This window comes from Papio anubis, chromosome 1 (genome assembly GCF_008728515.1).
Source record: "Papio anubis isolate 15944 chromosome 1, Panubis1.0, whole genome shotgun sequence".
Lineage (NCBI taxonomy): Eukaryota > Metazoa > Chordata > Mammalia > Primates > Cercopithecidae > Papio > Papio anubis.
In genome coordinates this window covers 41,215,228-41,287,316 of record NC_044976.1, presented here as the reverse complement: position 1 = coordinate 41,287,316, position 72,089 = coordinate 41,215,228, and the positions used below count along the sequence as shown (strand labels likewise).

The 72,089-nt window shown below is 46.1% G+C and overlaps 1 protein-coding gene, 1 long non-coding RNA gene and 1 pseudogene across 4 annotated transcripts; 2 read left to right on the top strand and 1 right to left on the bottom strand.

The window, feature by feature from the left end:
* Positions 1–21,507: 21,507 nt before the first annotated feature.
* On the top strand, positions 21,508–25,704 carry SLC2A1 (solute carrier family 2 member 1; the record flags this gene model as incomplete). Its single annotated transcript, NM_001173980.1, is given in 8 exon segments — positions 21,508–21,670; positions 21,850–22,090; positions 22,689–22,851; positions 22,944–23,131; positions 23,412–23,516; positions 23,693–23,794; positions 24,926–25,129; positions 25,504–25,704. Coding segments are annotated over 8 exon segments (1,367 nt in total), but the record flags the coding sequence as incomplete, so codon positions are not given.
* Positions 25,705–28,183: 2,479 nt separating this feature from the next.
* On the top strand, positions 28,184–52,288 carry LOC116275455. Of its 3 annotated transcripts, XR_004184569.1 has the most exons (3): positions 28,184–28,362; positions 45,972–46,171; positions 51,807–52,288. It is a non-coding gene; the product is annotated as an uncharacterized LOC116275455 (long non-coding RNA). The 3 variants fall into 3 exon arrangements; XR_004184564.1 differs by lacking the exon at positions 51,807–52,288 and having other exon boundaries at positions 45,972–46,588; XR_004184565.1 differs by lacking the exon at positions 51,807–52,288 and having other exon boundaries at positions 28,184–28,391; positions 45,972–46,588.
* On the bottom strand, positions 48,150–49,664 carry LOC116275452 (annotated as a pseudogene).
* Positions 52,289–72,089: the final 19,801 nt, after the last annotated feature.

The window sequence follows — 72,089 nt, the reverse complement described above, 5'->3', positions numbered from 1 at the left end:
TCCAGTGTCATTTTCCTCTCCACTGTAGGTTTATTTATGGAAGATTGGACCTGTTCATACATCTGTGGGGCAGCCTTCCATCTCCCAGCTATATAAAGTCTCTAACCACAGTGTTGCATTGTGGAGTTACCATGTCGTCTGACACTTCCTTGGATGAACTACGCTTGCTCCCAGCCCTAGACAGTCCAGGGCCTAGCGGGCAGTGTGTGGTGTCTGCCAAGTCCTGGCATCCAAGCTGTGTCCAATAAAGTGCTTGGATGTGACTGGAAAAAAAATTGGATTAAAAAAAAATTTCAGAAGTTATAGAGCCAACTACAGAGAAGCATAATAAATGGAAGAATGTCTTCTAGTTTTGACAGTTTGGTGTTTACCCTAAAGACTTCTCTTTGTGCATGTGTAGATACATGCCTGTAAATATAACATTTGTGTAGTTGGATCCCACTTTCTACATAGTTCTTTGCAACCCATTCTGTTCACCAACCCAACCCTTAGAGGTAAATACTGGCAGTGTTTCTCTCTGTACATACAACCAAGTGCTACTATACAAGTTCACCAACTCCCTGTTCCTTACACAATATGTACAACCTATTGCTTTTTTTTTCCCCCTGAACAATCTACCCTGGTACTCTTCATAACACAGATGTGTTATGTGAAACACAGATGTGTTTCATTCTTTCCAATTGCATAATATTTCATTCTAGGCATGTCCCACCATGATTAAGAAATAGCACCCCCGTCACTTTCTTCATACCACTCACCACCTGATGTATTACATGTATTTATTTTCTGCCCCAGCCTTCAACTAAACTATCAAGTTCCATAGGCAGGGATTTAATATAGTTTTATCACTGAATTTCCATTGACTAGAAGAGTGTTGGGAGCATGTATTCGGGCATAATCTTTCCTTGGCACTATCATTTATTCATAGAAAATCCTCTCTTATGGAGAACTAACTGAAGCTTAGAGGAAAAGACTTTTTTTTTTTTTTTTTTTTGAGACGGCGTTTCACTCTTGTTGCCCAAGCTGGAGTGCAATGGCGCCATCTTGGTTCACTGCAGCCTCCGCCTCCTGGGTTCAAGTGATTCTCCTGCCTCAGCCTCCTGAGTAGCTGGGACTACAGGCGCGCACCCCCCATGCTCGGCTAATTTTTCGTGTTTTTAGTAGAGACAGGGTTTCACCATGTTGGTCAGGCTGGTCTTGAACTCCTGACCTCAGGTGATCCGCCCTCCTCGGCCTCCCAAAGTGCTGGGATTACAGGCGTGAGCCACTGTGCCCAGCCAGGAAAGGACGTTTTTAAGGTCACACAAGTGGAGGAGCTGGGAGTTAAACGTGTCTGCTGAGAGTGACAGTGAACTTTGCATGTGCCCAGTCTTACCAAATTAGTGTTCTCTTACTTGAATTATTGCCCATCTAACCACCAAATGTGTATCTTCTCAGGGATGTCAGTTTCCCCAGGGTCCAGATCCTGACCCCACGCCCGCACACGGCCAAGAAGCCAATCGTTTACATTTTTTTTTTTTTTTTTTTTTTGAGACGGAGTCTCGCTGTGTCGCCCAGGCTGGAGTGCAGTGGCCGGATCTCCGCTCACATTCCATTATAGGATGCATACCACATTCCATTATAGGATGCATACCTTTTCGGTTATTTAGGGAGGATGTGGTTTTGCCTGGAAGGCTTTGAGAATGCTGGGCAGCTCAGGGGACTTGGGGCTTAAATCAGAGGCCGATCAACTTTTTTCTAAAGGGCCACATATAGCGTAAATATTGTCAGCTTTGTGGGACATGCAGTTCTCAGCCTGCCGCTCAGCTTTGCTGTTGCAGTACAAAAGCAGCCGTAGACAAATGAGTGTGGCTGTGGTTCCGATAAAATTTTATTCATGGTCACTGAAATGTGAATTTAATATAATTCTTACATATCACAAAATATTAGTCGTTGTCTTTTTTTTCTCTCCAGCCACTTAAAAATGTAAAACTCATTCTTAGCTGCCAAAGTTTGCCAACTTTGGCTTACAGCAAATGCAGCAAAGTGGCCCAAAGTTTTCTGAGCTTGTGCCCGTGCTGTCTCGGCTCAGAGTGGGCAAGGCTCAGAGAGCTGCTGTTATGGAATTTGACCTACATAGAAAGCACCAGGTAGAAACCTTGTTTCCTTCAGAGACCAGTACCCAGAAACAAGGGGAGGACCTGAGCAGGCAAGGCGCAGAATTTGGCATCAGAGACCCCCAGTTGGAAGCTTCTCTGAAGCCTAGAGCGCCCTGGTTCTGCGCTTTTCCCTCCCTCTCATTTCTCATCCGTGAAAAGGGAGCAACCTCTCCCCAAAAGCTTGTTCACGGTGGTTAAATCAGAATGTATGAGCAGCCCCTGGCAGGGTGCCTCAGCTCGCTGGTGCTGCTGATAAATGCACCAGCTCTCTCCTCTCAGTTGTACTTTCAAGACTGGCGAGTGCCTTCTGCCTCGAGGGCCACCAGGGGTGTCGGGAGGTTCAGTCATGCAAGGGTCTTGACATCACTGGAAGGCTTAAAGGAAGTGGCTTCAGGAGCACTTAATGCTTGAGGTCACCCTAAGGTCAGGCTTCGGGCTGTTAGTCCATCACTCTTCTTTTTTAAAAGACTTGGCAGGATGGAACTGGTCAGAGGGTAAAATGCCAGGCTAGGTAACCAAACAACTCTAGTCCCAACCCTGGCTTTTGTTTGTATGCTAGGCTGGGCACCTGCCCTCTGACCTCAGGCGCCTCCTGTCATGTGCCAATGTTACAGCGGTCTGCAATTTCTTGAGCTTCGTTCTTTCTTACTGCAGCCTGGGCTGTCTTTTTTTCTTTTTTTTGAGAGTGTCTTGCTCTGTCGCCCAGACTGGAATGCAGTGGTGCGATATCTGCTCACTACAACCTCTGCCTTCCAGGTTAAAGTGATTATATTCTTGTGCCTCAGCCTCCCAAGTAGCTGGGATTATAGGCATGTGCCACCACGCCCCACTAATTTTTGTACTTTTTTTTTTTTTTGAGACGGAGTCTCGCGCTGTCGCCCAGGCTGGAGTGCAGTGGCCGGATCTCAGCTCACTCCAAGCTCCGCCTCCCGGGTTCATGCCATTCTCCGGCCTCAGCCTCCCGAGTAGCTGGGACTACAGGCGCTGCCACCTCGCCCGGCTATTTTTTCTATTTCTTAGTAGAGACGGGGTTTCACCGTGTTAGCCAGGATGGTCTCGATCTCCTGACCTCGTGATCCGCCCATCTTGGCCTCCCAAAGTGCTGGGATTACAGGCTTGAGCCACCGCGCCCGGCCACTTTTTTTTTTGAGACGGAGTCTTGCTCTGCCACCCAGACTGGAGTGCAGTGACACGATCTCAGCTCACTGCAAGCTCCGCCTCCTGGGTTCACACCATTCTCCTGCCTCAGCTTCCTGAATAGCTGGGACTACAGGTGTGTGCCACCACGCCGGGCTAATTTTTTTTTTTTTTTTTTGTATTTTTAGTAGAAACGGGGTTTCACCGTGTTAGCCAGGATGGTCTCCATCTCCTGACCTCGTGATCTGCATGCCTTGGCCTCCCAAAGTGCTGGAACTGCAGGCGTGAGCCACTGTGCCGGCCCGTTTTTGTATTTTTAGTAGAGATAGGGTTTTTGCTGTGTTGGCCAGACTGGTCTCGAACTCCTGGCCTTAACCAATCCGCCTGCCTCGGCCTACCAGAGTGCTGGGATTACAGGTGTGAGCCACCGCGTCCAGCCTTGAGGTTCTTTCTTTTAATGCCCCAAAATTTGTTTAAATGAGTAAGAAACACAACAAAACAAGTTAAAGGGAGCTGTCATGGATTACATAACCCCTCCCGCCCACCTTTGTGCTGTGTACTAAGCAGTTGGAAAGCCCTGCATCCCCTGCTTCCCTGCACCTCGGGAACCCACGTGGGATGCTGTAGGAAGAGGACAAGATGGAGCAACGTCTGGATTCTGTTGCCCCTGGGACCCTCCTCTTGCCAGGAATACCCTGCCTCTGAGCTGCAGTAGCCATGTGCCCTCCCTCTGCCAATATAGATTGAGAACCTGCCGCAGGCCAGCCTGGGGGCTGGAGCGCTATGCCGACACACTGACATGGGTCAAAAGACCACGGTTTGGCCGGGCGCGGTGGCTCACGCCTGTAATCCCAGCACTTTGGGAGGCCGAGGCGGGCAGATCACGAGGTCAGGAGATCGAGACCATCCTGGCTAACGTGGTGAAACCTCGTTTCTACTAAAAATACAAAAAATTAGCCGGGCATGGTGGCAGGCGCCTGTAGTCCCAGCTACTCAGGAGGCTAAGGCAGGAGAATGGCATGAACCTGGGAGGCGGAGCTTGCAGTGAGCTGAGATCACACCATTGCACCCCAGCCTGGGTGACAGAGTGAGACTCCATCTCAAAAAAAAAAAAAAAAAAAAAGGCCACAGTTTTTGCAAGTTATACAGTGTGGCCAGGGCCATCTGGCATCTGAGTGTTGGGGGAGAGGTCCTGAATCTTAACACCCCATCCACGGCTTCCTGGGAGAGGGAGGTCTCTTGTGGGTCGTGAGACCCCCAGCAGTGAGATAGGGAGGGTGAGGGGTGGGGACATGAGAAATCCTTCTCTGTGCTGGACCCTGAGCCCAGGCGCTGGCCAAGCTGAGAGGTCATGACTCTGTTAGGAAAGTCAGGATTTGAACTCGGTCTGCCTGACTTCAGAGGTCTTTCCTCAACAGCCCTGTGGGTTTGGAGTGGAGGGTTTTGGGGGATGCTGTTTTCACCTCTCAGAGCTCTGATAGTCCAGCACTCTCCAGGGGTTTGATAATGGCTAAGGATGAACACTGGTCTGGCACAACAGATACACACAGAGCCAGCTTTGCCTAAAAGCTAAATTGAAAAGTGGCAGGTTTTCTTTGTTTTGCAATTTGTATGTGCTGTTCCCTCCTCGGCCACTCTGGCTGCAGACACGGTATGACCCAGGTTCCATTCTTTTTTTTTCTCACTCTGTTGCTGAGGCTAGACTAAGGTGGCATGACTCATTGCAACTTCTGCCTCCCAGGCTCAGGTGATCCTCCTACCTCAGCCTCCTGAGTGGCGGGATACAGATGTGTGCCACCATATCCGGCTGTTTTGTTGTTGTTGTTGTAATTTTAGTGGAGACCTGGTTTCACCATGTTGCCCAGGCTCGTCGTCTTGAACTCCTGAGCTCAAGTGATCCGCCCATGTTGGCCTCCCAAAGTGCTGGGATTACAGGCGTGAGTCACTGCGTCCTGCCCCTGGTTCTATTCTTAAGGAGTTCCCAAACTGAGTGACAGATGAGTAATAAGCTAGAGACTGTAGAGGACATAGCAAGAGCAAAGGCCTGGAAGAGAATGGAATGTTCTAGAAAGTAGTCTTATCCCCAGGGAGTGATGATGGGCTGCTGGGGATCCCAGATTCTGGGCTGTAGATTGCTCCCCACCGGTAAAAAAGGCTCCCACAAGAAAATCACAAGCTCTCTGGGGCTAGTACCCTTCTCTAAGTCATCACCAACTGTTCATCAGCTTGACAGACACCAGAATAAATACACGTTGAGTGAATGGACTTCGTTACCATGTTCCAGTTCCAGCCACTGGCTGGTGGGGGCAGATGGTGCTGAGGTTGCCCGGTCAAGGGTAGCTTGCTCTTCTTCCTTGCTCCAGCAAATACTTGTGGAGGGAATTCTGCCCGGCTTCGTAATGGATACTGATAGAAAACTTAACAGCAACGCCTTAAGGAAGGAACTTTCATCTCCATTTTCTAGGTGAGGAAATCAAGGCCCAAAGCAGGGCTACCTTGTATCCCACTCCAAGGTGAAAGGAGGCAGCTTGCTGCATTTAAACGTGGGTCAGCTTCCAAGCCCAGCAGTGATCAAGCCGGCTATGGTGGGCGCAGCAGGAGGGGAGCATGAATCTGAGATTGGTTGCAGTGTCATCGTGTGCCTACTGAGGAGCAGGGGCCATGTCCCTCCCCCTACACCTAGCACTGAGCCACACTGAGCACCCTGTTTCTTAATCTGACCGATCGGTCCCCATTTCTTCCCCCTGCACATACTGTTCTGTCCACCTGGAATGTAGCCTTGCCACTGCTTTCCCACTTGGCAGACTCTCTGTGTGTCCTTCACGGCCCAGCTCCAGTGTCACCTCCTGGGAGCTCATCTTTTTTTTGTACCCGGGCAAAACTGGAAATCTTTCCCTCCAGGGTTCTCACAGTGCCTCATACCAGCCTCCTGTTGAAGCCAAGACCACACTAGCCACTCATCTTCATCTGCCTCCCCACTGCCCCCACCCCACTGGACTGGAAACCCCTTCCTTTGTGTCAGGACTGGGTCCAGTTTCATCCGGGGCCCCAGCCTCACTTAGCATGAGACCTGGAGCATAGGTCACTGGTATTTTAGTGAGTCCTAGTGCCGCAGCTGCCTGGGTGGATGTGGATGTGATCCAGGGTGTGGGTAGGCAGGTTTTCTAAAGTGGAGTTTGACCTCGACCTGCCAATGACAAGGTCCAGCAGAGGGGTATGTCCTTGGACCCCAGCAGCCCCCATTGCCAGAGGCTAAAATCGAGCAGCTGCTCAGTGGGGCCCCAGGGATGACTTCAGAGGCTCCAGACCCCTGGAACATCAGATGCAGACCCCAGTAAAACAGGGCCTGTGATAATAGCACTTGCCTCACACGGCCAGTGTCATTCACTCATGCTCTGCCAACATGTTTTTATTTAAATTTTTTTGTTTTTATTTAAACAAAAAATGTTTTTATTTAAATTATGTTTTTATTTAAATTGCTTTGTTCTAAGTAATATGAAATCATAGGGCTTGTAAAAATTATTTTGAATAGGTGATTCCATTCACACCATTCAGAATTCAAAAAAGTGCCAAAGGCTATAAAATGAAATCTCCCTTTCACCCTGTCCCCACTCACCCAGGCCCCCGGGGTTAGAATGTCACCTTTCTTGTACATTCTTTTTTTTTTTTTTTTTTAGACAGAGTCTGCTCTGTCGCCCAGGCTGGAGTGCAGTGCAGTGGTGCCATCTTAGCTCACTTCATCTCCCAGACAAAGTGATTCGTGTCCCTCAGCCTCCCAAGTAATTGGGACTACAGGCACGCACCACCATGCCCGGCTAATTTTTGTATTTTTAGTAGGGACAGGGTTTTGCCATGTTGGCCAGGCTGGTCTCGAACTCCTGGCCTCAAGCTGGGATTACAGGTGTGAACCACCGCGCCCAGCCTCTTGTGCATTCTTTTAAATAGATGTGTATATTCTCCTTCTACCCCCAGCCAATTTTTTTTTAAAACACAAAAGGGAGCATACAATATACACACTGCTCTGTTTTTGGTTTTGCTTTTGTTTTTTGGGACAGAGTCTCACTCTGTCACCCAAGCTGAAGTGCCATGGGGTGATCACAGCTCACTGTGGCCTCGAACCCCCAGGTTATGTATTCCATTATATAACTATGCCACGCCACGTTTTCTGAAATCATAGACTGATGTCGCTGCATTGCTTGTTTTTAATCTATTCTAATGTGTTCCAGAAAAATACAGTATATACTTTGCATCCCATAAGCCAAATGCAGGTAATTCCGCAGGCAGAAAGCCCAGCACGTGGTGGGCCTAGCAGTCGCTGTTTAGTGAACCCTCCTGGTGATGCTTAGTGCCTTGCCACAGCCTCTGATTTAATCCCAGTGTCCACCCTATGAGTTAGACTTGACCTGGTGTGTCACTGGGATCCCCCAGAAGTTTGTCAGCTGCTCACCACCCACTCAGAACAACAGCTCTGGGCCTGAAGGCTCCCCAGAGACTTGAGAGAGGGAGACTCGGGGCAGTGCCAGGACATACTGGGGGAGGGGCTGTCTTTCCAGTTGGGCAATGCAGAGAACTTAGAGAGAATGGAGTCCCTGTGGTATGAGGGAAGCCCCAGCATGTGGAATAAATGTCCAGAGGCAGGCTAAGGGGTCAGACTAATGGGAAGGAAGGACACAACGCACACACAGAGGGGGCTCTGAGCTGTACGCTCCTCCTGGGCCAAATCTTCTTCCTCTTTCGCAGCCTCTGATGTGAGAGCCTTGGCTTTTGCAATCGTTGCCCTGACTGACAGCTTCCAGAGAATGAAAAGACCATACTGGGAATATGCCTGGTAACAGCTACGCCCAGGGCTATCTGTGATGATCTTGAAGTAAAGGGTGCTTCTGGGTTCTGTGGAAACCGAGGCCCAGAAACCCACAGGCAGGCCGTGGCCAGCTCCACTCACTTCCAGTGCCCAGTCTGGTGTGGTGTGCGTAGTGAATGCCAGTCATTTCTTTGGTGTGCCTCCCGCAGCCCTGTTCTCCCACAATCAGTTAAAGGCCTGCCTAATGTCACATTTCCTGACTTCCTCATTTTTATAGCTGAAAAGAGTACTTTTCTCCAGCAAGGCGGACATCCCACTGGCCTCTCAGTCACCTGTGGCTAAGCAGGGCTCTTCACTTGCTGGCCTCTGCCCTTCCTGCTGCCTCATGTCCTTGGCTTCCAGTGGATAGAAGCAAACTGCCCTTTTTCTCTCCTAGCCCTTTGCCCACTGGAAACACCTTGGCCCAACACTCTTACTCACCTTGTGCACTTTTCCAAAGTGCATTCCTGCCTAGCATGTCATCTATGTCCAAATAACCTTGGAAGCCTTATGGTTTGGGGACTGTTGCCGTCAGGAGCACTGGGTAGGGAGTCCGGAGCCCTGAGCTCTCTGCCACAGACTCCTGAGTGATCTGGAACTTGCCTCACCCTCTCAGGGCTCAGTTTCCTGCCCTGTGAACAGCAGGAAGGTCAGGGCAAGGTGGGATCACATCTCCAATGTGACAAACGAAGCTGTGGCCATTTTGCTGACCATCCAATGGAAGACAGGGGAGAAGTGGAGGACAGGGGAGAAGTGGTGCCAGGGGGACTTAGCTGGAATTCACAGAGCAAACAGGCCGATGGGCTGGAATCAGAAGCCAGCGCCTTCAGCTCCAAATCCACGTTGTTTCTCCTATATCTGTGCTACTCCTACCAAGTAATTTGGGCCCCCTCATATAGGAGGGTTGGTTCCTGGGCCTCCCAGTTAGAGAGTCTAGAACCACCAGACCCCAGGCATGGCTTCACCAGGGAAATGAGACCCCCACGAATCCGAAGCCTCTGCCTCTCTGAGACCTGGCTACAGAGAGAGAAGACCATACTTTCCCTCTCTCCCCAGGAAATGGTCGGCCAGCCCAGTGTCTCGAAGTCAGCTAGGCTGGTTTGGGCACCTGAGGTCGGGAATAGGCCAAGTTTCCTGGGAGAAAGACTGGTGTGGTGCCAGGAGTCAGGCAAGATACCTGAACACAGGAACCTGCCAGTCCAGGCCCTGCCCTGTAGTAACCTGGGCCCAGACACGCCTATAACAGTGTGGTTTGTTTCTCTGCAGAAGTTGACGGGTCGCCTCATGCTGGCCGTGGGAGGAGCAGTGCTTGGCTCCCTGCAGTTTGGCTACAACACTGGAGTCATCAATGCCCCCCAGAAGGTGAGTACTATGCCATCGTTGGCTTATGGACACGAGCCTGCTCTGTTGCACATCACACATGCCCACGGTCTCATGCCACCACCTGAATTAGAGTCATTTACATCAACGCACTATCTGCCTCTCCAGCCAATTTTCTGGCCCTGACAATGTCAGAGACTCGTCTCTTGCTTTGGAATCTTAGGGCGGCAGAATTCTAGAATCTCAGGTCCCACAGAATCCTGGGGTCTTTTATAGGGCCTCTTGACCAACCCTCCACCCAACTCAGTCGTATAATAATATGTTTAATGATATAATAAACTCAGAACAAAGCTCAATACAATAATGCTGCATTTCCATGGCATTCTGGGGCTGCAGAGGGTTTTCATGGGCTTGTCTCACTTGATGCTCACTGCAGCACTGTAGGCAACAGGCACCACTCCCAGCCTGCAGGTGTGGGAAATGGCCAGGGAGAGGAAACCTGCCCAGTATCACCCAGCTAGTCAGAGACAGCTGGTATCCAACACCTGCCTGCCAGGTGGTCCTTGAGCCTGCACTCATACCCATCCACAGGCAGTGCACTTCCTTTTAAGGCATCCAATTGTAGGTTGAAACTGCGTCCTCTCCCTGAAGGCCCTGTGCCAGTCAAAGCAGAAATGGCGTCTTGCCCTAGGGAGCCGCAGGGGGTGAAGGTCTGTGCTGGCTTCCTCCTCCCTACCGTGCATCCTAGATCTGTCCTCACTTGTTTACTTGAATGTCAGGATGGGAAGGGACCTAGATCATCTCCTCCAGCCCAGCCTACTTGCATTAAGGAGGAGAGGAGAAGAAAAGGGGGTAGGGAGTAGGGACAGGAAAGGAAACTAACTGAGCCCTAACTCTGTACCAGGCATTTTGCTTGTGTTTATGAGATTGGGTGGTGATTTCCATTTTATAGACCCAGAAACTGAGGTCCAGGCAGATGAAATGACCGACAGGCCCAAGGTCACAAAGCTACTGAATGTTGGAGTCAGAAGCCAAGCTCTTTATTTCCATGGCTGCAGGCGGTCTTCCTAACCAGCCGCCTTGCCAGTTTAAAAATCTGTACCTTCTCAGAGAGGACCAAATGAGTGGGCAGTCCTCACGTCAGGACCACATTTCTTGTCTAGACGGATGCGGCTAGAAAGTGAGTGTGGTGACTCCCAGAGATCAGGGGCCTGTTTGGGGGAACCAGGTAGTGTCTGGAGTTAGCTGGGCTTTTTTCCAAATAGGCACTATGGGCTATGGGCCATGCCCGATGCCAAGGAGCAAGTCACCAGGAAGGCTTGGCCTGCTGAGTCATGCTCAGCTGCCACGGAGGTGACAGGACTTTTCCAAGTTTGCTGGGCATGGCGACCGTGGGCCCATGTTTGGACCAGCCCCAAGCCCTGCATTTGCTAAGTGCTCTTGACAGCTCTTGCCGAAGTGTGTGCTTCAGAACTGGCTCCCTTTGGGAATCCTTACAAATGGAAAGTCTGTAAGACAGGCTGGGAGGAAACAGAGGGAGGCTGAGCTCTCCACTTCGCTGCACACTAGGGTTTCCAGGACACCCCCAGATTCTGATTTAATTGGTCTGGGATGCTGTTTGGGCATTCAATTAAAAGCTTCCCCACCAATTCAACTGTGCAGCCAAGGTTGACAGTACTGGACTGAGTGATGTCTTGACTGTGATCTCATAGTGAGTTAATGACAGAACTAGGACTCTAAGGTCAGGACAGAGAAGGTGTTTTCCAGAAACAGAACAGGGTTGGGGTGAGCAGGGGGCCTGCAAAGTAAAATGCCCAGAAGAGAGAAAGCCTGGCATGAGTAAAGCATGAGTAGTTTAGTGTGTCACTAGAGTGAACAGGAGGAGAGGGAAGGTTGGGGAGGTCAACAAGGTAGGCAAGAGCCAGACCACAAAGGGCCCTGTAAGTATGGCATGGCATAGTCAGAAGGGGCGGTGGGGGTGGGGAGGGGCAGCTAGGGAGCATGGACTTCAGGATGAAGACAATAGGAACCCACTGCCCAAGGCAGACGTGATCAGACTTGCATTGTACGGAAATGACTCAGGCGTCTGGTATGGAGGGGTAGACCTAAGAATGTGAGACTAGAGACCGGAAACCATGGAAGTTGCCATTGCACTAGTGACATAAAAGCAAACCCTCAGAGGAAGAATGGACAGGATTTGGTCATCAATTCCGTGCGAGGGCAACAGAGAAGGGTTTAAAAGTGGTTTCTAGGTATCTGGTGATGTGTGGTTTGAAGAAGGAGCAGGTGTGCCAGGAGCTGAGAGGTGGCCATGGGATGTGCAGGAATGGAGACGTGGGTGACACAGCTGGAGATGTGCAGGAGGCACCTGCATGTGTGGGTCTGTTTCTTAGACCCAGGCTGGAGAAAAGTTGAGAGTTAGTCACTGGTATCCACACAGCGGAGGAAGATCTTCTAGGGAGACTGTGGAATAAAAAGAGAAATGAAGAGTAAGGCAGGCGTGGTAGCTCACACTGTAATCCCAGCACTTTGGGAGGCTGAGGTGGGTAGATCACTTGAGCCCAGGAGTTCAAGACCAGCCTGAGCAACACATCAAGACCTCATCTCAATTTTATAATTAAATCAATAAAAATTAAAAGTAAAAAGATCAAGTCCCCAGAGAACAACCCATTGCTAGAAAAGGACCCTAAGTAGAAGAACAAGAGCTGGTATCTCTAAAACCAGGAGAGGATACCCTCCCAACACAGAGGGAGAATGTAAGCTGTCGAAGGGCCAGGGTATTTGTCTGGTTTGTCCACGGCCGTGTCCTCAGTGCCTAGAACGGTGCCTGTCATAGTAATAGACACTGGTGGATAGTGAGTGGATGAACGGAGCGGAGGAATGCCATCAGGTGCCCCAGAGGTTGAACTGGGCAAGCCTCTCCACATTGCTGAATGCAGAAGAGGCGATGGTGGCCTTGTGGCCATTTGGGCTGACTGGGTGACACAGCACGGGTAGAAGCCTCACTACGATTGGGTGAAGAGTGAGAGGCAGATGAGAAAGGGTGGAGACAGCCCTTCCAAAAGAGTTGGTGGGAAATGGAGAAAAGAGTTGAGGAGGTTTGGAATTATGGTATGGCTAGGAATTTATGTATGTATGTATGTATGCATGTATGTATGTATTTTAATGAAGGTCATTTTAAAACATGTTGGAAGGAATCAGCAGAGGAGAGCGTGAAGATAAGGAAGTGAGGGCGGAGGTCTTGCAGGAGGGAGGTGGTGTCGGAGCAGAAGGGAGGGGCTGCCTTTGGCCAGGAGGGACTGAGATACCGGTTTTTTTTTGAGATGGAGTCTTGCTCTGTTACCCAGACTGGAGTGCAGTGGCATGATCTTGGCTCACTGTAACCTCCGCTTCCTGGATTCAAGTGATTCTCCTGCCTCAGCCTCCTGAGTAGCTGGGCTACTGGTACAGGTGCGTACCACCATGCTCAGCTAATTTTTGTGTTTTTAGTAGAGATGGGGTTTCACCAGGTTGGTGAGGCTGTCTCAAACTCCTGACCTCAGGTGATCCACCTGCCTTGGCCTCCCAAAGTGCTGAGATTACAGGTGTGAGCCACCATGCCCAGCCAGGGACTGAGAGACTTCCAAAGATGTAGACAAATCTGAGATGGACTTCTGTGATCCCTGAGGCCTCCCGTCTAATCAGAAATAAGCAAGAGGTTATAACTGTCATGGAATATGGGCAGAACCTCTGACCAGGGCATCACAGGGCTGGTCAGCAGCTCAGAGGGCCCAGGTGAGGCTGTAAACTGCATTCATAGGACCATGTATGGGCACCTGTCCAAAGGTCACTTCGGGAACCAGCCCCAGCAGACCAAAACTGGAGATGTGAGTGGCCAGAACCGAGAACGCTGAAATCTAGCGGTGTTTCCTGGGCAAGCACCCAGGCACTCGGTCTGTTGACTTTTGCGCTTTACAAACACTTCTCACAAGGCTGGCTGCAGTTTTTGCAACCCGGAGACAGATTAGAAGTGACACATGTAACATGTGAAGAGAGGATAGAAGGACCCAAGAGGAAGAAATGAAAGTGAGGCTCAGAGCCCACATGTAGTAACAGGGCAGAGCGACTCCTGTGCCCGGGTAGGGCTGAAGGCCTGCCCTAGGGCGGCACAGATTCCATCCGGTCAACCCTTTCATTCAGCCAGGACTTCCTGAGCATCCACGCTGTGCCAGATGCTGTCCTAGACAGTGAGGAGGGAGAAGTATAGCTGTGAACCCAGCAGGCATATGCTGGCCCTCAGGGAGCTGCCTGAGACACAGTCCGAGCCAGGCCCTGTCTCCACAGCAGTGGGAGAGACCCCTTGGAGAAAGCCAGAGTGTCACTAACAGAGGGCTTCAAGGTGCTGTGAGAGCAAACGGGGGGCAAGTAATGCTGGGGCTGGGGAGACAGGGGAGATTAAAAAAAGGGGCTTCACGGAGGACTTGGCAGGCATGCTTGACCTTGAAGTGTGAGTTGACCCCATAGGGCAGGAAGGGCAGGTGTCTGGGCAGTGGGAGTGGCTTCTGCAGAGGTGCAGGGATGTGAAATGTTCTGCTGATGAGGAATCGCTAACTGCCTGCACTGGGCACACCAACTTCCCTTGTCTGTTTAGAAGAACCTCTCTTAGGAAACAGCATTGGGTTGGCCATGGTTTGCCTACTCTTGAAAAGAGACTTTGCCCCACGAATGGTGAGGATGCCAGAAGCTTGTTCTCTTCCATAAAACAGGCCCCAAAGGGCTTCCTCCTGGAAGTGGTTAATTAATTCTACTTTCTTACATGTTTACAAAGCACCTCCCCATAAATTACCGCCTCACAGCAACTCTACAGGGCAGGTGGAGCTGACATTATCTTCCCCTCTTCTAAATGAGGGAACTGAAGCCAGATGAGGTATCTGGAGAGTGAGGGGCTAAGCTAGAGGTGGGCTCCAGGCCTCACGCTTCCCCAGCTCTGCGCACTGGCCCTGCCCTGCTGTGAGTGATGACAGGAAATTCCTGCCATGCATCCCCTCCTGGAGGAGGAGGACAGAGGTGGAAGAGGTGAGCCCAGCCACAGGGGGAGCAGCTAAATGAACAGGGAATCCTGACCATCATACTGGGCTCATCTGAGCACTGCCTTTCCCCTCCCCAAATGACTGAGCTGCCAGTAGAAATAACTGAGTGCCAGTAGACTAACAGCACTGAGAAACCATGAAGTCCTGGCCCAAGGGACCGTGTCAGGCATGTCTAAGAATAAGGCATCCTCAGAATCCAGAGAGTTTGGGCCAGAAAAGACCTCATTGTTTGACAAACAACACTCCTTGTTTGACAAAGGAGGAACCTGGTCTGCAGAGGAGGTGAGGTCTGCCCAAGATGACCCAGCTTGGTGAGTGAAAGAGCTGGAGGCAACACCCGCCTCCCAACCCAAGCCCTGTGTCCCGTCAGGCTGAGCTGGGCTTCGCGCTCCAGGCAGCCTCTCCTTCTCTCTCCTATGTCCAAAGAGCTCTGGTCCCCTCTCCCCTTCACCCATCACCACTACCATAAACCCTTACTGCTTACTTAAGGCTTGTTATACATTGTTACAGATTGTTATACAATCCAGGCATTGTTATACATACTCTAGAAATAGTAATTCAGTTGTTCCTCAAAATAACCCCATTAGGCAGACACCATAATTTTCCCTGCTTTATAAGAAACTGGGTCACAGAGATGTTAAGCAATGAAAGCAAGGACACACAGCTAATAAGTGGCAAGGCTATGATGTAACTCCAGGGAGTCTGGCCCTAGTCTGTGCCCTTGACCATTGTGGAAGATGGGCACAGTCCCAGATGGGCACCTAAACACCCTTTCACTCACCTACAACTGCCACCCAGCTGGCCGTGTGTGCTCTCACTTCGGAGCTGAGTCAAGCTCAGTCATGTACCAGCGTCTCAAGTTTCCCACACACAGTTGCACAATCTCTTACACCATCACATCCTGTCATATCACATCACCCCTCAAGCCCTTCAGTTAGATTCATGGCTTGCTGGTCATTTAGTGTCAACTCTCCACCTCCAGCGCCGTGCTGGGCACCAGCGACACGGATGCATCAGACCATCTCCATGCTGAGGTTTACTGCAGAGGGAGCACACGGTACCTTACAGTTAGCCGTCTAAAGGCAATGATGGAAATGTGAACAAGCACAGTGGAAGCAGGGAAGGGAGAGGAAGAGGGTGCTTCGCCCTTACAGCCGGGTTTCTCAGCCTGGCACTGTGATGTTTCTACTGGTGTTGTAGAGGCCTGTCCCGTGCGTTGGAGGATGTTTATCAGCATCCTTGGCTTCCACCCTCTGGATGCCAGTAGCCAGTGTGACAACCAAAAATGTCTCTGGGCATTGGCAGATGTCCTATGGGGTACCAAAGCCGCCTCTGTTTGAGAACCAGTTGCAGTGGAGAGGGAGGGGTGGTTCTCAGGAGGAAGGCTTTCCAGAGGAGTATCTGTGCATGCCCTGAAAAGTAATTAGGCCTGAGCAAAGATGTGAGGTGTCGTATGAGGGAGTCACCGCGTGTGCCTCGTGAGTCATAGTTGGGGTAGAGGAGTCACTTTATTGCAAGAGCTTAGAAGGGCTTCGGGTACGGCTGCCGCAGTGGGATGATTCCTCTGTCTGCCGGCAGGCCTGGCCTTGGTTTGGAGGCTGGCCATGTCCGCGCCCTTCCAGGCAAGCAGCCTGGGTGGTCCAGCCCTCTGCAGGCGGGTTGGGGCTCAGCTGTAGCCCCAACCTGGGCCTCTTCCCCCAGGCACCAAAATGAGGCCCCAGGGGACCCAGTGGGGAGGGTTATCTGTCCAGCCCCACCTGGAACATCTGGCTGCAATCTCCCAGCTGACCCTGGGGTGTGGCTGAGAGTTGCTGTGGAGATGAAGGCCCTGGGCTGAGAGCTTGGGGGAGGGGCGGTGCGGGGCCAGCCCCAGCTGGAAGACGGGCAGGCAGGGAACAGGGGTGAAGGCCAGGCTGAGAGGCTAAGCCGGAGAAGCTGGCCCTTTCCTCCTTGTAACTGGCGCTGAAAGCTTGGCGGGCAGTTAGCCCCTTTTTCCCCACAATAGCATCCAGTAGAGCACAGGGAGGGTTGAGATGGAGCTTCAACCTGGCCCAGGGATCCCTGCTGGGGATGACCTAGCCGACCTAGTCCTCCTGGGGTAGAGGAATGTCTAGCAGGAAGGATGGTGAGACCAGCCAGAGGTTCCAAAACACATACTCCTCCCGGCAGTGGTCTAGAATCCTAGATCAAGGGTTGGCAGGAGGGCCACATCCAGCCAGCAGCCTGTTTTTGTCTACCCCGTGAGCTAACAATGGTTTTTACATTTTTACAAGGTTGAGAAAAAAAGAACAATGAGTGACAGAGGCCATATGTGGCTCACAGACCCTGCCTAATGGATTCTAGCTAGCCTTTTACATAAAATGTTTGCCAGTTCGGCTCTGGAGCACTTTGACTTGCATGCTCCCTATTGACAGGGAACTCACCACCTGTAAGGTGGGCAGCCTCATAACCTGAAGTCGATAAAGCTCTTCCTTCCCCGAAGCTGGAGTCTGGCCCTGGCGCCTCTGCCCTCTGGGGCTACAGACCTGCTGGGTTCCTCTGCCAGGAGCAGCTGAGCAGGGCCTGGAGACTAGCTTTACTCCCCAAGGCAGGCCCCTAGTTCCTTCAGGTTCCTCCGTACTCTTACATTCTTAAGGTAATGATTTCTGGCAATTTCAAAATGGAAAACCTTGTCCCTAAGGCTCCTCTGAAGGTGGTGACTTCTCTTCTTGAGAGAGCAACAGTGACAACAGTAACAGCTTACCCATGTACCGGGCAGTGCTCGCCGCCTTATGCCGCTCTACAAAGGGGAAGTGAGAAGTTCCTTGGTAGACAGGCAGACATGTGGTCTCACCCACAGTTGCCTAGACTGGCAGGAGGTGGTATGGGGATTCCCAGGGTGTCCTTAGGCTTGTGCAGGCCTCCCCCTCACCCCAGGAAAGCCACTGGGTGAGGAACAGCTTCGTGTACCAGAAGCCATCTGGTCCAAAGGATCTCAGCTGCCCACAGTCAACCTGCTTCTCTAGGGTGGTCTCCATGGTGGGTGTCCTCTAGGCTCAGTGAGGCACCTGGACAGAGATCTTTAGTAGCCCCTCAGCTCTCAGCTGGCCGATGCCATGGCAGTCCCTCTGGGAACTGACCAGAACCGCTCCTCCCTCCTCAACACGCTTGCTGCCACCCAGACCCCACGGCTGGGTGAAAAGACCGGGCTGGGAAGGGAGCAGAGAAGCGGGTGAATGGCCGAGCCTGGCACATTTGGTGTGCGGGACACCGACTGCATTCTGAGGGGTGGTTTGCTGTGGGAAATGAGGTCTGACTTTGGTGGATAGGAAGAGTCAGGAGCAGAATCCAGATGAGACCCAGGGCAGGCTGCCTGGGTAGAGAAGTAGGACAGACTCGGAGGCAGAATCGAGAGGACCTGATGATTGGTGGATGTGGGGTGGTGGCAGCATCAAGTGTCTAACTCCTAAGCTTGGGATGGGCATGTGAGGTGGGAGCGTTCAGAACAGGCACGTGCCAGGTCTCACCTCACACATGACCCAGGGCTGCGGAGGCTGCTGGGAGCCCACGGGATTGGGCCTGTGGGATCCTGTCAGGGCATAAGTAGAGTCTTCTTTCCTGAGGTGCACCCAGACACTTCTAGGGAGGATGTGTCCAGAGCTTTTCCCTATGTAGGGTTCTTCTCATTCTCCAGCATTCCCGCCTTTCCTGGGCCAAGAGTCAGCATGGAACCCCATATGAATCCCCAGGGAGGAGAGGGCACAGAGCACCGGAACCAGCAGTAGGAGTGGAAAACCAGGCGTGGCTTCTTCCCAGAAATCTCAGGCACCAAGAGGCAGAAACCCACTCCCCAGCCTCAGCTTGGCCAGGAAGTGCTGCTGTGAGCTGGAGAGGATGAGTCTAGGCCAAGGTTAACATGCAGAGAGCTGGCTGCTCACCCTTCCTCCACCCCATAAAGTGGTCTGAGTAACAGAGCAGCTAGGCAGCGTCCAGGAGCCAGCCCTGGACGAGGTTGGGTCCCTCTGACTGTGTGACCACAGACAGGAGACGTAACTCAGGGTGGAGCTCTGGTCACACCTCACTTATACACCTCTCTTATTAGTTGCCCCAACATCTCAACAGATCTTCAAGCTTATTTAGGTAGTTTCAGGCCTTACTTAGCACCTATTTACTCTTTCTTTGTATACAATTCAAACAAATTCCATTTGCTGACTTCTTGGCAAATTTCAAAAGGGGTGTGTAGAGTTGTACAAGACAAGCCTCTGAACCACGGAGGAGTGGGGGAATACCTTAGAACTATGGACTGCAGAAATTTAGCCATCAGGAGCCAGTCTGCACAGGCGCAAACACCTCTCTTTGCCCCTGCAGAGAGCCCCAAGGGCAGACACCATTGCCCTGCAGCCCTGCTTGTAGGTCTGGTTGCTCAGGAGAGCAAAGTGAAATCTCTTCAAATTTTCACCCCATAATGGGTCAGGAAAGGTTGGACCCTCAAAAGGGCAAGCGCCATTTATCTGGACAGTTCCCATATCCACCCTCATCCAGAACAGCCTGTTCTTGGTGGAGCCTGATAAACAGGGCATTACCGTTCCCAACCAGTCCTCCTCTGGGGTTAGTTTCGTCCATAGAAGAACACTTTGTGTTTTGTTGCTCTGTTTTTTCCTCAAAATCTACCTTCCCTCTGCCCCCAGCGGAATCAAGGGGTTCTAAGAGGAGAGCCAAACATCTTTAGTTCATCAATTCCTCCATTTACTCACCAGGTATCCCTGGCATTGGCTCTGGGACAGACCAGGTGTGAATCAAGTGTCTTCCTCAGGGAAGACAAACTCCTGGAGTCAGGGAAACCTGCATCTCGAAAGGTTTCAGCAGTAAGGCCAGGGGTACCTTCCAGGCAGGAGTGGTAGCATCTCAAAGGTGTAGAGGAGTGGGAAATGGCATATAGCGCAAAGGTGTGGTAGGTAGGGAGATTGGATTGATACCAGGCAAGAGCCCCGAATTTGAGTTACGAGTTGAAGGCTTGGGGAGACTCTGTTAGTGGTCTGCACAGCCTTCAGGCCACCAGTGTGCAGTGGGGTGATTTTAGGGATGATGACATCAAGCACTGGAGAGCGCTGTGTCACTGATTCCCTGCAGCACTGTGAAGCAGCTACTGCTAATGTCTGCACTTTAGAAATGGGGCCATGGAAACTCAGAGATGAAATAACTTGCTCATGGTCACACTGGAAATAAGGAATGGAGCTAGTACCTGAATTTAGTTGTGTCCAGATTCAGAGTTCAGGTTTCTGTTCACTGCCCTGCCTGGCATCCTTGGAATGGACAAGCAGATCCTTAGGGCTTGCCTCTGCCCTACCAACTGTCCTCGCCCGTTAGAGCCTGGCCTCCATCAGATGCCTCCAGACTTGGGACAGGTTGTGACAGGGCAGGCAAAGAGATGACTAGAGGCTGAGGACCCACAGCAATGGGAAGGAAGGCACCAGGAGGCAGGCCCAGCATATTCAGTGGGCATTTCTGGGACTGCAGGCCCCCGTTTGGCAAGTGTGCCCGCCCACACCTTCCTCTTTTGCTAGACCTTGGTGGGTTGGAAGGGATAGGGAGGACCAACAGCAGTGATGGAGGCTGCATACCGCTGTGTGTGTATGAACTTGCGGCATGCACACACATGGAGGGGTGTTGGGATGGGTTGGGTTCAAATGGAATTGAGTTTGAGCTGTAAGTGGTAGGGGATGAGGGGCCTGTGAGTTTGTGACTGGCTGAAGCAGGAATATTCAGATTCTGTGAGCATGGTTATGTGTGTGTGATGGTATACGTGCACAATAAGCCGTTTCTGGGTAACTAGGCCTGCACTCTGCTATACGTGTGGCTGGATGGGTCTGGCCAGTCCCGTGGCACTGAGAGTGTAGTGAGTGTACTCAGGCAGAACCGGTGCTGCCTGCCTACCACATCCCTGGGAGCTGGCCAGGGTGGGGGCAGGGCTGGTGGGCAGGTCTGTCCTAGGACAGGCGTTTCCAGTTCCTGGAACTGCTTCCTTGTGTGGAGCCTTTCCCCGTACCTCCTAGCTGGGCCCTTGGGAGAGGGGAGGAGGCCATGCATGGGTCCTTCAAGGGGGTGCTTGTAGGCCAGACACAAGGGAGCTAGGCCTGGGGAACAGAAAGCCACAGTGTGAATCTTTCAAGCACATCTGAAGGGTGACATGTGTGAGTTTGTCACACCAGGCCCTCAGTGCGGTCAGGGAGTCTGTACTTCCTGGATGGCGGAACCCGTCTGTCAAGCCCTGCTTCCTCCCCAGCAAGGGGTTGGGGAGAGGGCCCGGTGGCAGGAGATGGGCCCTTGGGGCTTTGAGACATGGTGAGGATAAAAGGGGCAAGTAGGAAGGCCCTTTTCCTTCTGTACTTCTTTTTTTTTTTTTAAGACATAGAGTCTCACTCTGTCACCCAGGCTGGAGAGCAGTGGCGCAGTCTTGGCTCACTGTAACCTCCATGTCCTGGGTTCAAGCGATTCTCCTGCCTCAGCCTCCCGCATAGCTGGGATTACATGCTTGCGCCACCACGTCCAGCTAATTTTTTTTTACTTTTAGTAGAGACAGGGTTTCACCATGTTGGTCAGGCAGATCTCAAATTCCTGACCTCCCGTGATCTGCTTGCCTTGATCTCCCAAAGCACTGGGATTACAGGTGTGAGCCACCACACCTGGCCTTGTACCTCTCTGTTCTATGCCTGAACTTCCACCATTGGTCACTTGCTGTCATCCCAGCAAGTCACACTGAGCCTGTGAAACCACAGGGCACTGGAAACCACACGTTAGGGGAAGCGGGAGAGTTGGCGGGGCTCTCAGATGGGCTCCAACTCCTTGTTTCTTGCCTGGGGAAACTGAGGCCCACAAAAATAGAGGGACTTGGCTCAAGAACATGGAGTGAATCTGTGGCAGAGCCAGGCCCCGGCCCTCTCTTAGGGAGGGGTGCAAGGGGAAAGGAAAAGGAAGACTGGGTCCTGGCCCGGGGCTTGCCCACCCAGGCTGCATCTCCCCCTGCAGGTGATTGAGGAGTTCTACAACCAGACATGGATCCACCGCTACGGGGAGCGCATCCTGCCCACCACGCTCACCACACTCTGGTCCCTCTCTGTGGCCATATTCTCCGTTGGGGGCATGATTGGCTCCTTCTCTGTGGGCCTTTTTGTTAACCGCTTTGGCCGGTAAGTAGGAGAGGTCCTGGCACCGCCCTTGGAGGGCCCATGCCCTCCTGCCCAGGGAGTCCCAGATGGGGTGGGAGGTGGGGGAGACTTCCCTGTCTGTTCTAGGGTATTACCTATGACCCAGCCCCTGGGAGCCCAAGGAATGTGGGCACCGGCCTGACCTGTGACCCCACCCCCAGGCGGAATTCAATGCTGATGATGAACCTGCTGGCCTTCGTGTCTGCCGTGCTCATGGGCTTCTCGAAACTGGGCAAGTCCTTTGAAATGCTGATCCTGGGCCGCTTCATCATCGGTGTGTACTGCGGCCTGACCACAGGCTTTGTGCCCATGTATGTGGGTGAGGTGTCACCCACAGCCCTTCGTGGGGCCCTGGGCACCCTGCACCAGCTAGGCATCGTCGTTGGCATCCTCATCGCCCAGGTAAGCTAGGGCAGGATCTACCTGCCCGGCACAGCCCCTGCCCACAGCTTCAGTGGCTCTTAGATCTGTGCCCTGCAGGGCAGTTTCTCTTCCACCCAGCCCCCACAGCCCTGCAGAGGACAGCTATGGTACACAGGTCCAGAGAACACAGCACCATGGCCTCCTAGTTGAGAGCAAGATGACTTGACTCTTCTCAATCCCTTTCTTCTCACTCTAGGCCGCCAACCACAGGGCCCGCCTTCCCCCAGCATGCCTTAGGCCATTATGTGCAGTGTACCCTCTCTCCAGGAGGCTTCCCCTTCCCTGTCCCCAAAACCCTCCTGTGGCAGAGTAGCAGCCCCCGTTCTCTGTCCTGGACACATCTGTGGCCTTGGCATTTGTCCTCCCAGCAACACTGTGGGGTAGGTCCTGCTTTCCCCACGTGACCGATGAGGAAACTGAGGGTTCAGAGAGGTTGAGCCTCATGCTAGTGGCAGAGCCTCTAGAACTGGGGCTCTTCTGTGAAGCAGCAGCTGACACAAAGTAGGGAAGGCCACTCTGGCAGGACGGGGTGGGAAGGGGGGTCAGGGCAGAGGCTCACGGCCCCTGCTTCCCCCAGGTATTCGGCCTGGACTCCATCATGGGCAACGAGGACCTGTGGCCCCTGCTGCTGAGCATCATCTTCGTCCCGGCCCTGCTGCAGTGCATCGTGCTGCCCTTCTGCCCTGAGAGCCCCCGCTTCCTGCTCATCAACCGCAATGAGGAGAACCGGGCCAAGAGTGGTACGGGCCGGGCCCTGCCCTTCTCCCCACTCCCTGAGCCCTGGCCTTCTTCCCACTCTGAGCCACCCCCACCTTCCCTCCGGTCCCTCCAGTGCTGAAGAAGCTGCGCGGGACGGCTGACGTGACCCATGACCTGCAGGAGATGAAGGAAGAGAGTCGGCAGATGATGCGGGAGAAGAAGGTCACCATCCTGGAGCTGTTCCGCTCCCCCGCCTACCGCCAGCCCATCCTCATTGCTGTGGTGCTGCAGCTGTCCCAGCAGCTGTCGGGCATCAATGCTGTGAGTGCCCCCACCCACCCTTCCTGTGCCCCAGGCAAGCCCTCTGGTCAAGTGTGCACGGTGAACAAGCCCCAAACTTGAAATAACAGATACGCCTCTGCCAAAGGAGAACCTTCCCTTTAGAACCCAAGCCTGTGAGGACACTGCAGTGCAGTGTCCTTCTGCCTGAGTATTTGTCCCCTTCATTCTTTACTCATCCTGGGTTCCACATGCACTGCTACAGAGGCAGGGAAGGGCCACAATGTCCAGGTAGGCTCCAACAGTTTCTGTTGTCTGGCAGGTCTTCTATTACTCCACGAGCATCTTTGAGAAGGCAGGGGTGCAGCAGCCTGTGTACGCCACCATTGGCTCCGGCATCGTCAACACGGCCTTCACTGTTGTGTCGGTGAGTCTTCGCTTACTGGCTCCCCCAGCCAAGCCCCAGGGAGGAGGCGGTGCCATCTTCCCTGCTGGTCTTTGCAGTGCCCTGTGACTTTCCCGGCTGTTGAGGCGAGGCCTCTGGGTGGGTGGGTTCAGAGGGGCACCAGGCAGGGGTGGCACTGACACTATCTCTGCCCACAGCTGTTTGTGGTGGAGCGAGCAGGCCGGCGGACCCTGCATCTCATAGGCCTGGCTGGCATGGCAGGTTGTGCCATACTCATGACCATCGCGCTGGCACTGCTGGTGAGTTGCCAGGTTCTGGAGGGTGAGGGATGTGGGGGAGTTCGCCTGGGCTTCAGATCCCAAAATGCCTGTCTCAGCCCCAGGCTGGCAGGCCAGGTGGTGACTGCGCTCTCCCTGGCTGTGGGTTCGACCTTCTGGCTCCTAAAGTTGTCACCTTCCAAACCACACACATCCTCTCTTGAACTTGCTCCTCCCTGCTTGATGGATTCTCAGCACAGCACCTCTGGTCCCAGACCCCAAACTCTCACCTCCTTAAGGAATTACTTTGCCTAATATTAACCCTTTCCAATCTTCATCTGTAGCCTCAATTCATCTTCACAGCAACCCTGGGAAGTACTGCTCTCCTCCCCACAGAGGTGCAGAACCACGTCTTGCCTCTTTCAGTTCACACGACTAGAGGTGTAGTTCAGTTCTTCCCATTTTATGGGGGAGGAAGCCTAATTCCCAGTGAGGTTAGTAACTTGTCAGATAAAGGATGAAGCCAAGAATCAACCTCAGCCCCAAGCCTGTGACTGTGACCGCTATGCCAACCCTGTGCCTGGCACTCACACACAGGCAGTCGTTTATTCAGCCTCTGGGCAAGGAAAGCACCATGACCATCATTTTACAGCTCAACCTGGGCTTGGAAAGTTTGGTGGTTGCCGAAAGGCCGGACAGGCAGCAAGTGGAAAGACCGTAACTTTTCCACTTGGGCCGCCTCAAGGAGAATGGTTATATGAGAACCATATGCTTAGTGCTTACTCTGTACCATCCGGAGCTGGGCACCGCACGAACCTTAGAACCTGAATCCACCCCACCCCCAGGAATGTTCTTCTGCATCCTGCCACAGGCAGACTGCACTGCAGGCACAGCCAGGGGACCACGGGGCCTCTTAGCACCCTCCACATGCATACCACATTACCACTCCCAGGGGGTGGGCTCACACTTGGAACCAACCCGCAGGACTTAAGTCATTTTGTTCAGATGAGGAAACGTAGGCCCAACGCTGGATACACAACAAATCCAGGACCAGCCCCAGGCTTCCTGCCTTCTAGCATGGCTCTGCTCTGGGCTGCCTCTGTAGCTTCTGTTTCCCCTGAGGATCCATCACAACCCAGTCTAACTTTTCCCCTTCTTCGTCATCCTCAACAGGAGCAACTACCCTGGATGTCCTATCTGAGCATCGTAGCCATCTTTGGCTTTGTGGCCTTCTTTGAAGTGGGTCCTGGCCCCATTCCATGGTTCATCGTGGCTGAACTCTTCAGCCAGGGTCCACGTCCAGCTGCCATTGCTGTTGCAGGCTTCTCCAACTGGACCTCAAATTTCATTGTGGGCATGTGCTTCCAGTATGTGGAGGTGAGAACCCCCACTGTCTCTATACTCACCATTTCTCGCTTGCACGCATGACCCCACAGTGCTGTGCAAAGTGCTGGCCCAGCATTCTCATTAGGAATCATGCTGAGGAGGAAATCGAGGGTAGGAAGCCCAGGTCACATGACCAAGAATGCTGACCTCAACTCCAGGGTTCTCCCCTTAGCCTTGAGTGGTGCTCCTGGAGCCTATTACACGCTAGGTGCAAGCGTGATCTCATTTAATTATGATAGCCTTCCTGGGGAGGTGGATGTTCCCTTTTTCAGCTCAAAGGCCCAAAGGTAAAGTGACTTATCCAAAGTCCTACAGTCAGGATGTAGGGTCATGACTCCAACCAAGCGTGTCTGTATGTCTTTCAGCAACTATGTGGTCCCTACGTCTTCATCATCTTCACTGTGCTCCTGGTTCTGTTCTTCATCTTCACCTACTTCAAAGTTCCCGAGACTAAAGGCCGGACCTTCGATGAGATTGCTTCTGGCTTCCGGCAGGGGGGAGCCAGCCAAAGTGACAAGACACCCGAGGAGCTGTTCCATCCCCTGGGGGCTGATTCCCAAGTGTGAGGCGCCCCAGACCACCAGCCCGGCCTGCTCCCAGCAGCCCTAAGGATCTCTCAGGAGCACAGGCAGCTGGATGAGACTTCCAAACTGACAGATGTCAGCCGAGCCGGGCCTGGGGCTCCTTTCTCCAGCCAGCAATGATGTCCAGAAGAATATTCAGGACTTAACAGCTCCAGGATTTTAACGAAAGCAGGACTGTTGCTCAAATCTATTCAGACAAGCAACAGGTTTTATAATTTTTTTATTACTGATTTTGTTATTTTTATATCAGCCTGAGTCTCCTCTACCCACATCCCAGGCTTCACCCTGAATGGCTCAGTGCCTGAGGGTGGGGACTATGCCCTGTCCAGACACTTGCCTTCTTCACCAAGCTAATCTGTAGGGCCGGACCTATGTCCTAAGGACACACTAATCGAACTATGAACTACAAGGCTTCTATCCCAGGAGGTGGCTATGGCCACCCCTTCTGCTGGCCTGGATCTCCCCACTCTAGGGGTCAGGCTCCATTAGGATTTGCCCATTCCCATCTCTTCCTACCCAACCACTCAAATTAATCTTTCCTTACCTGAGACCAGTTGGGAGCACTGGAGTGCAGGGAGGAGAGGGGAAGGGCCAGTCTGGGCTGCCGGGTTCTAGTCTCCTTTGCACTGAGGGCCACACTGTCACCATGAGAAGAGGGCCTGTGGGAGCCTGCAAACTCACTGCTCAAGAAGACACGGAGACTCCTGCCCTGTTGTGTATAGATGCAAGATATTTATATATATTTTTTGGTTGTCAATATTAAATACAGACACTAAGTTATAGTATATCTGGACAAGCCAACTTGTAAATACACCACCTCACTCCTGTTACTTACCTAAACAGATATAAATGGCTGGTTTTTAGAAACATGGTTTTGAAATGCTTGTGGATTGAGGGTAGGGAGGTTTGGATGGGAGTGAGACAAAAGTAAGTGGGGTTGCAACCACTTCAGCGGCTTAGACTTTGACTCAGGATCCAGTCCCTTACACGCACCTCTCATCAGTGTCCTCTATTGCTCAAAAATCTGTTTGATCCCTGTGACCCAGAGAATATATACATTCTTTATCTTGACATTCAAGGCATTTCTATCACATATTTGATAGTTGGTGTTCAAAAAGACAGCAGTTTTGTGCCAACCGTGATGCTCAGGCTTGAAATGCATTATTTTGAATGTGAAGTAAATACTGTACCTTTACTTGACAGGCTCAAAGAGGTTATGTGCCTGAAGTCGTACAGTGAATAAGCTAAAACCCCTGCTTTTAACAATGGTACTATACAACCCCTACTCCATTAACTCCACCCACCTCCCGCACCCCTCCCCCCTACACACAAAATGAACCACGTTCTTTGTATGGGCCCAGTGAGCTGTCAAGCTGCCTGGTGTTCATTTCATTTGGAATTGCCCCCTCTGGTTCCTCTATATGCTACTGTTTCCTCTCTAAAGACAGCTCATCTTCCTCCTTCACCCCTGAATTCCAGAGCACTTCATCTGTTCCTTCATCACAAGTCCAGTTTTCTGCCACTAGTCTGAGTTTCATGAGAAGATGCCGATTTGGTTCCTGTGGGTCCTCAGCACTATTCAGTACAGTGCTTGATGCAGAGCAGGCACTCAGAAGATACTTCAGGAAATAAAACACCAAGGATATTTGTCTCTAGAGGGTCAGCTGACAAAGGAAAACTGGTACTTAGCAAATGGAAATACCTATATGCACTACCATTAGGTATAAAAAATCTATGAGAACATCCATCTGCATCTCACAAAGGAGAGCAGATTGAGAAGGATGTGCCCTGCCTGAGCCTGAGGACAGGGCGGTTAACTGATGAAGGGCTGAGGCCAGGTGAAAAGAAGCCTTATCACGTGCTCCCAAAAGACTTCTGTGGAAAGGAGTTATCCGGGTCCCCGTGCAGGAGAGGGTTGGGGACAGGGCGAGAAGGAGAGGCTGGGGCCTAGGCTGTCAGGGTTGCCACTCGGGTATCTTACTCCTACGACGCTCCTCACTCAGAGGCCGGTGGCCGTACGCGAGGGCCCCGAAAGTTGGCAGAGCCAGGCAGCAACCCGGAACCGCCCCGGCCCGGGGATCCAGACGCCGGTCTGAAAAGGCCCGACAATCCACTCGCAGCTTCCTCCCGCCACGTCCCCGAGCACCGCCATTTCCCAAACTGCAAAATGTCAGCGCAGGCGCAGGGAGCCCGGCCCGCCCTCAGCGTGTCCCAGAGTGCCGTGGCGGCACAGCTGCCGGTCGGTCCGCTGACGCCTTTCCTCTAGGGGCCGCAATCCACCCCGGGGTAGAAGATTTGGGACCAAGGTTCGGCCGCCTACTGCCGGGGTCGATGGCGCATCCTCCCCAGACCTCACAACGGTCCCCAAAGCCCGGCCGCCGGCGGCGCCCGGACAAGATTGGGGAGGGGCGGGGCCAGGTGGCGTCTCCACCAATCAGAGACGATGTTTTGGGCCCGACGAGGGGCGGGCTCCAAGACTCCACCAATCACACCCTGGCGGTTCCAGGCGCTGGCCCTTGAGGACGATCCGGACGCCTGCTTGTCCGGCGATGCTGTTTACTCTGGAGGGGGTGACGGTGACTTGTGTATCGCTGGGGATCCCTGGGGACGTAGCTCACCCGGGTTCCTATCCCGCATAAGGTGACGCCTACGGTTTCTGACGAAAAGGGGTAAATAGATTACGGGACTGTTCTCCGGGCCACCATCTTTTCCCAGCAGGCCACCATCTTTTCCCAGCAGTGCTTAGTTGTTTCACTGACAGTGTTATGAGATGTTTCATTTGAAATCTTAGACGCAAAATCTCCTCTCCCTGGAAGCCTTCTGGATCAGGTTTTCCCGGGGACACTACATCGGCTTGTATTTCCTCCATCAAAGCGCTCTCCACGCTGTACCGGAATTGACTATCTTTCCACCACACTGGGCGCGCGGGCGGGGTGGGGGCAGCTGCCGCAGGTACAGGACTGAGCCGTTCCTTGGTCCCCACTTTCCACCACAGACTCTGGTCAGGATTATTGAATGAATGAAGTAGAATTTAGAAGCCAAGAAGTTCTGAAATCTGAGTTCTTCCAGTGCAATTTTAGGTAGACGATCTGACAATTCAGGATGCATTTAATAATAGGGAAAGGATATTCATTCTCTTCTGTCAATTACATTTTTAGTGGCCCCTTTTTCATTCTGTGATTTTTATTTCATAAGTCTCCCACAATTCTGGCCCGTCTGTCCGTTGCAATTGCTGCCCCTAGTGCTGGCCACTCATCACCTCTCCCAGGATCACTGCAACTGCCTTCTCACTGGCTCTGCTTCCTCCTTCCTCCTCATTCTCCACACTGCAATCGATGATCTTCCTAAAATTCAAATCTAGTTATGTCTCTCTCCTACTTAAAAACCTTCGTGGGTTCCTCATTTCTCTCAGGATAATGTCTGTGTTTCTTTTTTTTTTTTTTTTTTTTTTGAGACGGAGTCTCGCTCTGTCGCCCAGGCTGGAGTGCAGTGGCCGGATCTCAGCTCACTGCAAGCTCCGCCTCCCGGGTTCCCGCCATTCTCCTGCCTCAGCCTCCCGAGTAGCTGGGACTACAGGCGCCCACAACCGCGCCCGGCTAATTTTTTGTATTTTTAGTAGAGACGAGGTTTCACCGTGGTCTCGATCTCCTGACCTTGTGATCCGCCCGCCTCGGCCTCCCAAAGTGCTGGGATTACAGGCGTGAGCCACCGCGCCCGGCCATGTCTGTGTTTCTTAACCTGAAAATTCAAGTCATTCATGATCAAGCTCTCTCCCTCACGGCTGGCCCCACTCGACTCCAACCCTATCCTCCAGCCATCCATCCACTCTGTTCTCTGATCACATTCTCCTTCTCCTCTGGGCCTTTGAAGTTTCCTCCGAAGAGATTGCCCTCCCACCTACTCCTGTTATCCACCAGCTGATCATATCCCACCACAGCTCAAGGAGTGAGAGAAGGGAAGCTGTGCTAGTTGGGAGTTTGGCTCATTCATTCATTGGCACACTCCTGCCAACTAGTGGCTGTTTTGTGAACATTTCGATCAAGGCAGGGTTTAACCTCATCCTTTCAGGGTTTCAGAGATACTACATTGCTTTGGAGGGAACCCTTGACTGGTCCTACTACAACAAATCCATCCGGTATCCCTGACCCTGGCTTCCCAAATGATCTTCCTAAAAATGTGTTCTGACCACATTATTCTATGGGTTAATACTCCCCACTTTCTCATGATAAAGCCCAAATTCCTTAACCACATTCTGGCCTTTGCCGACCTTATCTCCCAATACATTCCTTCCACACCCTAATCTCCAGCGAAGCTGATGTACTCTTATGTTCCCAGGACAGCTCCTCACCCTAAAACTTTTTGTTTAAGCTCCTTTCTCCTGGTCTGCCTTTGGTCTCTCCTTAGGATTATCTGATATCAAAATACCAAATTAGCTGTCACTTTATGAAGCATTTGCTTAATTATTTGAACCGTTGCCTAACTGAGCACACACTTGTTGCCAAGTTTCCTCCTCAGTTATGCTGGGTCTTGGAAAAAATATGGTTTCTGGAGTCAGAAATAGCTGATTTAGCTATTTAGCTCTGCTATTTACCTGAATAATCTTGGGCAAGTCACTTCACCTTTCTGATCTTCTGTTTCTTTGTCTGTTGTAATACTAAAATGAAATAAGATAATATATATTGTAATGCAGATGTCAGCTGAAGTTACATCATCTTCCCCCTTCCAAATGCTTCAGAAAGTCTGGTAATCACCCCCAAGGTTTCTGTGAATTCCCAGGGATCTTTTGTTTTCTTTCTTTTTTTTTTTTTTTTTTTTTTGAGAAAGAGTCTCCCTCTGTCACCAAGGCTGGAATGCAGTGGCACGATCTCGGCTCACTGCAACCTCCACCTCCTGGGTTCAAGCAATTCTCTGCCTCAGCCTCCTGAGTAGCTGGGATTACAGGCCCCCACCACCACACCCAGCTAATTTTTGTATTTTTAGTAGAGACAGGGTTTCACTATGTTAGCCAGGCTGGTCTTGAACTCCTGACCTCATGACCTCGTGATCCACCTGCCTTGGCCTCCCAAAGTGTTGGGATTATGGGCGTGAGCCACCATGCCTGGCCCCCAGGGATCTTTTATATTCCTTTTTTTTTTCTTTTCTTTTTTTTTTTTTTTTGAGACGGAATTTCACTCCTGTCATCCAGGCTGGAGTGCAGTGGTGCCATCTCGGCTCACTGCAACCTCCACTTCCTGGGTTCAAGTGATCCTTCCGGCTCAAGCCTCCCAAGTAGCTGGGATTACAGGTCCCCACCACCATGCCCAGCTAATTTTTTGTATTTTTAGTAGAGATGGGGTTTCATTATGTTGGCCAGGTTGGTCTCGAACTCCTGACCTCAAGTAATCCACCTACCTTGGCCTGCCAAAGTGCAGGGATTACAGGTGGAGCCACAGCTCCTGGCAGGATCTCTTCTGTTCTTAAGGTTATCTCTGGTTCTGACGGTCAACATCCCCTAAACCAACAGGTGCAGGGTTTCTACCACAAGCTGTTTCCTGTCATGGAACTCATATCTTCTTTAGTTTCACTTCATTCATTTACTGAGCACCTCCTGGATGCCAGGGATGCAGCAATAAGAAAACAAAGATTGGCCTTCACGGAGCTTACATTCTGTTGGGGGAAACCCAATAAGCAACCAACAATGTGTGATAAACTTAGATGGTGATTTGTGTTAAGGGGAAAAAAACCACCCTAAGGGGATGAAAGCAGCAGTGTGGATGGGGGTCAGTTTTAGATGAGATCATTTGAAGCCTTCCCTCAAGGAGTGATATGTGAACACAGACCTGAATGAGATAAGGAAACAAATCATACATGTATCTGGGAGAAAAGCCTTCTGAGCAAGTTCGAAAGTACTGAGACAGGACCATGTTAGCAGACCAACAAGGAGGCCTGGGTAGCTGGACCAGGGTGACACAGATGAGGTCAGAGAGGTGGCAGAATGCTAGATCTTGTAGGGCCTCTTATATCACATGAGGACTTTGGGGTTGGTTGGTTGGTTGGTTTTTGAGATGGAGTTTTACTCTTCCAGGCTGGAGTGCAGTGGGGCGATCTCAGCTCACTGCAACCTCTGCCTCCTGGGTTCAAGTGATTCTCCTGCCTCAGCCTCCCTAGTAGCTGGGACTACAGGTGCCTGCCACCACGCCCAGCTAATTTTTGTATTTTGAGTAGAGACAGGGTTTTGCCATGTTGACCAGGCTGGTCTCAAACTCCTAACCTCAGGTAATCCGTCCACCTCCACCTCTCAAAGTGTTGGGATTCCAGGCATGAGCCACCGTGCCTGGCCAACTTTGGGTTTTATTTCAGTGGTGATCCACTGAAGAATATTGGCCAGAAAGGTGACATGATCTGATTTACTTTTTTTTTTTTTTTTTTTTTAGACAGAGTCTCACTCCATTGCCCAGGCTGGAGTGCAGTGGCATGATCTTGGCTCACTACAATCTCTGCCTCCCGGGTTCAAGTGATTCTTGTGCCTCAGCCTCCTGAGTAGCTAGGATTACAGGCACCCACAACCACGCCTGGGTAATTTTTCTGTTTTTAGTAGAGATGGGGTTTTGCCATGTTGGCCAGGCTGGTCTCAAACTCCTGACCTCAGGTGATCCACCTGCCTCAGCCTCCCAAAGTGCTGAGATTACAGGCGTGAGCCACCGTACTCAGCCTGATTTACATTTTTAAAGGATCATCTGGCTGCTGTAAACTGTAGGGGAGCAAGGGTGGAAGTGGGAAGAACAGTCAAGAGGCAGTTGCGGTTGTCCAGGTAAGAGGTGATGGTGGCTTGCCTCAGGTAGTAGCAACAAGTAGATGTAGTCAGAGGGGATGTATTTTGAAGATTCAGCCTACAGGATTTGCTAATGGGGTGGCTGTGAGGTTTGAGAAACAGAGAGAAATAAAGGTTAGCCAAATTGACTGGATAAATGGTGGTGCCATTAACTGAGAAAGGGAGCACTGAGAAAATTGGAATCAAAAGTTCAGTTTTGGATGTGTTAAATTGAATCCTGGTAGACATTCAGCTAAAGACATTGAGTAGGCAGTTGAATATACTAATCCAAGACTTATATAAACCTTTTTAGAAAGTGGGGGAGAAGGGATTTAAATCATAACAACATAACCTAAAATTGAATTTTAGACATCTAAGTCCCTTGGCCTCTTTCCCAGCCCAGGCTTTGGGCCCAAACTCCAACCAGCTTGCCCAGTCCCCACTTTGCTTGTCAAAGGCCTTGACTAATGCTTTGAAATGACAGCTGGTAAGGACCTGTCAATTTACTTGGGCTTTCCTTTACCCAGTTTTTATCAGGGAGCAGGGGAATCACAAATTTCCCCTTAAAATGTGCAATCTCTTACAAAAGTTATTCCATACATGTTTGCATAAAGCAGTAGGTGAGAAGGTTTAAGCACGTTTATTAAGTGGTAATGGATTTCCTTTCTTCTCAGACTCACTGTTTTTGTCCTATTCTCCTCATAAAGGACTGGATCCCAGTGCCTCACAATTGTCATGGACAAAGAGCTTGATTTTGAATTATGGTTCAAGACGAGGGTGGTGTTGACCCCAACCTAGGATATCAGTTTTTCCATCTTCCTCCGCTGTCTCAAAATGAATTCCACATCTCTGTCTTTTTTCTAGAGTAGTTATCTTCAAATTTTTTTGCTCACATACTTCCCAAAAGAATTTTGAGGCCAGGCCTGGTGATTCACACCTGTAATCTCAGCACTTTGGGAGACCAAGGCGGGTGGATCGCTTGGGCTCAGGAGTTTGAGACCAGCCTGGACAACATGGAAAAACCCTGTCTCTACAAAAAATACAAGAGTTAGTTGAGTGTGGTGGTGCACACCCATAGTCCCAGCTACTCAGGAGGCTGAGGTGGGAGGATTGCTTGAGCCCAGGAGGTCGAGGTTGCAATGAGTAAGCTATGATCACAGCATTGTACTCCAGCCTGGGTGACAAAGCAAGATCCTGTCTCAAAAAAAAAAAAGAATTTGAAAAACTATCTCTTTGCTTATTTTTAGATTGAAGTTACAAATTTATCTTCTTAAATTCAAATATTTGCAGGAGATTTAATTTCTGCTATGTGATATTGCCATTTTATTTTATTTTATTTTTTTTGAGATGCTGTCTCGCTCTGTACCCAGGCTGGAGTACAGTGGCATGATCTCGACTCACTGCAACCTCCACATCCTGGGTTCAAGCAGCATCCTGAGTAGCTGGGATTACAGGTGCCCGCCACCATGCCCGGCTAATTTTTGTATTTTTGTTTTAGTAGAGATGGGGTTTCACCATATTGTCCAGACTGGTCTTGAGCTCCTGACCTCAAGTGATTCACCTGCCTCAGCCTCCCAAGGTGCTGGGATTACAGGTGTGAGCCACCGTGCCAGGCCGATATTGTCATTTTACAATAAAACTCTTACATTACTCTTCTTTATATATTCAAACAATATACCACACTGTTACTATATCATATCCACAAAATAGGAGATTTTGCATATATATTATTAGATTATACATAAGTATTTCAATATGGGGGGTGCTAATATAAATGGTAGTATGTTTTAATTTCCACTTGTTCATTGCTATCATATAGGAAAGCAAATTACTTTTGTATATTAACCTTGTATCCTGCAACATTGCTATAATTAATTGCTTATTAGTTCCAGGGGTTATTTTGTAGATACTTTTGGATTTTCTATATAGACAATCATGTCATCAACCAACAACAATAGTTTAACTTCATCCTTACTGATCAGCATACCTTTTATTTCATTTTCTTGTCTTGTTGCATAAACTAGGACTTCCAATACAATGTTGGAAAGGAATAGTGAAGAGGACATCCTTGCCTTGTTCCTGATCTTAGCAAAAATAATGCTTCACATTTTTCACCATTAAGTATAATATTTAGCTGTAGGGTTTTTGTGAACATTGTTTAATCAAGTTGAGGATGTTCCTCTCTATTTCTAGTTTCCTGAGAGTTTTTATCAGGAACGAATGTTGGATTTTGTGAAATACTTTTTTTTTTTTTTTTTTTTGAGACAGACTCTCACTCTGCCGCCCAGGCTGGAGTGCAGTGGTGCAATCTCGGCTCACTGCAGCCTCCACCTCCCGGTTCAAGTGATTCTCCTGCCTCAGCCTCCTGAGTAGCTGGGATTACAGGTGTGTGCCACCACACCCAGCTAATTTTTGTATTTTAGTAGAGACGGGGTTTGACCATGTTGGCCTGGCTGGTCTCAAACTCCTGACCTCAGGTGATCCACCTGCCTCAGCCTCCCAAAGTGCTGGGATTACAGGCATGAGCCACCATGCCCAGCCAATTGAGTTTTTAATGTTGAACCAGACTTGCATGCCTGGAATAAATCACATTTGGTCATGGTATATAATTTTTTTTTAATGCATCATTGGGTGTGCTTTGCTAATATTTTGTCGAGGATTTTTGCATCTATGTTCGTGAGAGATGGCCTGTATTTTTCTTTTTAAATTTTATTATTTATTTATTTATTTTAAATTGACAAATCGATCTGTAGTTTTCTTGTAATGTATTTATCTGGTTTTGGTATTAGGGTAATGCTGGCCTCATAGAATGAGCTGCTTCTATCTTCTGGAAGATGTTTAGAAAATTGGTATAATTTTTTCTTAAATGTTTGGTAGAATTCACCAGTGGATCCATCCAAGCCTAGTACTTTTTGTTTGAGAAGTTTATTATTTATTGATTCTGTTTCTTTAACAGATGCAAGCCTGTTTCAGATTGTCTACTTCTTGTGTGAGTTTTAACAGATTGTGTCTTTCAAGAAATTGGTCCATTTCATCTGGGTTATCAAATCTGTGGGCATACAGTTGTTCATAATATTCATTTATTATTCTTTTAACATCCATGGGATTTGAATTGATCTCTCTTTCATTTTCAATATTCATAATTTATGTCTTTTCTCTTTTTTTCTTAGCTAGCTTTGCTAGAAGCTTATGATTTTATCGATTTTTACAAAGAAACAGGTTTTGGTTATGTTGATTTTCACTATTGATTTCCTGTTTTCAATTCATTGATTGCTGATATAATTTTTATTATTTTTATTATTTATTTCAATCTGATTGCTTCCAAATTGTGTATAGAATCCTAGAATGAGCCATTTTGTACTGGGTAAATGGAACTGTGGTAAATAGGCCTTTAGAGCCTGGGCAACAGACTGAGACCCCCATCTCTAAACAAACAAACAAACAAACAAACAAAAAACAAAACCTTAACCTTAACTTTGGCTTTTTCTCTTTCAACACTTTAAGTATTCCACTCCATTATCTTCTTGCTTATGTGATTTCTGAGGAGAAGTTGGATATAATTCTTATTTTTGCTCCTCTGTAGGTAAGTGGCTTTTTATCCTCTGACTTCCTTCAAAGTTTTTTCTTCATCTTTAGTTGTCTGCAGCTTGAATATTGTATGTGTAGGTGTAGCTTTTTTGTTTGTTTATTTTTGGCATTATTTTGCTTGGTGATTCCTGAGCTTCCTGGATCTGTGGTTTGGTGTCTGGCACTAATTTGGTGAAATTCTCAGGCATTATTGCTTCAAATGTTTATGTTGTTCTTTTCTGTCTTTCTTCTTCAGGTATTCTCATCATGCCTATATTACATTTTTTGTGATTGGATATTCTTTCTCATTTTTTTTCACGTTTTTTTTCTCTTCACTTTCAGCTTTCAAAGTTTCTGTTGACATATCCTCAAGCTCAGAGGTTCTTTTTTCTCCAGCCATGTGCAGTGTACTAATCAGTCCATCAAAAGGTTTCTTCATTTCTGTTAGTGGTTTTTTTCTTATCTCTATCATTTCTTTTTTATTATTTCTTATAATTTTCATCTTTCTGTTTAAACTGTCCATCTGTTTTTGCATGTTATCTACTTTTTCCATTAGAGCTCTTAACATATTAATCATAGTTGTTTTAAATTCCCAGTCTGGTAATGCCAACATCCCTGCCATGTCTGTGTCTGGCTCTGATGCTTGCACTATTTGTTCAAGCTGTGTTTTTTTGCCTTTTAGTGTGTCTTCTAATTTTTTTGTTGGAAAAAAATGAGCCATTTTGTACTGGGTAAATGGAACTGTGGTAAATAGGCCTTTAGAGCCTGGGCAACAGAGTGAGACCCCATTTCTAAACAAACAAACAAACAAAAAACAAAACCTTAACTGAGCCTGCCTGTAGTCCCAGCTACTTGGGAGGCTCAGGCAGAAGAATCACTTGAGCCCAGGAGTTCGAGGCTACAGTGAGCTATAATCGCACCACTGCACTCCAGCCTGGGCGACAGAGTGAGACTCCGTCTTGGAAAAAGAAAAAAAAAAAGATATAGATCTTTAGTAACGTAACAGTGCGGTGTTGCAGGAGGAGAAGTGTTCTGCAGTTCTACTATTAGGTCTCAATCTTTTGGTAAGCCTGTGGGTCTGGACTGTGAACTTCACCAGTGCTTCTCAGCTTGTGTTTTTTCCCCTTAGGTGGGGGCAGAACCACTAGAGGAGACTGAAGTTGGGTATCTCCCTTCTCCTACAGGGAAGCCTAGAGGAAGCTGGAGTTGGTATTTCCTTTCCCCCAGATGGGAAGCTACAGCCTGCTGGAGTTGGGTATTTCCCTTCCCCAAGATAGGTTAGGCTCTGGCAAAATTATTTCTCCTAAGGGTAGACCTTTTTAAAAACAACAGAATGTTCTGGCATACTACAAATGGTTTATTTCCCCTCCCTTTGCAAGAAGCATGAAGGGATTTTTCTCTGAGATTCACTGTGAGGATCTGGTAGAGCTCTGAGAGATAAAAATCACAAAAGTGTTGAGGGGTCTCCATAATCAATACCCCTGAAATGTGTTTTTTTTTTTCTTTGAGACAGGGTCTTGCTCTGTCACCTAGACTGGAGTGCAGTGACATGATCATGGTTCACTGCAGCCTCAATCCCTCTAGGCTCAAGCGATTCTCCTGCCTCAGCCTCCTGAGGACCTGGGATTACTGGAGTGCACTACCAAATCCAGCTAATTTTTAAAGTTTTTGTAGAGACGGAGTCTTGCCATGTTGCCTAGGCTGTTCTTAAACTGTTGAGTTGAAGCAATCCTCCCACCTCAGCCTCCCAAAGTGTTGGGATGACAGGTGTGAGCCACCATGCTTGGCCCCTGGTGGAGTTTTTAACTCCTTGAGTTGTCCACACTGATTCTCTAAAAATTGGGTCAGTTACTGTTTAGGTTTTCCTATTCCTGTTTTCAAACATCCTGTAGAGGCTTCTGCTCATGTGTTGCATTTCCAGTAACTTGTGACTCTCTGTATTTTCCTGTCTCTCCAATTTTGGAGGCAGCAACCTGCCTAGTGGTCTCATTCCTCTAACAAATCTAAGAAGAGATGTTCACCTATTGCTTGGTTTTGTTGTTGTTGCTCAGCTTTTTAACTTGTTTAGATGGGAGTATTATCTTCTAAGGTCCTTACATGCTGGACTGGAAACCAAATTCCCCCCATTTCTGAAGGACAGTTCTCCTGAATATTCTTCTTGCTTGGCAGGTTTTCTTTTAGTGCTCTGAATATATCATCCCACTCCCTTCTGTCCTGTAAGTTTTCTGCTGAGAAATCTGCTGATAATTTTATAAGAGCTCCCTTGTACTTGATGAGTCACTCTTCTCTTGCTGCCTTCAGAGTCTCTCTTTGACTTTTGACAGTTTGGTTATTATGTGTCTCAGGGTTGGCTTCTTTGGATCATACATTGTATCCCATAAGTCCCTTAGGCTTTCTTAATTTTTCTTCATCTTTTTTCTTTTGTTTCCCCTGACTTAGTAATTTCAAATCATCTGTCTCAAATTTCCTGATTCTTTCTTCTGCTCACTTAAATCTGTTATGATCCCTTCTAGTGAATTGTTCAATTCAGTTATTGTTTTTTTCAACTCCAGAATTTCCATTTGGTCTTTTTTTAATAGATTTTGTCTTTTTTTTTTAGAGACAGGGTCTCACTATGTTGCCCAGACTGGTCTCAAACACCTGGGCTCAAGTAGTCCTCCTGCCTCGGCCTCCCAAAGTGCTGGAATTTCAGGCATGAGCCACTGCACCCAGTCTCTGCGTCTTCGTTGGTATTCTGGTTTATACATATCACTTCCTGGTTTCATTTATCTATCTGATTCTCTTGTAGCCCGCTGAGCCTCTTTAAGATGATTATTTTGAATTCATTGTCAGGTAATTCATAGATCTCTGTTTCTTTAGAGTTCCATTTCTGAGACATATTTGGTCCTCTGATTGGATCATGTTTCCCACTATCATCATATGTCTTGTTATTTTTTGCAGGAGTTGGTGGATTTGAAAAAATGACCATATCTTCTAGTTTTTATGGATTGTCTTCATAAAGGGGAAAACCTTTAACATTCAGCTCAACCAACAGTCTGGGGGAGTGGTCTCTCAAACCTTTTCTGGAGATATGTATTCTTGGGCTTGTGCCTGTAATTTCCCAATTCAAGAGGTTTGCTGATGTCTTTTCAGAAGCTTGTAGTCTCTTCCTCCCTCTGGTGTCTGTCTACAGTACTGCAAGTTCTCAGGGTCTATAACAAGCTGTTGATACCTCTTATTCTCGGCAGTTCCCAGGGATTCAGAGTATTTTTACTTTATCAGCACTCAGTGTCAGGCAAGACAGAAACCAGTCCCTCAGGGAGCCCTCTGAAAAGCCTGAATGTTGGATGCACATTCTACTCTTCTGTTTCCCTTGCAAGGTAGAAGCATCAAGTTGAGCATTTACTCCTGAAAGCACCAAGCCGTACTGGCTTTGGGAAAGGGCTATTGTAAGTTAAATGAAAATGGGTTTTCTTACCCATTTTAATATAGCTGTTCTTGACTTTGAGCTTGCCTCAGGTACTAGTTTCTAGAATTCTCATAAAAGCTTTTTGGACCATATATTAAGTCAGTGTCTACGGAAGAACAAGGTCTGAGAACGTCCTATTATGCTGTATTACTGATGTTACTCCTCTCAGGAAGATTCGTTTTTGAAAAGAGTACATGCAGAAGGTAAAGATCGGGATTTGGAAATCGATTCCCTTAAAGCTAAATATGTTCACATATTCCTTGGAAATGTTTTTGGACATCCCCAGTTATGAATACCCAGTTTGAAGATAACCTTTTTGGAGGATTCACATTAGTATTCTTCTGGCTGCCTTTGGGATTTTGTTTCCTAAGTCTGCCTTGAATGTGCTCTCAAAATACCTACTTCCTATACTGGGTGTCTTCCACCCCCAAGCTGGGCACCTCGTCAGAGGATGTGTCTGGCAGACTTTGAATGGTATAATGGTTAATTTTATTTGTCGACTTGACTGGGTTAAGGAAGACCCAGATACCTAGTAAAACGTTATTTCTGGGTATGTCTTGAGAGTATTCCCAGAGATTAGCATTTGGGTCAGCATACTGAGTAAAAATGATTCACCCACACTAGCGTTAACAGGTATTATCCAACTCATTGAAGGCCCATCTGAATGGAATAAAAAGGTAGAGGAAGGGAGAATTCTCTCTCTTGAGCTGGGACATCCATTTCCTTCCCTTGGACATTGGAGCTCCTGATTCTTAGGCCTTCAGACTTCAGGAGTCAGAGCAGCAGCCACCTGGGTCTCAGGCCCCCAGCCTTGGACTGGGAGTTACATCATTGGCTCCCCTGGTTCTCAGGCTTTCAAACTCACACTGAATTTCACTACCATATTTCCTGGTAGTATATCATGTGATTTCTTGTGCAGGCAGTATATCGTGGGACTTCTTGGCCTCTACAATCACTTGAATCAATTCTTATAATACATCTGCCCTTAATATCTATGTAAATATCCTATTGGTTCTGGTTTTTTCAAGAACGCTGATGAATGCAGATTTTTATACTGAGAGTGGTTCTAGAGGAACAGAATTTTAAGGATGAGTTTTCTGAACTGGTTTTGGGGCTTATGGAATTGGCTCTTCAATCTCCTTAGATTTCAAGATGCTAAGGACTCTATATCTAGTAGTCTATTGCATGAGCTATTTATAAGGATATGCATTAGATGCTCCTAGTTTACCAAATATAAGAAGTAAGAACCTAAGTAACTCTGTATATGATACTTTCAAACATTTTTGGAAAACCAAGGAATATAATGCCATTGGTTGGTTGCTCCTAATGTCATTGAACAAAATGGTGAAAGAGGAGGATGAGCTCAGAGATTCAAATTACCAGCTTGAGCGTCACATAAATGGTCTAAGAGCTTCTACATGTGCCCTGAGGGAGAGCCTTATCTCCTGTAACCTCAGGACTGAAATTGCTACAAATGAAACAGAAGATCTCATCTTGTAATTGGCTGAATTACAATGCAAATGGAACACCCAGCCTTACAAGGTGCCTACTGTTGAAGTGAGGGTATTGATTGGGAAATAATGTCCCATCCAATGACTTAGGGGAAGATCCTAATGAAGCTGAGGACATTGAGTCCTAAATTCTGATAAGTCTCCTTTGCCAGTGGAAGAGTTCTTTCCACCCCCAGAAAAAGTTGCCTGCCTACTCTCAGCAGAAGTGGCTTCCCCAACCCCAGCAAAAGTGGCCTCCTCACTCCCAACAAAAATGGCCTCCCTGACTGCAGTGGTACTGGCTTTTCTACCTCTGCCCGATGGGATTAATCCTAAATTTCCTGAGGGATGGTAGTGGCCTCCACTAAAGCAGTTGCTAAGCAAGATCATGTTGATTCTTCTCAGGACTCATCCTCACCACTCCTCTTTCTTCTACACCCCTAACTAGACTCAAGTCCCAGCAGACCCCTAAAGTGAGGTATGGCTCATGAGAAGGTACGTTGTATTCCAAAAGAATTACTTGAGTTTTCTTCTTATACAAGCATAAATTTGGGGAACATGTGTGGGAATGGATATTAGGAGTATATAATAATGGCAGAGGGAACATAGAGTTGGATGGCCTAATTTATTATTTTTCAATCCTGCTCCTTTACAGGCTTAATTTATTGATGTGGGCCCACTAAGCAGAGATTCTGCATTTAATGTTGCCGCTTGGGGAAGTTAGAAAGGGCTCTAGTTGTTTGGTTTTTGGCTGAAAAAGGTGGCCCATGATGATGCAAGTTGGAAATGCCCGATCTCTCTGGTTTAATGTAGAGGAAGGGATTCAAAGGCTTGGGGAAATTGGAACGTTACAATGGATTTGTCATTTAAGACCTACTAACCCATATGAAGAGAGTCCAGAAGACATCTTGCACAATACTTTTAGAAATAAATTTATGAGAGTATAATCCCAGCACTTTGGGAGACCAAGGCGGGCAGATCAGTTGAGGTCAGGAGTGTGAGACCAGCCTGGCCAACATGGTGAAATCCCGTCTCTACTAAAAGTACATACACAAAAAATTAGCCGGGTGTGGTGGTGGATGCCTGTAATCCAAGCTACTCAGGAGGCTGAGGCAGGATAATTGGTTGAATCCAGGAGGCAGAGGTTGCAGTGAGCCTAGATCATGCCACTGCACTCCAGCTTGGGCGACAGAGCAAGATTGCGTCTCTAAATAAATAAATAAATAAATAAATGAAATTTTTGAAGGGATCTCCAACATCCTTGATCACTCTCTTCTGTAGGCCAGATCTTACAGTGGGAATCACAGCCACTGAACTGGAAAACAAAGGCAGTCACAGTAATTAGATTATGTGGTGGCAGGGGCCAAGTAGCAGCACTAAACTGCCAAAGGTATGGTGGGCATAGTTACTATAATGGACAGCAGAGTCAAAGCAGCAATAGGAATAGCCTGACTCCTGCAGACTTATGGCATTAACTAGTTAATCATGGTGTTCCTAGAAGTGATCTGTATAAGCAGAAAGGTTCCAGATCAAGTGAACAATAAGTCTAGCTCAAATCATTTTTAAAAAGAGTCACAACCCTTCAATGAATTCCCAGACTTGAGCCAGTTTACAGACCCAGAACCCCTTGAATTAAGGGAAATCTAGGTCCCCTGGAGGAAGGATCTTGGTGCACTACCAAAAATTTATGCTGTTCGTCTTTCCCTCAGCCTTCCTCAAAGGGACCTATAGTCTTTAATCACAGTAAGTGCACTGGGGAAAATAAAATCACCAGACCTTTCAGAGACTACTGGACACTGGCTCTGAACTGACCTTGATTCCAGGAGACCCAAAATGTCACTGTGGCGCTCAATCAGAGTAGGGAATTATGGGGGCCAGGTGATTAATGGAATTTTAGTTCAGGTCCATCTCTCAGTGGGCTCAGGGGGTCCCCAAACCCATCCTGTGGTTATTACCCCAGTTTCAGGATGCATAAGGAACAGATATACTTAGCAGTTGGTAGAACCTCCACTTTGGTTCCCTGACAATGATATTATCATGGAAAAAGCCACTAGAAGCCACTAGAACTGCCTCCACCTAGGAAAACAGTAAAACAAAAGCAATACTGCATTCCTTTCATTGCAGAGTTTAGTGACACCAGATGTAGTGGTGGTGATTCTCACTACATCTCATTGAACTCTCCTAATTGGCCTGTGCAGAAGACAAATGATCTTACAGAATTAGAGTGGATTATCATAAGCTTAACCAACTGGTGACTCCAACTGCGCCTGCTATACTAGATGTGGCTTCATTGCTTGAACAAATGAACACATCCTCTGGTACCTGGTATGCGTCTATTGATCTGGGAAATGCCTTTGCCACCCCATCTATAAAGCCTACCAAAAACTGTTTTCTTCCAGCTGGAAGATCAGAAATATACCTTCGCCACCCTACCTCAGGGGTACATCCACTCGCAGTCCTGCCATAATTTAGTTTTCAGGGATCTTGATCATCTTTTCATTCTACAAGATATCTCACTCTTCCATTACATAGATGACATTATGCTAATTGGACCTAGTGAGCAAGAAGTATACTTGAGACTTAGTGGTAAGACATTTGCATGTCAGAGGGTGGGAAATAAATGCTACTAAAATTCAGGAGCCTTCTATGCAGTGGAATTTCTAGAGGTGGGACATAGGTTATGTCCACTAGGTGTGGGACATATCCCTTCTAAGGTAAAAAATAAGTTGTAGCATTTGGCCCCTCCTACAACCAAGAAAGAGGCACAATACCTGGTGAGCCTCTTTGGATTTTGGAGGCAACATATTTCCTATTCGATTGTGTTACTGTGGTCCATTTACAAAGCGACCCAAAAAGTTGCTAGTTTTAAATGAGGCCCAGAACAAAAGAAGACTCTACAATAGGTTGAGCCTGCTGTGCAAGCTGCTCTGCCACTTGGACCATATGATCCAGCAGATCCTATGGTGCTTGATGAGTCTATGGCAGATAGGGATGCTGTTGGGAGCCTATTTGGCAGGTGTGCATAGGTGAATCACAGTGCAGGCCTTTGGGATTTTGGAGCAAGACCTTGACATTATTGGCAGATAACTACAGTCGTGAGTCACTTAATGACAGGGATATGTTCTGAGACATGTGTTGTTAGGCGATTTTGCCATTGTGCAAACATCATACAGTTTACTTACACAAACCTAGATATCAGAGCCTACTCTACAACTAGGTATTGCACCTAGGCTATAAACCTGTACAGTATGTTACTGCACTAAATACTGTAGGCAACTGCAACACAGCAGTAAGTATTCATGTATCTAAACCTAGAAAAGTACAGTACAAAATACAGTATTATGATTTTATGGAACCACAGCAGTATACGTGGCCCATCTGACTGAAACATTACACAGTGCATGACTGTACTCTTCTTTTGAGAGACAGCTCTTAGCCTGCTACTGTGCCTTAGTAGAAACTAAACACCTACCATAGGCCACCAAGTTACCATGTTACCTGAGCTGCCCATCATGAACGAGGTGTTATCCGACTCACTAAGCCATAAAGTTGTGTGTGCATAGCAGCTCCCCATCATCAAATAGAAGTGTTATGTATGTAATAAGGCCAGAGCAGTCCCTAAAGGCACTAGTGAGTTACATGAATAAGTGGCCTAAATGCCCATGGTCGCTCTTGCTACACTGCTTTCTTTCTATCTCTCAACATGTACCTATGGGCTCATGGGGAGTTCCCTATGATCAGTTGACAGAGAAAGAGAAGGCTTGGGCCTGGTTTAAAGATGGTTCTGTACAATACGCAGGCACCACCTGAAAGTAGACAGGTACAGCACTACAGCCCCTCTCTGGGACATCCTTGAAGGACAGTGCTGAACGGGAATCTTCCCAGTGTTAGAACGACAGGCAGTGTGCTTGATTCTACACTTTGCTTGGAAGAAGAAATGGCCAGATGTGCGATAATATACTGATTCATGGGCTATAGCCAATGGTTTGGCTGGATGGCCAGGGACTGGGAAGGAACATGGTTGGAATATTGGTGACAAAGGAATATGGGGATGGAGTATGTGGACAGACTGCTCTGAATAGGCAAAAGACATGAAGATATTTGTGTTCCATATGAATGCTCACCAAAGGATAACCTCTGCAGAGGAGGATTTTAATAACTGAGCGAATAGGGTGATCCATTTTGTGGTTATCAGTCAGCCTCTTTCCCCAGCCACCCATGTCAACACCCAATGGGCTCATGAACAAAGTGGCTATGGTGGCAGGGATGGAGGTTATGTGTAGCTTAGCAGCATGGACCTCCACTCACCAAGGTCATCCTGGCTATAGCCACTTCTGAGTGTTCAATCTGCCAAGAGCAGAGACCAACACTGAGCCCCCAATATAGGACCATTCCCCAGGATGATCAGCCAGCTACCTGGTGGTAGGTTGATTATAATGGACCATTTCCATTATGAAAGGAGCAACATTTTGTCCTTACTGGAATAGACATTTACTCTGGATACAGATTCACCTTCCCTGCATGCAATGCTTCTGTCAGCTACCATCCAGGGACTTTCATCTTGCCTTATTCACCATTGTGGCATTCTATGCAACATGCTTCTGTCCAGGAAACTCAACTCACAGCCAAAGAAGTGCAACAGTGGGCCCATGCTCATGGAATTCATTGGTCTTGTCATGTTCCCCGCAATCCTGAAGTAGCTGGCTTGATAGAATGGTGGAATGGTCTTTTGAAGACTCACTTACAGAGCCAGCTAAGTGGCAATACTTTGCAAGGCAGAGGCAAGGTTCTCTAGAAGGCTGTATGGCTCTGAATGAATGTCCAACATACAGTACTGTTTCTCCCATAGTCAGGATTTATGGTCCAGGAATCAAGGGGTAGAAATGGGAAGGGCACCACGCACTAATTCCCTAGTGATCCACTAACAAAAATTTTGCTTCCTGTTTCTACAAAGGTATGCTCTGCTGGATCCAGAGGGAGGACTGCTTCCACCAGGAGACACAATTGAACTAAATTCCATTGAACTAGAAGTTAAGACTGCCACCCAACCACTTTGGGCTCCCCTCATGCCTCTGAGTCAACAGGCCAATAGGGGAGTTATGGTGTTGGCTGGGGACTACCATGACTACCATGGGGAAATGTGACATAAAAGAGGTAAGAAAGAATATGTCTGGAACACAGGAGATCCCTTAGAATGTCTCAGTATTACCGTGTCCTGTGGTTAAAGTCAATGGAAAACTACAACAACCCATACCAGGCAGGACTATGAATGGCCCAGACCCTTTAGGAATGAAGGTTTGGCTTACCTCCCCTCCACCCCCAAACCAACCCTGGCTTCCTAGGTTAAGAACCAAGACCAGCTGAGGTTCTTGCTGAAGGCAAAGGGAATACAGAATGTGTAGTTGAAGATGGTAGTTATAAGTCTGAGCTACAACCATGTCATCGGTTACAGAAAAGAAGACTAATTGTCAAGAGTATTTCATTCCTATTTTTTTAAAAAAATGTGTGTATGTATACATATATTAAACAAACGTCTTTGTTTTCTTTCCTTTGTTATCCCTTATCATGTAACATAAGATGTATTGAGTTTATACTAGTATTCTAAGTACTAGTATTGTTGATACTTAAAATACATCTTAGTATTTTAAGTATGGGATATCAGAAGACTACACATCACTCACAGACTACTTCCTCTTCTGGAAAAGGGATTACTGCATTTTTTGTTGCATGCAGGATGGTTGTATCATGTTAAGTGGAATTATGACCTTGTTATTGTTATTATTTGGAGACTAACTATGGTTTAAGGAGATACATATGGATGCCAAGTTCCCAAGGGGCAGACTTGTAATGGTTAATTTTATATGTCAACTTGACTGGGTTAAGGGATGCCCAGACAGCTGGTCAAACACTATTTCTGGGTGAGTCTATGCTGGTGTTCCCAGAGAAGATTAGCATTTGAATCAGCAGACTGAGTAAAAAAGATCCACTGACACTAGTGTGAGCAGTTATCATGTAATCCATTAAGGGTCCACCTGAGTAAAACCAAAAGGCAACCGGGCACAGTGGCTCACGCCTGTAATCCTAGAACTTTGGGAAGCCAAGATGGGCAGATCATGAGGTCAGGAGTTTGAGACCAGCTTGGCCAACATGGTGAAGCCCTGTCTCTACTAAAAATACAAAAAATTAGCTAGGCATGGTGGCAGGCGCCAGTAATCCCAGCTACTCAGGAGGCTGAGGCAGGAGAATCACTTGAGCCTGGGAGGTAGAAGTTGCAGTGAGCCGAAACTGCATCACTGCACTCCAGCCTGGGCAACAGAGTGAGACTCTGTCTCAAAAAAAAAAAAAAAAAAAAAAAAAGGACAGAGGAAGAAAGAGTTTTATCTCTCCCTTCTTGAGCTATGACACCCATCTTCTTTTGCCCTTGAACATCAGAGCTCCTGATTCTCAGGCCTTCACACGCCAGGACTTATACCAGCAGTTCTCTGCACCACCCCCCACCCACTTCCGGTTCTCAGGCCTTCAGCCTTGGACTGCTAGTAATACCATCAGCTACCCTCATTCTCAGGCCTTTGAATTTGGACTGAATCACACCACATACTTTTCTAGTTCTTTAGCTTGCAGACAGCATAATGTGGGACTTCTTGGCCTCTGCAATCATGTGAGCCAATTTCCATAATGAACCTCTATTAGGGTTCTCAAGAGAAACAGAACAAATAGATTATATATTTGTTCTGTTTCTCTTGAAAACCGTAACAGAAGTGGTGAGAAATGGACAGCTGTCCTCAGCCCAGATATAACAACATCAGGGTTTGTGTTTGTCCAGGAGGGTAGGCTACTCCCTCTTCACTCCCAGAAGAAGTCCCCCTCCACCTTTATCTCAGACCCACATACACTGAGAAAGGAGTGTCACAGAGGCTATCTTCCCTTATTAGCTCCTGCCTCCAGGGAGGTAGGAGGGAAAGGGAACATGAGCTGTTCTTTCCTGGGGTCTGCATGGCTCCTCTCCCAGCTCTGCTCCTATTTTCCCATACTTTCACTTAAAAAGATTTTTTAAATTCTACTTCTTCTCTTTTTATTTCTTTTTTTTAAAAAATTGTATCTTTGTTGACAGTATAACATGAACGTAATTTCCACATTTTTAAAAAATCCACATAACTCTTTTAATAAATAAAGCATATTCAGGACTTAGATTTTAAATCACATGTACAGGTGAGAGAAAACTTCTAGGCCTAAACAGGTTAACAGTGAAGCAACAACTGCTGGAAGGAGTGGTGTGCCACATGTGCCTTAAGCCTCCACAGTGGGAACTGCAGGGCTGAGAATACCAAACACATCACCTCTAGGCCAGACGGAGAGCGGAGACCCAGGAAGCCCATGCAGCCACCATCTGCCCCCTCCCCTAGTGCTGCAGAGCCAAACGGATGCTGTGTTACTTTCAGATGAACTAGAGGTGGGTCCTGATCATATTACATGAAGCCTTCCGCCACTGTGAACAATTAGGCAAGGTGTTAGTGACAGGGGGCATCACTGATAAATACAGAGCAATATGGGGGCAGTAAAGAGGAAGCTACAGAAACATTCGTATTTCTTCAAATATCAGAATCTTCCACATCACAGCAGGAGAGCCGAGAACGAGCTCCACCTCCTGAGGCTTAGTCCTAAAACTTCCTACTGGCATTTGCACCAAACAAGGCTCCCCGGACTTCTGGCATCATCTGCTGGGCTATGAGATCCAGCTGGCTTTTTGGGGTGTTGGAAACCTTTATTTTATGATCCCCATTATAGATCTCAACTCCACCAGCTATGTCCTCCGGCAGGTAGGACTCCTGGTCAATTTGGACATCAACATTGTTTTTGGTGGCAATTTTGTACATAGGGATTGCCTTTTGCACCGCAGCCTTTACCAGAGGGAAGTCTTGTTTCCTGCAACGAACAATCATTTGGTGCTCCAGCAACTGGTACTAAACCCTGGAGAACCAGTCCATCTAGCAGCACTTGGTACCTGGTTGTATCTTTCACTACCTTGCTGAGTCTCCGTTTTGCTTCATTTAGTAAGTCTGTGATAAGGTCATCTCTCGCTCTGAGGATTTTGAGCCTTGCTTGATTCATCAGATTGGACATCTGAATTTTCTTCTGCTGCTCAATGTGTTTCTCTTTCTTCTCATAGTATTCCATAATCTTTAGTCTTTGGGTTTGCACAAGCCGACCTTTCTCTATGTTGAACTCTTCTTCTGCCTTTGCATCTATTTCTTCTGCTTTCTAATTGGCTTCTTGTTCAATGAAAGCCATCATATGCTTTACCTGCTTTTGCATGTCAGCATCGCTGAGAGCCATGGCAAGAGCAACGCTAGGCTGGAGAGCAGCAGGCTCGAGTTTAGGTTTGAATGGGGAAGGTGGGAGGATTAGGCAGAGGAAACCCTTGCACAGATCTTTACTTTATCAATTTCCTTTACTTTATCAATTTCCACACTTTCTAAGCAAGCCTTGGCTTCAAAATGACCACAGTCAGGTTTTCCAAATGAGTGCAATGTTTTATAGATGTCTTTCCTCTGCACAGCCAAAGTAAAAAGTATGCGCAATTCTACTAAACTGAGTCTGAAGCCCAGACACCCTTCACAGCCTCCCTCTGGAACTGGGCAGTAATGCTTCCATCTCAGCAGTCATGCTGTCTTTGGGAAAATGCACTGTTTCACTGGGTGCCTGGCAGCGTGGGTCTCTGCTTTATCCCAGTCTGCCCCTATGTCTGTGCTTTGGTGGGTATCTCAATCTCTATTTTTAGCTAGGTTCCTGACATTGTTAACAGAGTAATGGGTGTAACCCTGAATCAAGACCGGGGCCTATCCTGGGAGTCTTCTTACCTGCTCATTCCCATGCCCCAGGCTCCGGGTGTCAAGAATTTGACAGGGATGCTCAATAAATGAAAAATAAGAACCTTAAACCCAACCAACATCATACATGGCAACCCAAACCTTCTCCAGGACTCAGTCTATTACCAAAGCTCTATGCAATCCATAATAACCTAGATCTAGGCCAAAACCAAATCACAGTAACCAATACCCTTCATCCAGTCTCTTCCTCTAGACTAGTTACTCTTCGTTTTTTGTTTGTTTTTAAGACAGGGTCTTGCTCTGCCACCCAGGCTGGAATGCATGGCACAATCATGGCTCACTGCAGCCTCAGCCTCCCAGGCTCAAGAAATCCTCACACCTCAGCCTCCCAAGCAGCTGGGACTACAGGTGCAAGTCACCACACCTGGCTCAGACTGGTTGCTCTTTGAAGGCCACTGGAACACTGTCCCCAAGACAGATCAGCCTAACACAAAGAAAGTTATCAATAAGCGTTTAGTGAATTTGACTTTTCCTCCTTACACTACAGAGCTGCCACCTACAATTCCCTAAAAACACTTTTCCAACATTTCTTCTCTTACGTAACAAACCCAGTCTCCTGTAATCTAGGTTTTTTTCATTTAGACAAGCATTTACGTAGGTCACTGAAGAAAAGCAATACAGATATCCCTTGCCTTTGACATGCAGTCACAGGAGAAATAAACGACGCTCAATTAAGTTATAGTGTAGTATCATGATTCTTGGCCAAAAGAAAGAGAAATGTCAGCAGTAAATATGAATGATATAGTGAGGTACTACAAAGAACTTTAAAGTAAGAGAGGTAAAGTTGCCCCCTATAGTGGGCATCTATTTTGGCTGCCTGCCATCCAATCACCCTTTTCAAGGAAGGTCGCTCCTTCCCTACTCTCAGTCCATATGTTTATGGAATAGTTAACTCCACCCCAAACTCCAAGGGTCAATTTCTGACCCCAGGCATGACCATTAAAGCATCACCTTCCCCTGGTCACAGTGATCAGTTCCAGAATGGACCCATGACCTACTCATATCAGTGAGATGAAATGATTCTTTTGTGAGAACAATTAGAAGAGAGGCAGTCCATGTTTTAGCTGTACTTTAGCCCAGAGGGATAGCTCCAGCTGTCTTGTAGCACAAAGGGAAAGAAAGCCTGTCTCTGAATGGAGCCAACACAGTCTGTAACTACCATTTCTGACGCTACCATGTCTGAAGTCAAACTTTTCAGCTACATGAGCCAAAAAATGCTCTTTTCTTAAGGTGAAATTGACTGCTTAGCTATAAAATCAATCTATAATACATATAATCAGACCTTGGTAAAGTTACTTCAAAACATTTTATTTAATTGTTCCCAAGTCACCTGGCTCTTTAGGGAGTTGGTCAGTCAAGGAAGCCATATGTTAAGTGGGGACACAGGTTTTAGAGCCAGACATTCATGGAGCTGACTCTGGCTTCTTAACCTTTCTGAGTGTTAGTTTCTTCATCTGTTAAATGTAGATAACAATAGTGTCATGTAATTTTTTTTTTCATGTCTGAGGGCAGATTCTGTGAGCACAAAAAGACTACTTACAGCAGCTTAGGTTTTAAGTTAATATTTAATTTATTAATTTAAAACTCAATACCTAGGTTTATTTAAGTCTTAAAATTCAGTTCATAAGTATACTATTCTATCTGTAAGTCTATTATATGTAATCTATTATATAGATTTACAGATAGAATAGTATACTTATAAACTGAGCTTATATAAAATAATAATTCAGTTTAAGGGGATCTTTTATTATTGTTCAAGTAACTCAGGTAGAACTATCTAAACTCTTTTAAACAGTCTCACTTATAAGCTTATACAACATAATTATATTAGAATTTTAAACTGAATTTGTAAATTTCATATATTCTTTTTTCATTTTATACCTGTCAATATGCCTAACCAGTCAAGTTCATCACTGAGGAGGCAGGACTAGATTGCAACTCTGACTCTGATGGACAGAGCAGCATGTGGAGGCTCGCATGGTGAATTTTAGCTCCAGAACGACTGCAGGAATAAGTCAGGAATCCTGTGAGGACCCACAGACCCTCTGAAGGAAGTGAACTGCTCCTGCAGGACCTGGGAGACACCCCAAATACTGTGAGTGCCCAAACTGTGGAAGTGGGAAAGGGAGATCCTCTGCTTTTGAACACATGCCGCCACTAAGGAAACCAAAGATCTAGTTTTTGGGAGAGGATTTCGACCTTACCTGGAGCTGAGTCAATTTAGAGAGCCGAGTGAAATACAGGGGTAGAAGAAGCAGTGGGAAAGGCCCTGGGAGCTCGCTGAGTCCCTAAGCAGGCCATTCCTGCCTGGCATCACAGGACTTGTTTGAGAGGGTGGCCAGAGGTGCAGGAAAAAATGCCACGGACAGAAGAAAGTCTCCAGATGCACTTTGTAACAATTTGAAGCATTTGAGAAGCCTCCTGACCAGAACTTGGGGGAGGGTGTGAATCCTGCTTGCAGACTCCACGGGTTTGGGAAGAACTCAAGCCCTTTTCTTTCACACCTGGGAGGCAGGTAGCCTGGGGCAAGTTCCCAGCCCTGCTTACCCATTGCCTGGAAACAGACTCAGTGCCATTAGCGGGGCATAGTGGGAGTGAGACCGGCCCTTTGGATTGTGTGGGAGCTGGATGAGGCTTGTGACTGCGCTTTCCCCCATTTCCTGGACAACCTGCGTGACTCAGCAGAGGCAGCCATAATCCTCCTAGGAACATAGCTCCATTGACCTGGGAACCTCACTCCCATCCCCCACAGAAGCCACAGCAAAACCCTCCCAAGGAGAGTCTGAGCTCAGACATCCCTAGCCCTGCCTGCACCTGATGGTCCTTCCCTACCCACCCTGGTAGCTGAAGACAAAGGACATATACTCTTGAGAGTTCTAGGGCCCCACCCACCACCAGTTCCTCTTCATACTACCACAGCTGATGCTCTCTAGAAAGCACCACCTCCCAGCAGAAGGCCAGCCAGCACAAAAATAGAGCATTAAGCCACAAAAGCTAAGAACCCTCACAGTCTATTTCACCACCCTGCCACCTCCACTGGAACAGGAGCTGTATCCAGAGCTGAGAGACCCAAAGATGGTTCACATCACAGGACTCTGTGAAGACAACTCCTGGTATTACCACAGAGCCTGGTAGACTTGCTGGTGACTAGACCCAGAAGAGAGATGACAATCACTACAGCTCGGCTCTCAGGAAACCACATCCATACGGAAGCGGGGAGAGTACTACATCAAAGGAACACCCCATTGGACAAAAGAATCTGAACAACTGCCTCTAGCCCTAGACCTTCCCTTTGACAGAGCCTACCCAAATGAGAAGGAACCATAAAAGCAACCCTGATAATATGACAAAACAAGACTCTTAAATACCCCCCAAAAGTCACACTAGCTCACCAGCAATGAATCCAAACCAAAAAGAAATCCTTGATTTACCTGAAAAAGAATTCAGGAGGTTAGTTATTAAGCTAATCAGGGAGGCACCAGAGAAAGGTGAAGCCCTATGCAAGGAAATCCAAAAAAACGATACAAGAAATGAAGACAGAAATATTCAAGAAAATAAGAAAATAGATAGCATAAAGAAAAAACAATCAAAACTTCAGGAAACGTTGGACACACTTAGAGAAATGCAAAATGCTCTGTAAAGTCTCAGCAATAAAATTGAACAAGTAGAAGAAAGAAATTCAGAGCTCAAAGACAAGTTCTTCAAATTAATCCAATCCAACAAAGGCAAAGAAAAAAGAATAAGAAAACATGAATAAAGCCTTCAAGAAGTCTGGGATTATGTTAAACCACCAAACCTAAGAATAGTTGGTGTTCCTGAGGAAGAAGAGAAATCTAAAAGTTTGGAAAACATATTTGAGGGAATAATCAAGGAAAACTTCCCCAGCCTTGCTAAAGACCTAGACATCCAAATACGGGAAGTGCGAAGAACAACTGGGAAGTTCATTGCAAAAATATCGTCACCTGGGCACATTGTCATCAGGTTATCTAAAGTTAAGATGAAGGAAAAAATCCTAAGAGCTGTGAGACAAAAGCACCAGGTAACCTATAAAGGAAAACTTATCAGATTAACAGCAGATTTCTCAGCAGAAACCCTATAAGTTAGAAAGGATTGGGGCCCTATCTTCAGCCTCCTCAAACAAAACACTTATCAGCCAAGAATTTTGTATCCAGCAAAACTAAGCACCATACAGAAGGATAGATACAGTCTTTTTTAGACAAATGCTGAGAGAATTTGCCATTACCAAGCCACCACTACAAGAACTGCTCAAAGGAGCTCTAAATCTTGAAAAAAATCCTGGAAACACATGAAAACAAAACCTCTTTAAAACATAAATCTCACAGGACCTATAAAACAACAACAAGAAGGTACACAGGCAACAAATAGCATGATGAATGGAATGGTACCTCACATCGCAATACTAATATTGAATGTAAATGGCCTAAATGCTCCACTTAAAAGATACAGAACTGCAGAATGGATAAGAATTAACCAACCAAGTATCTGCTACCTTCAAGAGACTCACCTAACATATAAGGACTCACATAAACTTAAAGTAAATGGGTGGCAAAAGGCATTTCATGCAAATGGACACCAAAAGCGAGCAGGGGTAGCTATTCTTATGTCAGACAAAACAAACTTTAAAGCAACAGCAGTTTAAAAAAGACAAAGAGAGACATTATATAATGGTAAAAAGCCTTATCCAACAGGAAAATATCATAATTCTAAACATATATGCACCTAACACTGGGGCTCCCAAATTTGTAAAACCATTACTAATAGACCTAAGAAATGAGATAGACACCAACACAATAATAGTAGGGGCCTTCAATACTCCACTGACAGCACTAGATAGGTCAAGACAGAAAGTCAACAAAAAATCAATGAATTTAAACTATACCTTGGAACAAATGTACTTAACAGATATATACAGAATTTTCCATCCAACAACCCCAGAATACACATCCTATACAACAGTGCATGGACCTTTCTCCAAGACAGACCATATAATAGGCCACAAAAGGAGCCTCAATAAATTTAAGAAAATTGAAATTATATTAAGCACTCTCTCAGACCACAGTGGAATAAAACTGGAAATCATTTCCTAAAGAAACCTTCAAAACCATGCAAATACATTGAAATTAAATACACTGCTCCTGAATGATCACTGGGTCAGAAACAAAATCAAGATGGAAATTTAAAAATTCTTTGAACTGGGCCGGGCGCGGTGGCTCAAGCCTGTAATCCCAGCACTTTGGGAGGCCGAGACGGGCGGATCATGAGGTCAGGAGATCGAGACCATCCTGGCTAACACGGTGAAACCCCCTCTCTACTAAAAAATACAAAAAACTAGCTGGGCGAGGTGGTGGGCGCCTGTAGTCCCAGCTACTCGGGAGGCTGAGGCAGGAGAATGGCGTAAACCCGGGAGGCAGAGCTTGCAGTGAGCTGAGATCCGGCCACTGCACTCCAGCCTGGGCGACAGAGCAAGACTCCATCTCAAAAAAAAAAAAAAAAAAAAAAAATTCTTTGAACTGAACAACAATAATGACACAACCTATTAAAACCTCTGGGATACAGTAAAGGCAGTGCTAAGAGGAAAGTTCATAGCCCGAAATGCCTACGTCAAAAAGACTGAAAGAGCACAAACTGACATTCTAAGGTCACACTTCAAGGAACTAGAGAAACAAGAACAAACCAAACCCAAATTCAGTAGAAGAAAGGAAATAACCAAGATCAGAGCAGAATTAAATGAAATTGAAACAAAAAAAATACAAAAGATAAATGAAACAAGAAAATGGTTCTTTGAAAAGATAAATAAAATTGACAGATCATTAGCAAGATTAACCAAGAAAAGAAGAGAGAAAATCCAAACAACCTCAATAAGAAATGAAATGGGAGATACTACAACTGACACCACAGAAATACAAAAGATCATTCAAGGCTACTATGAACACCTTTATGCACATAAACTAGAAAACCTAGAAGAGATGGATAAATTCCTGGAAAAATACAACCCTCCTAGCTAAATCAGAAAGAATTAGATACCCTGAACAGACCAATAACAAGCAGCAAGATTAAAGTGGTAATTAGAAAGTTACCAACAACGAGGAGTGGAGCAAGATGGCCGAATAGGAACAGCTCCAGTCTCCAGCTCCCAGCGGCAGCAACACAGAAGATGGGTGATTTCTGCATTTTCAACTGAGGTACCGGGTTCATCTCACTAGGGAGTGCTGGACAATCGGTGCTGGTCAGCTGCTGCAGCCCGACCAGCGAGAGCTGAAGCAGGGCGAGGCATCGCTTCACCTGGGAAGTGCAAGGGGGAAGGGAATCCCTTTTCCTAGCCAGGGGAACTGAGACACACAACACCTGGAAAATCGGGTAACTCCCATCCCAATACTGTGCTTTACCAAGGGTCTTAGCAAACAGCACACCAGGAGATTATATCCCACACCTGGCCAGGAGGGTCCCATGCCCATGGAGCCTCCCTCGTTGCTAGCACAGTAGTCTGCTATCTAAAGGCAAGGCAACAGTGAGGCTGGGGGAGGGGCGCCCACCATTGCTGAGGCTTAAGTAGGTAAACAAAGCCCCTGGGAAGCTCAAACTGGGTGAAGCCCACAGCAGCTCAAGGAGGCCTACCTGTCTCTGTGGACTCCACCTCTGGGGACAGGGCACAGCTAAACAAACAAACAAAAAAGCAGCAGAAACCTCTGCAGACGCAAACGACCCTGTCTGACAGCTTTGAAGAGAGCAGTGGATCTCCCAACTTGGAGGCTGAGATCTGAGAATGGACAGACTGCCTGCTCAAGTGGGTCCCTGACCCCTGAGTAGCCTAACTGGGAGACATCCCCCACTAGGGGCAGACCGATACCCCACACCTCACACAGCGGGGTACACCCCTGAGATGAAGCTTCCAAAGCAAAAATCAGACAGGTACACTCGCTATTCAGCAATATTCTATCTTCTGCATCCTCTGCTGCTGATACCCAGGCAAACAGGGTCTGGAGTGGACCTCAAGCAATCTCCAACAGACCTACAGCCGAGGGTCCTGACTGTTAGAAGGAAAACTAACAAACAGGAAGGACACCCACACCAAAACCCCATCAGTACGTCACCATCATCAAAGACCAAAGGCAGATAAAACCACAAAGATGGGGAAAAAGCAGGGCAGAAAAGCTGGAAATACAAAAAATAAGAGCGCATCTCCCCCTCCAAAGGAACGCAGCTCATCGCCAGCAATGGATCAAAGCTGGACGGAGAATGACTTCGATGAGTTGAGAGAAGAAGGCTTCAGTCCATCAAACTTCTCAGAGCTAAAGGAGGAATTACATACCCAGCGCAAAGAAACTAAAAATCTTGAAAAAAGAATGGAAGAATGGATAACTAGAATAATCAATGCAGAGAAGGCCATAAACGAACTGACAGAGATAAAAACCATGACACGAGAAATACGTGACAAATGCACAAGCTTCAGTAACCGACTCGATCAACTGGAAGAAAGAGTGTCAGTGATTGAGGATCAAATGAATGAAATGAAGTGAGAAGAGAAGTCTAAAGAAAAAAGAGGAAAAAGAAATGAACAAAGCCTTCAAGAAGTATGGGATTATGTGAAAAGACCAAATCTACGTCTGATTGGGGTGCCTGAAAGTGAGGGGGAAAATGGAACCAAGTTGGAAAACACTCTTCAGGATATCATCCAGGAGAACTTCCCCAACCTAGTAAGGCAGGCCAACATTCCAATTCAGGAAATACAGAGAACGCCACAAAGATACTCCTCAAGAAGAGTAACTCCAAGACACATAATTATCAGATTCACCAAAGTTGAAATGAAGGAAAAACTGTTAAGGGCAGCCAGAGAGAAAGGTCGGGTTATCCACCAAGGGAAGCCCATCAGACTAAGAGCAGCTCTCTCAGCAGAAACTCTACAAGCCAGAAGAGAGTGGGGCCCAATATTCAACATTCTTAAAGAAAAGAATTTTAAACCCAGAATTTCATATCCAGCCAAACTAAGTTTCATAAGTGAAGGAGAAATAAAATCCTTTACAGATAAGCAAATGCTTAGAGATTTTGTCACCACCAGGCCTGCCTTACAAGGGTCCCTGAAGGAAGCACTAAACATGGAAAGGAACAACCGGTACCAGCCATTGCAAAAACATGTCAAAATGTAGAGACCACCAATGCTAGGAAGAAACTGCATCAACTAACGAGCAAAATAACCAGTTAATATCATAATGACAGGATCAAGTTCACACATAACAATATTAACCTTAAATGTAAATGGACTAAATGGTCCAATTAAAAGACACAGACTGGCAAACTGGATAAAGAGTCAAGACCCATCAGTTTGCTGTATTCAGGAGACCCATCTCACATGCAGAGACACACACAGGCTCAAAATAAAGGGATGGAGGAAGATCTACTATGCAAATGGAGAACAAAAAAAGCAGGGCTTGCAATCCTAGTCTCTGATAAAACAGACTTTAAACCATCAAAGATCAAAAGAGACAAAGAACACCATTACATAATGGTAAAGGGATCAATTCAACAGGAAGAGCTAACTCTCCTAAATATATATGCACCCAATACAGGAGCACCCAGATTCACAAAGCAAGTCCTTAAAGACTTACAAAGAGACTTAGACTCCCATACAATAATAATGGGAGACTTCAACACTCCACTGTCAACATTAGACAGATCAACGAAACAGAAAGTTAACAAGGATATCCAGGAATTGAACTCATCTCTGCACCAAGCAGACCTAATAGACATCTACAGAACTCTCCACCCCAAATCAACAGAATATACATTCTTCTCAGCACCACATCACATTTATTCCAAAATTGACCACATAATTGGAAGTAAAGCACTCCTCAGCAAATGTACAAGAACAGAAATTATAACAAACTGTCTCTCAGACCACAGTGCAATCAAACTAGAACTCAGGACTAAGAAACTCAATCAAAACCGCTCAACTACATGGAAACTGAACAACCTGCTCCTGAATGACTACTGGATACATAACGAAATGAAGACAGAAATAAAGATGTTCTTTGAAACCAATGAGAACAAAGACACAACATACCAGAATCTCTGGGACACATTTAAAGTGGTGTGTAGAGGGAAATTTATAGCACTAAATGCCCACAAGAGAAAGCAGGAAAGATCTAAAATTGACACTCTAACATCACAATTAAAAGAACTAGAGAAGCAAGAGCAAACACATGCAAAAGCTAGCAGAAGGCAAGAAATAACTAAGATCAGAGCAGAACTGAAGGTGATAGAGACACAAAAAACCCTCCAAACAATCAATGAATCCAGGAGTTGGTTTTTTGAAAAGATCAACAAAATTGATAGACCGCTAGCAAGACTAATAAAGAAGAAAAGAGAGAAGAATCAAATAGACGCAATAAAAAATGGTAAAGGGGATATCACCACTGACCCCACAGAAATACAAACTACCATCAGAGAATACTATAAACACCTCTACACAAATAAACTAGAAAATCTAGAAGAAATGGATAATTTCCTGGACACTTACACTCTTCCAAGACTAAACCAGGAAGAAGTTGAATCCCTGAATAGACCAATAGCAGGCTCTGAAATTGAGGCAATAATTAATAGCCTACCAACCAAAAAAAGTCCAGGACCAGATGGATTCACAGCTGAATTCTACCAAAGGTACAAGGATGAGCTGGTACCATTCCTTCCGAAACTATTCCAATCAATAGAAAAAGAGGGGATCCTCCCTAACTCATTTTATGAGGCCAACATCATCCTGATACCAAAGCCTGGCAGAGACACAACAAAAAAAGAGAATTTTAGACCAATATCCCTGATGAACATCGATGCAAAAATCCTCAATAAAATACTGGCAAACTGAATCCAGCAGCACATCAAAAAGCTTATCCACCATGATCAAGTGGGCTTCATCCCTGGGATGCAAGGCTGGTTCAACATATGCAAATCAATAAACGTAATCCAGCATATAAACAGAACCAAAGACAAAAACAACATGATTATCTCAATAGATGCACAAGAGGCCTTTGACAAAATTCAACAGCCCATTCATGCTAAAAACTCTCAATAAATTTGGTATTGATGGAACGTATCTCAAAATAATAAGAGCTATTTATGACAAACCCACAGCCAATATCATACTGAATGGGCAAAAACTGGAAGCATTCCCTTTGAAAACTGGCACAAGACAGGGATGCCCTCTCTCACCACTCCTATTCAACATAGTGTTGGAAGTTCTGGCTAGGGCAATCAGGCAAGAGAAAGAAATCAAGGGTATTCAGTTAGGAAAAGAAGAAGTCAAATTGTCCCTGTTTGCAGATGACATGATTGTATATTTAGAAAACCCTTTCATCTCAGCCCAAAATCTCCTTAAGCTGATAAGCAACTTCAGCAAAGTCTCAGGATACAAAATTAATATGCAAAAATAACGAGCATTCTTATACACCAGTAACAGACAAACAGAGAGCCAAATAATGAATGAACTTCCATTCACAATTGCTTCAAAGAGAATAAAATACCTAGGAATCCAACTTACAAGGGATGTAAAGGACCTCTTCAAGGAGAACTACACACCACTGCTCAGTGAAATAAAAGAGGACACAAACAAATGGAAGAACATACCATACTCATGGATAGGAAGAATCAATATCGTGAAAATGGCCATACTGCCCAAGGTAATTTATAGATTCAATGCCATCCCCATCAAGCTACCAATGAGTTTCTTCACAGAATTGGAAAAAACTGCTTTAAAGTTCATATGGAACCAAAAAAGAGCCTGCATTGCCAAGACAATCCTAAGTCAAAAGAACAAAGATGGAGGCATCATGCTACCTGACTTCAAACTATACTACAAGGCTACAGTAACCAAAACAGCATGGTACTTGTACCAAAACAGAGATATAGACCAATGGAATAGAACAGAGTCCTCAGAAATAATACCACACATCTACAGCCATCTGATCTTTGACAAACCTGAGAAAAACAAGAAATGGGGAAAGGATTCCCTATTTAATAAATGGTGCTGGGAAAATTGGCTAGCCATAAGTAGAAAGTTGAAACTGGATCCTTTCCTTACTCCTTTTATGAAAATTAATTCAAGATGGATTAGAGACTTAAATGTTAGACCTAATACCATATAAACCCTAGAAGAAAACCTAGGTAAATACCATTCAGGACATAGGCATGGGCAAGGACTTCATGTCTAAAACACCAAAAGCAATGGCAACAAAAGCCAAAATTGACAAATGGGATCTAATTAAACTAAAGAACTTCTGCACAGCAAAAGAAACTACCATCAGAGTGAACAGGCAACCTACAGAATGGGAGAAAATTTTTGCTATCTACTCATCTGACAAAGGGCTAATATCCAGAACCTACAAAGAACTCAAGCAAATTTACAAGAAAAAAACAAACAACCTCATCAAAAAGTGGGCAAGGCATATGAACAGACATTTCTCAAAAGAAGACATGCATACAGCCAACAGACACATGAAAAAATACTCGTCATCACTGGCCATCAGAGAAATGCAAATCAAAACCACAATGAGATACCATCTCACACCAGTTAGAATGGCAATCATTAAAAAGTCAGGAAACAACAGGTGCTGGAGAGGATGTGGAGAAATAGGAACACTTTTACACTGTTGGTGGGATTGTAAACTAGTTCAACCATTATGGAAAACAGTATGGTGATTCCTCAAGGATCTAGAACTAGAAGTACCATATGACCCAGCCATCCCATTACTGGGTATATACCCAAAGGATTATAAATCATGCTGCTATAAAGACACATGCACACATATGTTCATTGCAGCACTATTCACAATAGCAAAGACTTGGAATCAACCCAAATGTCCCTCAGTGACAGACTGGATTAAGAAAATGTGGCACATATACACCATGGAATACTATGCAGCCATAAAAAAAGATGAGTTTGTGTCCTTTGTAGGGACATGGATGCAGCTGGAAACCATCATTCTCAGCAAACTATTACAAGAACAGAAAACCAACACCGCATATTCTCACTCATAGGTGGGAACTGAACAATGAGATCACTTGGACTCGGGAAGGGGAACATCACACACCAGGGCCTATTATGGGGAGCGGGGAGAGGGGAGGGATTGCATTGGGAGTTATACCGGATGTAAAGGACGAGTTGATGGGTGCTGACGAGTTGATGGGTGCAGCACACCAACATGGCACAAGTATACATATGTAACAAACCTGCACGTTATGCACATGTACCCTAGAACTTAAAGTAAAAAAAAAAAAAAAAAAGTTAACAACAACAAAAAAGTACAAGACCAGACAAATTCACAGCAGAATTCTACCAGACATTTAAAGAAGAATTGATACCAATCCTTTTGACACTATTCCACAAGATAGAGAAAGAAGGAACCCTCCCTAATTCTTTCTATGCAGTCCGCATCACCCTAATACCAAGACCAAGAAAGGACATAACCAAAAAAGAAAACTGCAGAGTGATATCCCTGATTAATATATACGCTAAAATCCTTAACAAAATACTAGCTAACTGAATCCAACCACATATCAAAAAGATAATCCACCATGATCAGGTGGGTTTCATATCAGGGATGCAAGGATGGTTTAACATAGGGAGGTCAATAAATGTGATACATCACATAAACAGAATTAAAAACAAAAATCACATGATCATCTCAATAGAGGCAGAAAAAGCATTTGACAAAATCCAGGATCCATTTATGATTAAAACTCTCAGCAAAATCAGCATACAAGGGACATACCTCAACGTAATAAAAACCATCTATGACAAACCCACAGCCAACATAATACTGAATGGGGAAAAGTTGAAAGCATTCCCTCTGAGAACTGGAATAAGATAAGGATGCCCATTCTCACTATTTCTCTTCAACATAGTACTGGTAGTCCTAGCCAGAACAATCAGACAAGAGAAAGAAAGAAAGGGCATCCAAATTGGTAAAGAGGAAGTCAAACTGTCACCATTTGCTGACGATATGATTGTTTACCTCAAAAACCCAAAGACCCCTGCAGAAAGCTCCTTGAACTCATTAAAGAATTCAGCAAAGTTTCCGGATACAAGGTTAATGTACACAAATCAGTACCTCCTCTATACACCAACAGCAACCAAGCAGAGAACCAAATCAAGAACTCAATTCCTTTTACAATAGCTGCAAAAATAAATAAATAAATAAAATACTTAGGAATATACATAACCAAGGAAGCAAAAGACCTCTACAAGGAAAACTACAAACACTGCTAAAAGAAATCATAAATAACATAAACAAGTGGAAACACATCCCATGCTCATGGATGGGTAGAATCAATATTGTGAAAATGACCATACTGCCAAAAGGAATCTACAAATTCTATGCAATTCCCATCAAAATACCACCATCATTCTTCACAGAATTATAAAAAAAAATCTAAAATTAATGTGGAACCAATAAAGAGCCCACATAGACAAAGCAAGACTAAGCAAAAAGAACAAATCTGGAGGCATCACACTCCCTGATTTCAAACTATACTATAAGGCCATAGTCACCAAAATAGCATAGTACTGGTATAAAAATAGGCACATAGACCAATGGAACAGAATAGAGAACTCAAAAATAAACCCAAATACTTACAGCCAACTGATCTTCAACAAAGCAAACAAAAACATAAAGTGGGAAAAGGATACCCTTTTCAACACATGGCATGGGGATAACTAGCTAGCCACAAGCAGGAGAATGAAACTGGATCTTCATATCTCTCCTTATACAAAAATCAACCCACGATGGATTAAGGACTTAAATCTAAGACCTGACACTAGAAAAATACTAGAAGATAACATTGGAAAAACCCTTCTGAACATTGGCTTAGGCAAGGATTTCATGACCAAGAACCCAAAAGCAAATGCAATAAAAACAAAGATAAATAGCTGGAACTGAATTAAACTAACGAGCTTTTGCATGGCAAAAGGAACAGTCAGCAGAATAAACAGACAACCCACAGAGTGGGAAAAATTTTTAACAATCTATGCATTTGACAAAGGACTAATATCCAGAATCTACAATGAACTCAAACAAATCAGCAAAAAATAAAACAAACAATCCCATCAAAAAGTGGGCTAAGGACATGAATAGACAATTCTCAAAAGAAGATATACAAATGCCCAACAAACATGAAAAAATGCTTGACATCACTAACAATCAGGGTAATGCAAATCAAAACCACAAGGTGATATCACCTTACTCCTGCAAGAATGGCCATAATCAAAAAATAAAAAACAGTAGATGTTGGCATGGATGAGATGATCAGGGAACATTTCTACACTGCTAGTGGGAATGTAAACTAGTACAACCACTACGGAAAACAGTATGGAAATTCCTTAAAGAACTAAAAGCAGAACTACCATTTGATCCAGCAATCCCACTACTGGTTATTTACACAGAGGAAGAGAAGTCATTATATGAAAAAGATAACTTGCACACACATGTTTATAGCAGCACAATTCGCAATTGCGAAATTGTGGAACAAACCCAAATGCCCATCAATCGATGAGTGAATAAAGAAACTGTGGCATATATATGCAATGGAATACTACTCACCCATAAAAAGGAATGAATTAACAGCATTTGCAGCGATCTGGATGAGATTGGAGACTGTTATTCTAAGTGAAGTAACTTAGGAATGGAAAACCAAACATTGTATGCTCTCACTGATATGTGGGAGCTAAGCTGTGAGGATGCAAAGGCATAAGAATGATACAATGGACTTTGGGGACTTGGGGAGAAGGGTGGGAGGGGGCAAGGGATAAAAGACAACAAATAGGGTGCAGTGTATACTGCTCGGGTGATGGGTGCACCAAAATCTCACAAATCATCATTAAAGAACTTACTCATGTAACCAAACACCACCTGTACCCCAATAACCTATGGAAAAAATTTTTTTTAATTATAAATTTAAAAAAAGCAAAAAATTTCCATCCCTGATAAGCAAATCCTTCCCAAGTACTCAACTAAAAATTATTATGTATATTAAACGTGCAAATTTATTAGGTCTAATTGTCAAATATTCTAATACTATTTATAACCCTAATTAAATTTTCATACACCTCACAGGTCTAATTGATCAAATTAAGTTAATCTATTGGATTCTTCAATATGCCATATTATATTAAAATTACACTTTAAGTACCATACTCCCACACATATGAACTTATTATAAACACAAAATTATTAACATAATAGGTTTGATTTATTTATCATCTCTATTTTTAATTCTAAGCCTTTTCAGGTTTGAAAAGTCACTTACTCACTGAGTTCTAGCATCTCCAGGGAGTTCAGATTACTAGGTCAAGAATTCACAACCATGATAGAGTTACCAACTCAGGGGGCCAAGCTGAGGTGACTGGCTCAACAGTTCATGGCTGTGAGATAGTTACCTTGTCAGGAAAACTGAGGTTGACATCTTAAACAAGTTGAAGCTATAGAGTTGAAAATTTGTTAACACAATAAGGTGATTATTGGTTAGAGATTTGACATTGGGGAGCAGGATCTGAGCTTTGCAGGCTTCCAGAATGATTCTACCTGAGCTACATCTGGATACAGTGAGCCGTTTTCATAGTCACCATGACAACAGGGGCCTTCTAGTCCATATCCTTCTACAGGATTCAAATTATACCCTTCTGTAATTCATCTGGTCAAAGTTTGCAACCTAACTCAGGTTGCAAGAATAGAAACTTCTACCACAATTTGAGTAGATATGTGAGCCTCTTACGATTTTTTTTTTTAATTTTTATTTTTTTGAGACAAAGTCTCACTCTGTTGCCCAGGATGGAATGCTTTCAGCTCAGTGCAACCTCCACCTCCTGGGTTCAAGTGATTCTTCTGCCTCAGCCTCCCAAGTAGCTGGGTTTACGGGTGCATGCCACCTAACCCAGTTAATTTTTGTATTTTTAGTAGAGATGGGTTTTCGCCATGTTGGCCAGGCTGATCTCGATCTCCTGACCTCAGGTGATTCGCCTGCCTCGGCCTCCCAAAGGATTGGGATTACAGGCGTGAGCCACCGTGCCTGGCCATCTTATGATATTTTAATGTAGTTTTTTTTAACAACTACGTGGGTGACCTTTCCACCCATCTCCCAAAACTCTGCTGTAATTGGTCTGGGTACAGTCTAGGCATCAGGAGTTTTCAAATCTCCTCTGGTGGCTCTAATATACAGCCAAGGTTGAGAATCACTGATATGCCTTCTCCTTCAGCTCTAAAGACATATTAATTTTATTCCATCAGAGCTTGAATATCTCTCATACCTTGCTTTGTCTGCCACAAAATTGTGTTGATGACAGTAAGTTATAATATGGGATAGTGGTTGAAACTTTAGGCCCTAGAAACAAACCATTTAGGTTTGATCTTGAGTGAATTTCTTACCTTCTCTGTGCCTTAGTGTCACTAATTGTAAAATGAGAATAACGATTGTACTATCATAAACAGTAATGGTGAATGCTGCAGCTCCCAGAACAACAGCCACAATATCAGGAGCAGGAGGGGCGGTGAGGGCACGTCACCTGCAGATATTTTATGCATGGGGTTTGTAAGAAAGAGATAACTGTCACTACTCGCTTGACCTTTCTGACAGTCCGTATGGTGTAGTGTGCAATTATTTTCAGCAAGGGTACTATATTTATGGAGACCACTGCAGATATGAACATAGCAAGCCTCTGAAACAGGAAGAAGCAACTGCTACAGAGCTAACTACAATGTCATCTCTTGCTGCTTCAAGTCTCTCATCGATAGTTGGACCACTTGTTGAAAAGAATACAGGCAAAGCTGAGTCAAGAAATTCAAACTTTGCAACTGTATGAGCAGGTTCAGAGGACTGGGTGAATACTATTGAGTTTGTTCCTGGGCAACCCTACTGTGGCTGTACTGCACCTTCCTGCACTGAAGCTCCCCTGCAGGGCTCAGTGACCAAGAAAGAATCAGAGAAAAAGCAGACTGCCCCGTGGAAACAAAGAAGCAGCTGTGCCTCTATGCTGCAAATGCTATTAGAGAACTTAGCTCTACCTTAGGAGGAGGACTGGGGAGGCATTTTCAAGCGATTCAAGCAGAAGACAAAGAGATAATGTCATAAAAGAAAAGATTATCTTGAGTTTCTACAGTCAAGAAAGTTTCTAGGTTTTAGATCTGTTGAACAGTTGTTTCTCCTGTCAACTTTAGCCAAGTCAGTTTAGGTTAATAAATCATGCGGTTGGGCTGGGCTCGGTGGCTCATGCCTGTAATCCCAGCACTTTGGGAGGCCGAGGCAGGCGGATCACCTGAGGTCAGGAGTTCAAGACCAGCCTGGCCCACATGGCGAACCCCGTCTCTACTAAAAGTACAAAGAAATTAGCTGGGCATGGTGATGTGTGCCTGTAATCCCAGCTACTCTGGAGGCTGAGGTGGGAGAATTGCTTGAACCCGGGAGGCGGAGGTTGCAGTGAGCCGAGATCATGCCACTGCACTCCAGCTTGAGCGACAGAGCAGGACTCTGTCTCAAAAATAAATGAATAAATAAATAAATAAATAAATCATGGAGTTACACATCTATTTTATCTCTGTGTTGAAATCAATAGCCTTGTTGTCTGGAATGAACCCAAATGTTCATTCCCCTAGTCCTCTGTATAATTTGGCTTGGATCAGAGTAATTGTAGTAGCTGATTGCTTACATTGTTTTCGTTGCCTGTGCCATTGCCTCAGATGAAGTAATGAGACTAGGCTGGGAAGCCAAAAGCACTGATGGAGTTTCTAATTTTGAAAAATCCTTATGTTTCTGGAATAAGCTATACTTTGACTGTGAATGCATTATTTTTAAATTTAATACTGGACTTAAAAATTAATACTTTATTAAAATTTTTGCATCCACATCATAAATAAGATTGTCCATTTTATTGCCCTTAAATGTTTTTGGTATCAATATTATTTCAACCTCTTAAAAATGTGTTGAAAATTTTTTTCCCCTTTGGAACGACATGTATAAGATAAGAATCATCAGTTCCTTTGAAAGTTTAGCAAAAGCTCACTAGTAAAATGGTCTGGCTTGTGGGCGGATCATGAGGTCAGGAGTTCAAGACCAGCCTAGCCAACGTAGTGAAACCCCATCTGTACTAAAAATACAAAAAATTAGCCGGGCGTGGTGGTGGGTGCCTTTAATCCCAGCTACTCAGGAGGCTGAGGCAGGAGAATGGCTTGAACCTGGGAAGCGGATGTTGCAGTGAGCCGAGATCATACCATTGCACTCCAGCCTGGGTGACAGAGCGAGACTCCGTCTCAAAAAAAAAAAAAAAAAAGATCTGGCTGTAGTGCCTTTAATGATAATAAATAATTTGCAGCATTCCCCTAAAAAGAATACAATAAAATTCATACTCTATAAAACTATAGAGCAGTAAAAATCAAAGAATACATATGACAACATAGATAAATCTCAAAACTGTAATATTGGACATTTCAGTTTTTTCCAGTTACTTTTGTTATTTTTTGTTTGTTTTGTCATTATGCACAATGCCACTATACACAGTCTTCTACATGTTTCTTGGTGCCCACATGCAAGAGTTTCCCTAGGGAATGTACCTTGTAGTAGAATTGCTACATTGTAGGGTACAAGCATGTTCAACTTTTTAAGGTAATGCCATATGATTTCCTATAGGAATTTTCCAATTTATACCAATATTAGGAACATATGAAAGTTCCTATTATGCCATATTTTAGTTAACGTTTGGTATTATCCAACTTTTATATTTGGCGGTTGTGAAATTGGATTTTACTGTGGTCTCAACACACATTTCCCTGACTTTGAATGAACCTGAACATTTTAAAATATGTTTACATATTGTTTATGCTTTTTCTTGAGTGGAAATAATACTACTTTTTGTCTATTTTGCTAACTGAATTGTCTCTTCTTACTGACTTACAGAAATTATTTACATATTCTACATATCACATCTTACTTAGCTTTATGTGTTGCAATTATTCTCTCATTTTGTAGCTTATCTTTTTACTCTTTTTTTCTTTCTTTCTTTTTTTTTTTTTTTTGAGACAGAGTCTTGCTCTGTTGCCCAGGCTGGAGTGCAATGGCATAATCTCGGCTCACTGCAACCTCCACCTCCCAGGTTCAAGTGATTCTCCTGCCTCAGCCTCCTGAGTAGCTGGGATTACAGACGTGTGCCACCATGCCTGGCTAATTTTTGTACTTTTAGTAGAGGCAGGGTTTCACGATGTCATCCAGGCTGGTCTCGAACTCCTGACCTCAGGTTATCTGCCCACCTCAGCCTCCCAAAGTGCTGGGATTACAGGTGTGAGCCACTGCGCCCGGCCCTTCTCACTTTTTTTATGTGAAATGTTTAATGTTAATATAGTCAAATTTATTGATTTTCTTTAAGTTTGTCCATTTTGACCAAATTAAGAAATATTTTCCTATCCAGTAGTCAAAAAGATAATCTTCTACATTGACTTGTATAATCATTTTTCTGTTTATATATAGGTTTCAAATACTCTAGGAATTGACTTTTGTGTATGTTGTAAGATAGGGATCCGTTTTATCTTTCCCCTTATAATCAAACATCCACATGCCATTTACTTTAGAAGGTCTGTCAATTGTCTCTTGTAAAATTTTTAATTTTGAAATAATTTTAGGTTCACAGGTGGTTGCAAAGATAGTACAAGGAGTCCCTGTATACCCTTCAACCAGTTTCCCCCAATGGTTGCATCTGACATAATTAAGGTACACTATCAAAACCAGGAATAACACATGGATACAATGTATGTCTGTAGTTCTATATCATTTTATCACATGTGTATATTTGTGTAACCACCACAACAATCAAGATACAGAACACTCATATTATTATAAAGATCTCCCTGTGCTACTGTTTATATTCACACATACCCAATTGTCTTTTTATTCTGTTAGAAGTATCTTTCAAAGACCAGAAGTTTTGAATTGAAAAAGAAAACAAACAACCCAATACAAAATGGAAAAAAATAGGTAAACAGACACTTCACCAAATAAGATATATGGATGCAAATAACCACATAAAAATATTTTCAACATCATTGGCCACTAGGGAAACAAACATGAAAACCACAATGGTATACTTTGGAAAACAGTTTGATGGTTTTTTAAAAAGGTAAGCATATACTTATCACTTGAGCCAGTCATTTCTAGTTAATTACCTACCCAAGAGAAATGAAAGCATATTGATGGCAGCTGCAGCCCATCTAGAGTGGCCACTGCAAAGTCGCTGGCTTTGCAATGGAGGAGACCCAGCTGGAACTGCATGCCCCAAAGAGCTGGGAGCTGGAAACAGGCGGGAGCCCCACTTTTTTCCAAGCTGGCAGGGTGGGAGCCCTGCCATCCCAGGCACAGCTGCAGCCAGCCAACTGTGGCTATGGATCCAGGCATCCCTGCACTCTCGGGGCCCAGGAAGCCTCCCTACCCCTGCAGGCTTGGAAGCACCTGCTCCCCCTGCCTGGGCTCTCCCTGCATTCACTGCCTGCTCTGACTTTGGAACAAAGTTGAGGCCAAGCCTGGGCACTGTCACAACCCAGCAGGGTGTGGGAGTGCACTCAGGGTGCTGTTGACATACCAGCGACCTGCTGCCTCGGCCACCTCCAGACTTTGAGGTTGAGGGAGTTCTGAGGGCATCTAGGCAGAGGTCTGCAGGCACCCCTCAGCACAAACAGCCTGGGCACTGTGGATGACATGACTGATGGTGGCAGGAGACTGACAGGCTCCTGGGCAGGCCCCTGGTGAAGCCTCGTCTTCATGCCAGAAACGTCCTAAAGCATGGGAACTGGGCTGTCAGTTCTGGATGGAGTCTGCGGCCTGGAATGAGAACTTATGGTGCTTTTTCTGGGCCCACCCATGGCCACCCATGGATCAATAAGCACACACTTTCTCCCTTCTGAAGCCCATAAAAAACCCAGCCTCAGCCAGGCTCAGACTGATGCAGATGTTGGGACAACCTGCCTGCAGATAGGAGCTACCCACTCTGGGTCTCCTCTCCTCTGAGGGCTGCAGACTTGACAGGATGAACTGCCTGTGGATAGGAGCTACCTACTTTGGGTCTCCTGAGAGCTATACTGTTGGTCAGTAAAGCACCTTTTCACCTTGCTCACCTTCCAGTTGTCTGCATACCTCATTCTTCCTGGATGCAGGACAAGAACTTGGGACCTGCCAAATGGTGGGGCTGAAAAAGCTGTAACACAAACAGGGTTGAAACACATCCTACCCCCTCCCACTGGCTTGCCACATTGCAAGTGATGAGAAGGAGAGAAGAGCTGCGATCCTTCAGGGAGTCTAAACCGAAGGGCTCTCCGAGTCAGGGCTGTGACACCCTCTTTGGGGCTCTGTGGTTCCTGGTATCTCCAAGCTTCCTGGAGCCACCGCATTCCCTGGAGCCCATAGTGGAAGTTGCTTGCAGTATGCCTGGTTCAGCCACAGCCTCACATGGAACCAGCACCTGTGCCAGCGCCTGGAGCTGCCCACCCACAGCAGCTGGCATGCCTGGCTGTGTGCAGTGGCTGGACCCCATGCACTTCTCTCATGCACCTCTCATGCACCTGGCTCGCCCTTGGCAGGCATGGGATCTGGGCCAGTAGCACGAACTGAGCACAGCCTGTCAAGTTGAGTGGACAGAATGAACCTAGCAAAACTTGGGCAAAGGTGCCACTGGCCACAGAGGCTTCTGACTGGAAAAGTGACACCCTAAGGATCCTGTGACAATTTGGCTATACAAAGAATTCTACAGAAATGTTCATAGCAGCTTTATTTGTAATAATCCCAAACTGGACACACTCAAAATGTCCATCAAGAGGTGAATGGATAAACATATAAATGTACGGCCATCCAATGAAATAAAATTCAACAATAAAAATGGATATTTATATACACTACATCATGCATGAATCTCAAAATAATTATGCTGAGTGAAAGAAGGTAGACCAATCGAAACAAGAATACGTACTGCATGATCCCATTTATATAAAATTCTAGAAAATGTAAGCTAATCTACAGTGACAAAAGCAGATTCAATGTTCACCTGGAAGCCAGTGGACAGTGAAGAGGGATGAGGGAAAGGGATCACAAAGGGCATGAAGAAACTTTTGGGTGTGATGGATGTGTTCATTATCCTGATGTGGTGATGGCTT